We start from the raw sequence: 72,089 nt of genomic DNA on the forward strand, positions 1-72,089 counted from the left end.
AACAGATCCCAAAAGTGTCGATAGAAATTAGACGTTAGGCCGTCACAACCGGGGGATTTATTTATGGCTAAGTTTTTAACTGCGTTGTCTAGTTCAAGCATAGTAATATCAGCATCGCATAACTCTGCAAAATCATCATCTATACTCGGGATAAATTTCTTAATGTGATCGAAGAAAAAGTTTGAATCAGTCTCAGAGAAGGCCGCTGAGTATAATTTGCTGTAGAAAGAGGTCAATTCTTTTGCAATTAAAGTTGGATCTGTACATATTTGATTTTGAATTAATAATGTTTTAATTGAATTTCTTTCTTGCCTTCTTCTTTCTAGTTGACAAAAATAAGCTGTGCTTTTTTCACCATCTTCAATCCATTTAGCTCTGGATCTTATGTAGGCTCCTTCTGCTTTTTTTAGATACATTTCATCAAGCTTACCTTGTAGAGTTAATAATTTTTGTTTGTCACTTTCATTTGGTGATGCCTTATTACAATACGTATTAATTTCTTTAATTAGATTAAGTTCTGCTAGTTTATTGTTTTTGTGAAATGATTTCCCAAAATGGATGGAGAATTCTCGAAATTTGAATTTTAGAAACTCCCACTTTGACACATAAGACCCTATAGTGTTATCAGCCATCACTTCAGTGATTAGAGATTTAATACCATCACAGTATTCATGAGAAGTTAGTAATGCAGAATTGAATTTCCAGTAGCCTTTATTTCTGAGTCCACCGCCAGGAGGCGCAAATTTCAACTTTATAACTGAGTGATCAGACAGAGGAGCTGCTGACATGCAGCAGTCTGAGACATGAGATGTAACTGAAGCAGAAATTAACCAGAAGTCAATCCTAGATTTTAGGTTATTATTTGGTTTGAACCAGGAGTATTGTTTAAAATTAGGATTTGCCAGGCGCCAGGGATCTACTAAGCTGTGATTGCCACAGAAATTAGATAAGGTGGAATTATGAGAACTATGTTGACACCTAGAAGGGTATCTATCCAAATGCTCATCATAAACCATGTTAAAATCACCTCCAACAATAATACTTGCACTTGGGTAGGTTAGTTTTAGATTAGTGATATTGTTAGAAAGTTCTGTAAGCAAGAGTTTATTTTGATTTGGGTTGTTAAAACCATAAATATTAGCCACAATACAATACTGGTCATCACTATTTAAAACACAGATTAGCCAGTGACCATTGCTGCTAGATTTAGAAGCTACTAATTTCCAAGGAGAATTACAAAATAGAATGGCCACTCCTGCTGATTTGGTGGAGCCGTGGTCAAAAAGAATTTTATCCCCCCATTGATTAATCCAGAATTTTTCGTCCTCCTGTTGTGAGTGTGTTTCTTGTAATAAAATAATGTTAGCTTTCTCTCCCTTACAAAACAAAAAAATAGATTTTCTCTTATTAATGTTTCTTAAGCCCCTAGCATTCAAAGAGATGCAAAACAGATTAACATTCATTATTAAACTAACTAAACTAACTAGCAACTGCTAGAGAACAATAACTTCAACCGACTTTTGGAAAAGTCTGCGAAAAAAAAAAGGACATAAGGCTCAAAAAGGCACAAAAGGATATGTTAATGTCCCTTCAATATTTTGAATTATTGGACCATCCGGACCGTATTTAAGTCTTCCTGTTCTTCAGACCGTGATTTTGTGACCATCGATGTAACCGTCTCCTCCTCTGTAGTACGCTCGTTTTCCAGCCGCCCGTGCTTGTTGAATTTTAGGCCACAGCGCCATTCGAGCCTCCCTGTCAGCTTTGCAGAGGTCTTCAATGAATCCGATCCCCAGTTCTTTGCAAATGGAGGAATCCTTGGTCATCTTCCACAGCGCGTCACGGTGTAATCTTTGTGTGAACTGGACGAGGACATGCCTGGTTCTTTTCTCCTCTCTTTTCCCCAGCCGATGAGCAGAATCCACGATATGGTTGATGTTCGGAGCCCATTCAGGTGAGATTTTTTTCAGCAAGTTTGCTATCATATCTCGCGTGTCTTCTCCTTCACGTTCCTTTAATCCTTTGACTCTGAGGTTCCATCGGCGTTTGTACCTCTCTAACTCCAGGACACTTTCCATTAGCATGGTGTTATCTTTTTTATTGACTGATACCTCTCGCTCCATGGTTTGTAGCCGCGTTTTACAGTCTTTGATCTCCGCTGCGTTGAACTCCACTGCTTTAGCCATGCTAGCTAGCATATTGGAGTTGTGACTAATTTGCGTGCCGAGGCCCTCCACTTTATCTGTGAGCTTTTTTATCGCTTCAAGGATGGCCTTCGTACCTTCATCTGTAGTCTGGTCCTTCATTTTGGAGGTTGTTTTGTTCTTTGCCGGAGAGAAAGGGTCTTTCCTTTTGAGGCTCTCAGCCGAAGTTTCCATCTTTGCTGCGTAGTTGTGGTGGGTAGCGGCCGTGTCACGTTTTGAAGACGGTTCCATGGCTTAACTCTTTCTTAAAAGTGAATTTCACAATGATATAAAGCTTGAAATATCTGGTGAATATAGCTGGATGGTCAGGTTGTTGAATAACTGGGACAAATAGATTGCGTTCAGAATTTGTGATGCACCCGCTCCGCCATTTTGCCGGAAGTCCGAGTTTTGCAGTTGCGGGCGGGAGTAGATATGCACACTACGGGTGCGGGCGGGAGTAGATATGCACACTACGGGTGCGGGCGGGAGTAGATATGCACACTACGGGTGCGGGCGGGAGTAGATATGCACACTACGGGTGCGGGCGGGAGTAGATATGCACACCACGGGTGCGGGCGGGAGTAGATATGCACACCACGGGTGCGGGCGGGAGCAGATATGCACACTACGGGTGCGGGCGGGAGTTTAACGCAGGGGCGGCGTTAGGCCTGGCTACTTGGGCTGAAGCCCCGGATGCTTGATGGAAAGCCCCGGATCTAAATCGCGGAAGTAACATGCAGTACCAAAGTCCAACAGAGAGGGAGCAGCTGGCAGTAGTTTGTATACAGCCTGCCTGAGCCTCCACCACTGAAGAAGAAGCCCTTCAGCAGCCGGCTTCTTCTGCTCTCTCTGCCTGAAACGCATGAGTGAAGATGGACATAAGGACGTTTTTTAGACCAAAAGTACGGCGACAGAACCCCAGCTTTGATGAGACTGGTGTTGACTCAGGTTTGTGAGTCTTATTTGAAAATATTTGTTGTGCTGCTGGTTTGCCTAAAGCTAGCTTACTATCAGGTAAATTTGTTGGAGAAAGAAAGGGAATATTTACTATCATCTCACACTAAACACTAACAGGAACAATACTCTGACCTGAAAATGCTTAATATGTAGCTTCAGATTAAAAATTATGTGGTACAAGACAAATATGATGTTGACCAGTGCGTGTCACGTGTGTGTGTGTGTGTGTGTGTGTGTGTGAGCGTGTGTGTGTGCGTGTGTTAAGCCCCGGATGTTCTTCAGTCCTTAATCCGCCCCTGGTTTAACGCTGCAGTTGCAGGTGTTAATGGTCAGAAATTCAGCAGGAGCGGGATGAAGAAAACAGTCCCGCGCAGGGCTCTACTATGTTGCGTTTGTGTTTCGTTTTTTTAATGAATTCGATTAAAAATAAAGGCGCCCGGCCCGACGGCCCTCGGGCCGGGCCGACACGAGGGCCTAGGGCTTCAGTGCAGGGCTCTACCTCTGCCTACATTGGACTTCTGAATCAGAACCTATGCTCACCTGTGTTCTCCCTCCTCCAGACGCTGAGCTGTCGTAGCAGTTCCAATCACAGACTTATCTGTGCATCCTAAGTTCCTCCTTTATAAATAAATCATTTTACCATCCGTTTTTGGTCTATGTTGCATTCTGCATGTCTTGGGTTAGGTACCTTCCTCCAAACATGACACTTACTTGAGTAATAAACCCTATATCAGGAAAATATTGTCCTCGGTTTGTGTCCTTCCAGTGAGCTTTGCAGATGTGGGAAAATGTCATCAGGCAGTAATCATTGTTAAATTCATAATTATTCTCGGAGAGAGACCAACTCTTATCTGCCCCTGGGAGCCCCGTAATGCATAGCGTCATTTCAACATGGGGGTGTCTGCGACACGGTTTATATGCAGGTAGCGGCGCTGCGGCTGCTTTATATAGCGACTCGTTGCTTTCTCCCTCAACCCAAATCCTCGGATCACGCATTTTAGCTAAAACGCTAACGTTAGCTTGCCTTGCGTTGACTGTAGAGTTGTGGGTGATGGTCACGCAGATGTGTCATGAGATTTGAAGCGTTGCTGCCTTTCACAGACACTTTTTCTGCACGTGCTGCAAACAGGATAGCCGTCTTCTATCAACTGTCCCTCGGCATTCTTCAAATATCAAAAAAAAATGCCCGTACTTCCCACTTTGTCTTCTTTGAGGGATAATAAATGTCCTGAGCGCTGCTGTCTCCTCCTTTGGTCATTATTTCAGCTTTAGCCTCAAGAAAGTTTTGGTCGTAAACAAAGCGCACATGTGCCGCCGGCAACTTCAGCAGATGATACGGTGGCTGGTAAGGGTCACCGCGCCTACACCGCAGCCACGGTAACCCACCAAGATAATATATATATTTTAAAACAAGACGGTTATTATTTTTGTCAACTTTTGTACCGGGGTTTACCGCTACACCGGTTACCGTGACAACCCTAATCAGAACCCAAATCTACATTTCATCAAGACTGATCTTTTGCTTTCTGATAATTTGCTGCTCATGTTCACACACACACACACACACACACACACACACACACACACACACACACACACACACACACACACACACACACACACACACACCTGCAGTATCTATCACTTACAGTTCAAGCACTTTGTTTAAATTTCAAACACTTGAAACCTTGAAAACATGAAGAATAAAGATATTCATCAACATGAATTGGAATATATTGCTGTAAACAGTAGCAGTTTTAGACCTGGACAATGGGGGCGGCAAAATGGGTATTAGGTATTGAAAAATCCTTTTTATTTTCGGTAGTGCTGTGTGACTTTTGGAGAACATATGTTACAGCGGCGACGGCTACTTGGTTTTTTGCTCTTGCCTTCTTTATGCCTTGGGGTATAAATGCATCACATATTGTAATAAGTTGGTCAAGTAAATCACGCATAAGGAAGTGTGATCGCCCAGGGCACCAAACGAGCTAGGACTGCCCCTGGTTGTAGATCTTAGCTCATGTATTGTTTTCTTTTGACATTTATATACTTTTAACATCTTAATACTTATAATTATTTTACAGTGTCTGTTTCGTACCTTGCTTCTAACCTTTTTTTCCGTTGGTTTGGCATGGACCTTGTTCATTTCGTTCAGAATTGCCATCAGCACCATGAGCGTTTTTAGCCTATGTTGGGGAGTGCTGAAGCACCCCTAAATCATCTCCCAGCACCCCTAAAATGTGAGAATTTAAACGGTTTATTTTTACTAAATGTTTTAATCACACTTGTAAAATGTAAAAAGCATACAGTGCTTGGTTGAAACGTCTTATTTCAGTAGCAAAAATGCAGCAAAGCTCTCCCTCCTCAAAAGTAGTTTGATCCTGTTCACCTTTGCCAGAGTCCAGCTCCGAGCCTCCGTAGGCCAGCAGCCTCCATAGCTGAGTGGCTGCTGTAGTAAAGGGAGACCAGAATTACCCGCAAATTGAAACACTGTCCCACGTTGCTGAAGGGTTTCCGTTTCATGTTTAAATCTTAAATTAAACTGTTTGTGAAGAGAAAGCAGTGGCTGTTAATCCAGCAAGGACGCGGGATTTTATGCAGGAGCGCGCTCCGCGCATGAACCACACCAACAAAAGGAAAGACAGAGCGTGTGGAGGAAGGACTGTCATGACCCTGCCATGCCCTGACCTGCATACACCATAATTCATCTCATCAGCCTTCATTCATCACACCTGGTCCCCTCATCAAGTGCTGTAAGCAGACTCCAGGGGCAGCATGTTGATATGTGACATTACCAGGGGGGCTGCCAGAGATTTTGGGCCCCATGAAAAAATATCAAGTTGGGCCTCCTGGGGGCTTGTCCATAGCTGGAGCTGGGGTTCCAACCTCCCAGATTAGAAGGGAGAAAAAAACATAATATATATACTTCATATTAGTGTTTCAGTTTTGCTTAATTATGTAGGTCTACATGCATTCTTACTTATTTACATATCATTTTCACCAGCTGTCTCTCATTAAACAGTGAATTTCCTTCAACAGAATTAGCAATATCACTGCTGGAAAAAGCAGGAAATGCTGAAAGGTGTTAATCTCCTTTTCCCTATTACTCCCTTAAAATGTGTTTATTCTAAAATGTTATTTGATGATCAAATTCAAATTTGGATATCTAATTAAATGTCCATGTTGTGTCAAAGCTTTACATAACTACATTTTCAGCTGTCTTCTATCACGACGTGCTGGTGAGTGGAGCGGATGTAAGGATCCAAACGCTGGGAAGCAATCAGGCAGAAAGACAACCTGGGACAGGTAAAGTCTTTTAATGATAAACACGCGCAGGACATGGGAACAACGAGCCAACCAGAGACACAGAACTGGAGGGGTTTAAATACAAGCGGGGTGGGAGCTTGGGTGATTGGAAAACGAGAGGCAGGTGGGAGCAATTAACAGAGACGCAGGTTGAACACAATGGGGAGACAGGACAGGATGTGACATCTTTCCTCTTGAAATCAAGTATTTCTGTATGACTGACAAAAATTAAGGATTCACTGCTCACAAGGTGACTTCTTTATTAAGTCTCCATGCCTTCATCACAGACACAAAATGAATAAGCACACAGTTCAAGCCGAAGTCAGTTAGGGTTACATAAAATTTTAAAGTTGGATAACTTTGCATGAATTTGTTTATAAGTCTCTAGAAACCCCATTTTTCTCAACAACAAAAAAACAGCTAAAAATATATTCAGCCTGATTGTACACAGCAAGATTTATTATTTACAGTGATATAATTAATAATGCTCCTGAGAGACATACTTAGTGACGGACTAAATAACAATGCTTCAACCTGCCAGTGTTGCCAACTGTTTTTGACTGAAAGTAGCTGAAGTTCCCCCCAAAAGTCACTAGATGTCGCCAGATGATGTCACGTGCTAATTTACATATTGATGACATCATCACGCCACATTAGCGTTCGTTTTCCCCATAGCATCTAATATATATATATAGGACTAAAAGGGAGGAAAATAAAAACTATGTTATATGTTAAAGTTATTAATTAGTATGATTAAAATGGGCCCAAATTGCTTTGAAATGTACAATAAATTCCAAAACTACCAATAAAGGGGCATTAAGACAGATATGGTGTGGTGATCCAAACAGTTCTGTTGTAGGATATAACTCAGACCTCCTGCTCTCCTCATTCTCACAGACATTTTCCTAAAAAGCTGTTTTTTACACCTCATAGGTTCTCAACTTCTCTGTTGTGCATTCTCTCCATCGTGATAATAACGGTGCACCGAGCAAAAGGGAGCGGGTGTCTCATAGTATAACCATCCCTGTGTCACTGAAGGAAATTCAGATGAGCCACAGAGCTGCGTGTTTAAATGGGACGGTAGTTGAAACTCCCGATGACTTCATTTGCCAAATGCAGGAAAAGCCAAAGTGTCTGACGGCTGCAGAACCAGAGATGGCCCCCGCGCCGTCTCTAGTAGAAGCGTGAGCCTGCAGTAATATGAAAGCAGCAGACGTAAATCGGCGGTCTCCAGCTCTGCAGCTGTGCTCTGTCTTCAGCGAATCAGACCGGCCGAAAACGGTTTATGATTGGTCAGTCCTCGTGCACATGTGCAGAGTATCGTTCTCTTTCCTTACTCCCGGAAGAACGGTTCAGAGTGCAAATGGTTTCTTTGTTGCTAATCTGTGGGGAATATCTACATGAAAGTTCTACAGAAAGTAGCAACGGGTCCTGAGAAATGTCGCTAACTTTGTCGCTAGGCGCTTTTTGGAAAAAAAGTCGTTGAGGGGGGTCAAAAAGTTGTTAGGAACAGTGACAAAGTCGCTGAGTTGGCAACACTGCAACCTGCCCAGCATCCAAAACAATCTATACATTTTTACTGATTTTTATATATAATTATCATTATGTGGAAAAACAATGTGTTTATCACCAAAAATAGCCTTTTTATATTCCTTTGTAATATAACTGATAGAGAAGAGAGCCTTAAGTGATTCCCAGAGAACCCCTTAAATGAGGCTGCTAGCTAACATGCAACATTGCTCACCTTCTTGAGGTTCATTGGGTTGTGAGGGGACACCTGCTGACATATCATCAGCTGCTGATTCTGGTAGGGACTAGGACAACAACCCATTTACCATAATTAGATGAAACACAGTTCTATTTCATCTAGTCTTAGCCCTTAAGCTAGCTGCTATTGGAAGGATGATCTCAGTATCAGCCAATCATAAAGAGCTTAAATGTATGCCCACCAATGGTGGGCACCCCTTGTGGGTATATAAGTGGAGCAACTCCACTGTTCGCCTCCGTTATCTCTTCAAGCCAAGCTTAAGAGCTTTCTTTAAAGAGCAAATTATCTAGAAACAACATTCAACTCACCAGTCATGTCCAGCAACGCAAGGACCTGCCCGGCCTGCCAGACGGGCTCCATCTCCAGTGGCGACCTGCACATCAAATGTGAGGTCTGTCTCGGGGCTCATCACGTTGGCCTGGCCTTGACCCCCCAGGCCTCGTGCCCATTTTGTGCTGCTCTGCCCGTGGCTGAAAAGATCGCTGCCCTTCTCGAGGGCCGTCATGTCGAAGTTCACACAGACAACCAGGTGGCGGCAGCCTACATAAATCGCCATGGGGGAGTTCAATCGGTAGCCACAGATTTACTGTGTTGGGCACATGTCCACCTGCTGTCCATCAAAGCCACCTACATTCCTGGGTTCCTGAATGTGGCAGCAGACATCCTGTCGAGAGGGGGACCCCGCGACTCCGACTGGCGTCTGCATCCCGCACTGATATCACAGATCTGGATCAAGTTCGGGGAACCCTCTGTGGATCTGTTCGCAGCTCGCGAAAACGCTCAGTGTCGCCTGTGGTTTTCCCTGAGTCCCCGGGACCACCCCCCGCTTGGAGCGGACACCTTCTCACGCCAGCCCTGGCCTCAGACGCTCCTGTATGCGTTTCCGCCGGTCCCACTGATTCCCCGTCTCCTGGACCGAGTTCGGTCTGAACAGCTCTCGGTAATTCTGGTAGCTCCCAGACGCTTGTCCGCGTCATGGTTTCCGGACCTGCAAGCGCTAGTGTCCGACTCCCCGTGGAGGCTCCCGTGGAGGGCGGACGCCCTTCTCCAGGCGGATGGGATAATCAAACATCCTCCAGAAATAGGCCAATGGCTGTGGGTCTGGCCGCTGAGCGGTCACGCTTAGAGGCTTCTGGGCTGCCGCATGATGTGGTCGCCACGATTCGGAGTGCGCAGGCGCCTTCTACCGTCGCATCCTATGCTGCTAAATGGGCAGCTTTCCAAAAATGGTGCACAGAGCGGAATGTTAAAGCGCTCTCCTGCCAGCTGGCGGATGTCCTATCATTTCTGCAGATACTGGTGGACAGGGGCCTCGCATTCAGCACTATTAAAACATATGCTGCAGCTATCTCATCCTGTCACCAAGGTTTTGGAGATAGATCTGTTTTCAATCATCCCCTGACAAAACGTTTTCTAAAAGAAGAAGAAGAAGAAAATATAATTTCTATAGCGCCCCTCAAGATAAAAATTATGAGGCGTTTCACAAAAACAAAGAATATAAAAATTGTAAAAATAGAAAAAAGCATTTTGAAAATGTTTAAAAATATATTTAAAATGAGCAATAAGCAATTGCGATTTAAAAGAAAAAATGTTAAGGAAGAGAGAGAGTGAATAGGAAAGAGGGAAATCAGTGGATCCTGAGGAAGGTGGAATAGGTGGGGAGAGTCGAATAAAGAGAGAGTGGTGAAGAAGGTCATACAAAAGCCAGCTTGAACAAGTGAGTCTTCAGCTGCTTTTTGAAGGAGACCACTGAGTCCACTGATCTCAGGCTCAGGGGGAGAGAGGTCCAGAGTCTGGGAGCCACAGCAGCAAATGATCTGTCACCTTTGGTCTTTAGCCTGGTGCGCTGCACAACCAGTAGGCTTTGATCACTGGACCTCAGGGACCTGCTGGGGGTGTAGGGACTAAGAAGATCACCAATGTAAGATGGTGCTTGTCCATGTAAGGCCCTATAGACCAGAACCAGGATCTTGAAATGAACCCTGAAATTCACTGGCAGCCAGTGAAGCTGGAGGAGAAGCGGGGTGATGTGGGTGTGTTAGGAGGACTTGGTCAGAAGCCGAGCACAGGCGTTCTGAACCACCTGTAGACGGTTCAGGGAGGTTCTGCTCAGACACGTGAAAAGAGAGTTACAGTAGTCTAAGCGTGAGGAGATGAAGGTGCAGAGAACAGTCTCAAGTTCAGAGCGAGACAGAATGGGACTCAGCTTAGCAATGTTCCTGAGATGGAAGAAGGAAGAGCCAACAAGAGAACTGACATGAGAATCCAGGGTGAGAGCTGGGTCAAAGGTCACGCCAGGATTCCTGACGGAAGGTTTGGTGTGAGAAGCAAGCTAACCAAGAGAGTCTCTAAAAGGTGTCAGAAGGTACAGACTTGTGTCCCGCCCGCTATTTCCAATGTGGGACCTAACGGTGGTTCTGCGCGGCTTATCTGAAGCCTCATTTGAACCCTTGGACCAGGCCTCACTCAAGTTTCTGTCACTCAAAACTGCCTTGCTGCTGGCGCTGGCATCAGTCAAGAGAGTGAACGACCTAACTGCCCTCTCAGTGGCTCCCGCATGCCTCAGGATCCGGGAAGATGGCGGGTCTGCTGTTTTCTGCCCCAACCCAGCCTTTGTGCCCAAAAACATTAATACTTCCTTCAAATCCAGGTCAATTTCATTGGCTGGACTTTTTCCTCCTCCCCATAATTCTGATGAGGAGGCGGCTTCCCATCTTCTCTGCCCGGTGCACGCGCTCACACGATATGTGTCACGCACTTCAGGGATTTGCCGCTCACAAAGCCTGTTTGTGCACTACAGAGACTCTTCCCTTGGACAAGCGCTGTCAACCCAGCATCTTTCACACTGGCTGTGTGACGCCATTTCACTCGCTTACACATCATCAGGGCGGGATCCTCCTGAGACACTCCGGGCTCACTCAGCCAGAGGGATTTCCTCTTCTATGGCGCTCCACAGTGGTGTGTCGATCGATGGAAGACATTTTTCAGGCTGCTTCATGGGCTTCCCCATGTCCCTTTACTCGTTATTATTTATGAGATGTGTCTTCAGGTTCCATCAATCGTTCAGTGCTTGGACCTCAGGCAGGCTGAGTGAAAGCATTATGGCACCACATCAGCCCTACTTGAATGAATTTCATCCTCTTGTGGATGATGATTTTAGTGGGGGCCCCACTCTTATCTCTGGCTGCCTCATCCTTTTAAGCCCTCGGCTGAGGCTGAGCGGCCCTCTCTAAAATGAGACATGTTGGGTGTGTCCATTTGGTTGACCTAACCAGTGTGGCGTAAACCCATCCAGCTGCGCATTATTCCAATAGCAGTTAGCTTAAGGGCTAAGACTATACGACATAGAACGTTGGTTACGTATTGTAACCCCAGATTCTATGAGTCTAATCGCAGCCCTTAAGCAAATGGCCCCACTGGTTCTGTTAGGACCAAGAGCCATTGGAGGCAAACAGTGGAGTCGCTCTACTTATATACCCACAAGGGGTGCCCACCATTGGTGGGCGTACATTTAAGCTCTTCATGATTGGCTGATGCTGAGATCATCCTTCCAATAGCAGCTAGCTTAAGGGTTGCGACTAGACTCATAAAATCTGGGGTTACAATACGTAACCAACATTCCTCTCACTATGGAAATCAAAGCCAACAAACAGGTTGAATTTAACCACTCACTAACTAAACCCACTTTTCTTTGAGAAAAACTGTGTGACATACTGACGCCCTCTCTTCTGCCTGTCCTCTTTCTCCTTTCTTTCTTTCCTTTTCCGTGACTCAGACATATTTTTACTGCAGCCTCTGCTGTCTGACTGCTGCGTGAAGCTGGCCTCGCCTGCTACGCGACCCTCGGCCAGGTGAACTGTACCATTTTATGCCGTTGGGGGGGGGGGGGGGGGGTCAAATTAATTAGTCAAAATAAAGTAGGGACCTCTGAACAAATTTACATTTCATAAAGACTAAAAGATTGTTTGTTTAATGTCTTAAATGAGCAAAAATACTGCAAAGTAAAGTACTTGTGATTTTTAAATTGTATTTATTTTTTATTCAACTTTGAAACTTTTTTTGGCCCCTGATGTCAGACTGGTCGGCTGGATACGGGAGTTGAGCTTGTGGAGAGCATTGTCTCACAGACGCGGAAGTGATAGCGTCCGTGAAATGCCGGCTCTCGGTTTCATCTAAGAATCTCAGAGCGTTCGAGCGTCAATGAAGTGATGCGGAAATGCTGGGTTTTCCCGAAGTAAGTAAGAACACTTACTGTGAGCTGAGAGTTCGTACGATGGATCGGTTGCTTGGAAACTCTGATCATAGATCCGAAGAAACGATGACTGTGGTGAGCTGGGGAGGCGACTTCCGTATATAGTCACAGTTCGTGACGTAGGTGCGACGTGGAGGGAATCCCCGCGAGGGGCATGCTGGGAGTTGTGGTCCATGGTGGAGGCCGGCTAGCTGGGAGAGGCTGGTTTGGGGACTTGGGTTCTGACAGGACCCCCCCCACCCCCCACCCACCCCGTCGAGGGACTGCTCCTGAAGTCCCAGGGTGGCCCCGGCGGTTCTAGAAGTCAGAGATCAGGTCAGGGTCCAGGATGGAGTGGGCCGGTTCCCAGGAGCGTTCCTCTGGGCCGTAGTCCGCCCAGTCCACGAGGTACTGACATCCCTGACCCCTGCGACGGGCGTCCAGGATGCATCGGATGGTGTAGATGGGCTCACCGTCGAGGAAGCGGGCAGGCGGAGGCGCCGGAGCCAGAAGCAGGGAGGATTCCACATGGGGCTTGAGTCGGGAGATGTGGAAGGTGGGATGAATGCGGAGAGTCGCCGGTAACCGCAGCCGGTACGAGACTGGGTTGATGACCTTCTGTATTGTGTAAGGCCTGAGGAACCAGGGAGCAAGCTTTTTGGACCCTGCACGGAAGCGGAGGTCCGCAGTGGACACCCAGACCTTATCCCCAGGGACATAAGAGGGACAAGGACAAGACGGCGGAGATGTTGGCGAGCGTAATGGCCATTGGCTCGGGTGATGGAAGCTCGTGCTTTGATCCAGGCATTCTTGCAGCACCTCACTAGGGATTGTGCGGCAGGTACAGCAACTTTGGGCTGCTGGTGGGCGAAGACCGGGGGTTGGTAGCCATAGCAGACCTCGAAAGGGGACAAATGAGTCGTTGAAGAGGTGTGAAGGTTGTGGGACAGCTCTGCCCAGAGGAGGTATTTAGGCCATTGCGAGGGTTGGGCCGAGACAAAGCACCGGAGGTACCGACCCAGCTGTTGGTTAGCCCGCTCCGTCTGACCATTGGTCTGCGGGTGATAGCCTGAGGATAGGCTGACTGATGCTCCCATTAGGTGGCAAAAGGCTTTCCAGAATTGGGCCGTAAACTGGGGACCCCGGCCGGAGACCACATCAACAGGGAAGCCGTGCAGGCGCACCACGTTCTCCAGGAATATTTCCGCCGTGCGTCGGGCCAAAGGGAAACCCGGAAGGGCGATGAAGTGGACCGCCTTAGAAAACCAGTCAGTGACTGTGAGGACCGTGTTGAGGTTGTTGACCGGGGGGAGTCCTGTCACGAAATCCAGACCCACGTGGGACCACGGACGGCAGGGCACTGGAAGAGGTCTGAGGACACCAACAGGGGCCTGGCTGGGTGCTTTGGAGCAGGCGCAGATGTCACAGGCGGTAGTGTATTCCTTAACATCTCTTGCCATGCAAGGCCACCAGAGTGCTCGCTGGAGGAACCTCAGAGTTCGAGAGAACCCCGCGTGGCCAGACAGGCGTGAGGAGTGGGTCCAGGAGAGCGCCTCACTGCGACATGATGTAGGCGCATAGAGACGAACCGCGGGGGTCTCTGGAGGTGCGGGGTCGTTCCGGAGGGCGTTCTGGATAGCCTCCTCCAACGGCCACCTTAGGTGGGCCAGGAAACGGTGCTCTGGGAGAATTGGTGCAGGCTCGGACGTGGGCGTGGAGTGTGTGAACTGGCGGGAGAGGGCATCAGCCTTCTGGTTCTTAGTTCCAGGGCGGTAGGAAAGATGGAACCCATAGGGCTTGAAGAAGAGGGCCCAGCGGACCTGGCGAGGATTGAGCTGCTTGGCGGATCGGATGTGAGTCAGGTTCTGGTGGTCCGTCCGGATAGTGAAAGGCTGGATGGTGCCTAGAAGCCACTGTCTCCACTCCTCCAGCGCCCATTTTATGGCCAGCAGTTCCCGATCACCCATGCCATACTTCTGCTGGGTGGCGGAAAACTTCCTAGAGAAGTAGGCGCAGGGATGGAGTCTGTCGTCGGGCCCACCTTGGGACAGGGTGGCACCGGCACCGAAGTCCGAGGCATCGACTTCGACCACGAAGGGCTCCGTAGTCTCTGGATGGTGGAGGATAGGGGCCGACGTGAACTGGGTGACCAGGTGGCGGAAGGCCCGAATGGCGTCTGGTGTCAGACGGAATGGTTGGCTGGGAGGGCTTGGTCAGGTGAGGAAGGTGAGCGGTGCCACAATGGTGCTGAAGTTCTTAATAAAACGGCGATAAAAATTGCAGAAGCCCAGAAAACTCTGTAGCTGTTTTAGGCTCATAGGAAGGGGCCAGTCAGCGACCGCCTGGACCTTGTGAGGGTCCATGGTTATGCCCTGATCCGAGATTGTGAAGCCCAGGAATGAGATGGTCCGCTGGTGGAAAGAGCATTTCTCGGGCTTGCAGTATAGGTTGTTGCTCAGGAGCCGGGTCAGGACGGCACGAACATGGTGAAGGTGTTCGGCCTCGGACTTGGAGTAAATCGAGATGTCATCCAGGTAGGCAAACACCCACCGCCCCAGCATGTCGCGGAGGACATCGTTAATGAGGCGTTGGAATACGGCGGGGCTATTGCACAACCCGAAGGGCATGACCTGGTACTCCCAATGACTGATGAGGTTGATGAATGTGGTCTTCCACTCATCCCCAGCTTTGATGCGGACCAGATTGTAGGCGCTCTGGAGGTCCAATTTTGTGAACATCCGCGCCTAGGAGATGGAGTCCAGAGCAGTCGTGAGGAGTGGCAGGGCATGGCGGTCCCTGATAGTGATTTTGTTTAGACCCCGGTAGTCTATACAGGGACGAAGGTCACCTTCCTTTTTCTTCACAAAGAAGAAGCCTGCAGCACCCGGGGAAGATGAGTGAAACCCTGCTGGAGGGCCTGGTTGATATACTCCTCCATAGCTCTGGTTTCGGAGGGAGAGAGAGAGAAAAGGCACCCACGGGGAGGACTGGTACCTTGTTGTAGCCTGATCTCCATGTCATATGGGCAGTGAGGCGGCAGCAGGGCCGGATTTAGGAGGTTGTGGGCCCATGGGCTTCAGTCAATTTAGGTGGCCCCCTTTTTCAAAATTGTTGCATAGACGCACGCCCGCGCGCACACACACGCGCACACACACACACACACACACACACATATAATTTTACTATATTATTTTAAGGACTACAAATTGAAACCTTTTTTTTAGATCACACATCTTTAATAAACCAATTCACACACAATACAATAATCCTTGAATGAATAGATTTGCATTTTATGGAAAGAAAACGTTATTTCAACGTTGGCTTCTAAAAGCTGTGTGAATCAATAACCTAACATTAGGTCATCATTTACACACTGAACATTTTAATACAATTCAAATTCTGCTTTTGCTGTCAAATTACTTAAACAAAAATAAACAAAAGGCAAAAGCGCACTCATCTGCCACTAAGACAGAAGACTGTGCTCAAAGCAAAAGATGGATCAGGCAACCAAGCTCTTTCACTCATTTGTCAAAGTTTTTAAAACCCATCAGCATTTTGAGAACATGCTTACTTTTCTGGATTTTTTGGCAGCAAAGTCCTTGACAAGATCACTGAAGTCCAGCCTTCTCACTATATCACTCTCAATGGACATGAGAGCCAAACTGTTCAGTCTTTCTTGTCCCATTGTTGATCTTAGTCTGTTCTTCACTATTTTAAGCTTAGAGAATGATCTCTCACCACTTGCATTTGTGACAGGGAATGTCAGGTAAAGCCTAAATGCAATATCCACATTCGGAAAGATGCTCTGTAGGTTTTTTTCTCTGATTAACTGTAAAAGTAATGGAGCAGAAGTGAAGCTTCTACTCTGAATAAAATCTTTGAACTGGACAATCTCCTCTACAAAGTCCATCTCCAGATCGGCTGAATATTTTCTTTGGAGATTAGAGGCTTTGTTTCGTAGTTCTTGGGCAGTGACATTAGAAAGGTTGTTCAGGAAGCCAAAAGTGTTGTTGAGGTTATCATATGCAGCATACCTGCGATCAGAGGTGGAAAGCAACGGATTACATTTACTCACTATAATGTAATTGAGTAGCTTTTTTGTATATTTATACTTTTTAAGCAGTTTTTAAAAGCTGTAGTTTTACTTTTACTTTTACTCGAGTATGTTTTTGAAAAAGAATTGTAATTCGCTACATTTTAAATCATATCCGTTACTGATTAAAAGTACATTATAGGCTTAATTCAGTAAAAATATTACGTGTAGCAGCGTCGGAACAGAAAGAGACACCTGCATGAGCGCCCCGTCTGAACCGTGGGGGGTGGGGGGGTGTACACTTCTGCTCCAAAACATCAGATCAGTCCCTGTGATCCACTCGCTGTTTACCTCCTCTCTCCCTCCTCTCCTGTGGGTTGGAATCCGCACCTTCGCGCACCGGTGTGACGTCATCACAATTCCACTCGGTTCGGTAGCCGGACTCGGTTCCGTGTTTGAAACGTGTTTCCCTACCGCTCCGCACGGCAGTGGCAAAATAATGTTTAGCGCTCAGAACAAGCGGATTCTCAGCGCTTAGCTCATAAAACAGAAGACCTGCAGGCCTCTGTGAGTTAAAACATCCTGATACTGTTCAGGTGTAAACATTGTGCTCCATCCCTGTGTTTGAACTCAGAAGTTGCTCCTTGATGCCACACATATGTGATGATTTAGCTTGTTTCTTTATTTTACTCCAGAATAAGAGATTAAATTATTACAAAAGAAGAAGAAGAAGAAAATATCATTTCTATAGCGCCTCTCAAGATAAAAATCACGAGGCGCTTCACAAAAGCAAAAAATGTCAAATTATAAAAAAAAACATTTGGAAAATGTTTAAAAATATATTTAAAATGAGCAAAAAATAGGCAATTGTGATTAAATAAATGTTAGAAAGAGAGAGAGTGAACAGTAAAGAGGGAAATCAGTGGATCCTGAGGAAGGTGGGATAGGTGGGGAGAGCAGAATAAAGAGAGAGAGGTGAAGAAGGTCATACAAAAGCCAGCTTGAACAAGTGAGTCTTCAGCTGCTTTTTAAAGGAGACCACTGAGTCCACTGATCTCAGGCTCAGGGGGAGAGAGTTCCAGAGTCTGGGGGCCACAGCAGCAGATGATCTGTCACCTTTGACCTTTAGCCTGGTGCTGCACAACCAGTAGGCTTTGATTACTGGACCTCAGGGTCCTGCTGGGGGCGTAGGGACTAAGAAGATCACCAATGTAAGATGGTGCTTGTCCATGTAAGGCCCTATAGACCAGAACCAGGATCTTGAAATGAACCCTGAAGTTGACAAAAAAGCAGTTCAGTGTAGTTAAATTAGTCATGGTGTGTGTGTGTGTGTGTGTGTGTGTGTGTGTGTGTGTGTGTGTGTGTGTGTGTGTGTGTGTGTGTGTGTGTGTGTGTGTGTGTGTGTGTGTGTGTGTGTGTGCGTGCGCGCACACATGAGCGTGTTGTGAACTGGTGTTGTGGTTTTGCACTGATGTAGCCATCTTTATGCTGACCAGGGGCGGCGTTAGGCCTGGCTACTTGGGCTGAAGCCCCGGATCTAAATCGCAGAAGTAACATGCAGTACCAAAGTCCAACAGAGAGGGAGCAGCTGGCAGTAGTTTGTATACAGCCTGCCTGAGCCTCCACCACTGAAGAAGAAGCCCTTCAGCAGCCGGCTTCTTCTGCAGTCTCTGCCTGAAACGCATGAGTGAAGATGGACATAAGGACGTTTTTTAGACCAAAAGTACGGCGACAGAACCCCAGCTTTGATGAGACTGGTGCTGACTCAGGTTTGTGAGTCTTATTTGAAAATATTTGTTGTGCTGCTGGTTTGCCTAAAGCTAGCTTACTATCAGGTAAATTTGTTGGAGAAAGAAAGGGAATATTTACTATCATCTCACACTAAACACTAACAGGAACAATACTCTGACCTGAAAATGCTTAATATGTAGCTTCAGATTAAAAATTATGTGGTACAAGACAAATATGATGTTGACCAGTGCGTGTCACGTTTGTGTGCGCGCGCGCGCGTGTGTCTTAAGCCCCGGATCTTCTTCAGTCCTAAATCCGCCCCTGATGCTGACAAAAATGTAACTAAGTAACTTTTACTTTGAGTACATTTTATTTACAATACTTTTTACTTTTACTTGAGTAAAGATTTAGGCAAGTACTTTTACTTGTCCTTGAGTAAAAAATTATCAAAGTATTGGTACTCGTAATTAAGTAGGAAATTTTAGTACTCTTTCCACCTCTGCCTGCGATCCATTTCAGCAAGTAGTCTATCAACAACCACCAAAAAAACACTTGTGGAGAATTTGTGTCTCGCTGACTGCTCCACCTCTGAAGTGGTGGCACTTTCTCCTTTTGTATTTGTGTTACACCACTCCAGGACAACTTGGTGTAGAAAAACCGAGTTTTATTGGGGACCTCAGAACCATGGCATCATCATACAGAACCAAGCATGTTAGAGACCTCTTTTTCTTCTTTTTTCCCCATTCCTTTCTGCACTGTAACTGCCCTCTACTGGTGAAAATGTGTAACAGCTTAACCAGAAACAAACGTAGCTGACTTACTTTTCAACTCTCAACAGGTTTATGCAATGTTTCAGACATTTTATCTGTACACTTTACCAAGTGCTACATTCCTCCCCTGCTAAATAAATGTTGTCTCAACATTGACAAAACATGACAATACTGAACAAGAATAAACAAATGTACTATTGTTTTTTTAGTGACAATATCAAGATGGTATGGATTAGGGTAGGGTTTAGCAGTGGTTTAAGATCACTTTCACACTGAACTATTGAACCACAAGTGACTGAATCACATGTTACTCATTTACCAGATAAGCATAGGCTTATAACAATGCTGAGTTTTTTCCTAAATGGTCCATGTAGAAATATTTCCCTCTTAGACACATTACTATCACTTCATCACACACTCCGGAGTCTAGCAACTTAGATAGCAATCATCATTGTACAATTAACCTTGTCATCTATCAGTCCCATTTATCCTGCTACCATCCCAAAAGCATCAGATACTTGTGTCACCATACTGGTAAAACCTTGAAAGTACTCATACATTTGTGCAAAAAAAAATTATATAAGTTTAAATTTGGGAATGTACTTCACAGTTCAACAGTAACTGACTGGCACATAGGCTGGATTGTAAAACCCATGTAGAGCTGTCCAAGATACTCCAAACTGTTCACACAATGGAGAGGCGGGTACACTGGCATACAATGGGTTAACACTATGACCAATTACTCCCTGAACTGGTTGCCCAAACGCATCATAGGTCAGTATTTTCTGGGGGCATCTCTCTCTTTGAGACCTTCTCAGCTGTGGTTCCGACTGTTCTGAGTTCATCTCACTGGGCTGATCTGGAGAAGCAGCAGTTTTTGCTGATGCCAAGATGTCTTGTTCGGTGTTATCCTGCCCATTCCCCATGCCTGGTTGGAACTCTTCAGCATCCACTCTGAGCTCCAAATTCATTTGCTGAGAGTCCTGGGCAATTTCCGCAGCAGGGGCTGACACCATCAAATCCTCTTGAGGCTGGCAGCGGTGGTGCCTCGCTCCCTGAGACCAATACAGTTCCTCCTCATCTGAACTCTCTGTATAGTCCAATGCATCTGGGAGATCTCTTGGTTTTTGTGTCTGCGTAGTGCGGCGTGGTTCAGCCCTTGTTGTTTTTGGGAGAGGTAATGCGTTACAGGGCATTAGCATGTTGCGGTGGAGAATACGACCACGTCCTGTACCACGCTCCGGCTTAACCTCATAAACAGGGCTATTTCCCCCCTCTGAGAGATCACTAAGTGAACCTGATCCTCCCAATAAGAGTGCAGCTTCCCAGGCCCTCCCCTCTCTGACATGTTCCTGACGAGTACCCTGTCCCCAGGTGAGAGTACCGCACTTTGTCTCTTTTGGTCATAATGTGATTTTCCTCTTGCCAGGTTCTTTTTAATGTTTCTAGATGCAATGCCATATGCTTCTTTCATCTGCTGTTTCCATTTGTGAGCATAATCTTCATGTGATTTGCACTGGTTAGTCTCACTCAGTCCAACAATTACATCTATAGGGAGACGTGGATGTCTACTGAAGAGTAAATAAAAGGGCGAGTATCCTGTTGAGTCACTGGTTGTACAATTATAGGCACGCACAACTTTGTTTACATAGTCACTCCAGTGTTCCTTCTTTTCCTCATCTAGGGTCCGCAGCATCGACAGCAAGGTACGATTAAACCTTTCAACTGAGTTCCCCTGTGGATGGTAGGGTGTAGTCTTCGAATTGGCCATTCCTGTGTACGTCTGCAGCTGTTTGAATAAATGGTTTTCAAATTCCCTGCCTTGATCATGGTGTAATTTACCAGGAAAACCAAATTTCAAGGAAAAGTCATTAAAAATGTTATCTGCTGCTGTTTTGCCAGACTTGTTGCGTGTAGGGTACGCTTGAGCAAACTTAGTGAAGTTGTCCTGTAACACTAAAATATACTCATACCCTCCCCTGCTTTTTTCGAGATGAACATAGTCTATTGAAACCATTTCAAAGGGTGCAGTAGCAGGCACGTGACTCATGGGGGCCCTCAACTGAACTGTAGGCTTTTTCTGTGTGTTACATTTACACACCAGTGTGATGAAAAACTCAATATCTTTGTACATATTCGGCCAGTAAAATCTACTTCTTGCCAAATTCATCACACGCTCCACCCCCAGGTGACCCATTTCACAGTGAAGGTATTTATAGACTAGTTCTTTGTATGATTCTGGAATCACAATCTGAGTGTAAGTCACAGTTTTTCTTATCAACAACCCGTCATTAGAAATCAAAAGCTTTTTCCACTCATGGAGCAGCTGTTTTACTTTGGGATCTTTGGTCACTAATGTTTTGTCAAAGTTTGTGCCCCTACCCTTTAAGTTTAGAACATAAGCTATGGTAGAGTCCTGCTTTAGAGCTTGTAGTAGCTCCTGCTTTGTGATCCTCACATCTGGCTGGGTTTCTGTAAGTATTTGATTTACTTCTGGACTGCACGTTACAGCTGATATCCAATCCAGCTGCTGGTCTTCCTGTGTTTCAATAGCATTTAGTAATGCACTTAACACTTCGGGTGAGCACAGCTCAGTGCATTCTGGCATGTAAGAGTCCATATTAGAAGGTGTTCTGGACAAAAAGTCTGCATCAGTGTTACTTTACCCGGGGCGGTATTTCAGTGTTATGTTCAAATCTGCCAACTCGGAAACCCATCTGTGTCCTGTCGCATTAAGTCTAGCTGTGCCTAAAACATAGGTTAAAGGGTTGTTGTCACTATAAACTGTCACTGAGGGAGCATAGAACAAATAGTCTCTAAAGCGCTCAGTAATGGCCCACTTTAGTGCTAAAAACTCAAGTTTCCCTGAGTGCAACCTGTAGTTTTTCTCAGCCTGTGTTAGTGTTCTCGATCCATATCCGATTACTCTTAACTTACTGTCCTGCCTCTGGTACAAAACTGCCCCAAGTCCTTCCTCCGATGCATCTATGTGCAGGATGAAAGGGTCCTCAAACCTGGGATAAGCCATGACAGGTGGGTTAGTCAGAACATCTACCAGATAGTCTAGTGCTTTTTGGTGACTGTCACTCCATATGATTTTTTTGGTGGGCGCAGCATGTCCCGCCTTAGCTGACTGCGTTGGTGTTTGGTTGATGTCCTCTGAGAGTAAATCGTACAAGCACTTTGCATGTCTTGAAAAATCTTGCACATAACTTCGATAACACCCCAAAAATCCCAAAAGCTTTCTCAGCTCTTTGATGTTTTTTGGAGGGTTGTTTTTTAAAGCTTGTACTGCTTGCACCTCTTTTTCATCCATTTTGTGTCCATCTGCTGAAATGATTTTGCCCACATAGCGGACTTCATTTTTGAACAAGTCACATTCATCAGGTCTTAGTTTTATCCCCCAAGCCTGCTGGCGTTTGAGAACTGTTCTCAAATCTTCAATATGCTGTTCAAATGTTTGACTGTACACCAAAACATCATCTAAATATGGAGTACATATTTTGTCCCTCAAGCCTTCTAGACTTTCCTCCATACTACGCTGGAATGCTGAAGGTGCATTGGTAAGCCCAAATGGAATTCTATTCCATTCATACAGCCCCCAAGGTGTTGTAAAGGCTGTGTATTTTTTTGAATCCTCGTTGATTTCACCTTGATGGTACGCTTTACCTTGGTCGAGCACACTGAACCACATATTGCTGCCAAGTCCATCAATTATCTCCTGTATTTGCGGTATAGGGTGCCTGTCTGGAATGGTCTATTTATTGAGACCCCTATAATCGATACACAGCCTCAGGCTTCCATCCCGTTTCCTCACACACACACACTACTGGTGAAGCGTAAGATGAGGTTGATTTGCGAATAAAGTCTTTCTTGAACAAGTCCTGAATGTGATTTTTGACTTCATCATAGAGAGCACGAGGGACCGCGTTGTAGGATTTGGCCACAGGAAACTGGTCAGTCAGTTTAATATCCATTTTCAAATTTTTTATGTGGCCAATTTCCTCTTTGTGTTTAGCAAATGCCCCTGACTCCTCCTTCAACATTTCCATGACAGCTGCCTGCTGCTCTGTGTTAAGGTGGCTCAGACTGACAGGTGGGTTCCAAGGCTCTTCAGGTAAGCTAGGTGAGTTGTCTTTTTCTCCAACTGAACCTAGCTGAGCTTTTTTAGGTTCATGGGAAAGGTGTGTGTTACTCTCTCTGTTACCTATAAGGGTTTTAGCTGGCAAAACAATGTCATGTTTGGTAACATTAGTAAAATAGATCTTAGCTTTTCGGGTCTTGCCTGATACAAGCAGCAGCTGGCTGTTAAATTTCAGGCCTTCATCTAATGACAGGTTTCCATCAGGCTCAAAAAGCATTTCACGTTGTACTTTTGAGCCTGTTTTAACGGAACAACTAATGCCATGCATCTGTCCACTGGGTACGACAATAGCTGTCCGTCCTGATCTAATCGGGTAGGTAACTGTCTCACTACTTGAGGTGTGGATAAGGTTCAAAAGTGCTCCCGCTTTGCCTGATCCCACTCTTAGTGAATTTCAGAGTAAAGACACACTTTCACTGGACTGAGTAGTGTCCCTTTTTATCAGTTCCTCAGTAGCATTAAAACCTATTATTGGTTTCTGCATCACATCACGAATTATTAGAATTGGAACCAGAACTTCATCCTGAGCAGAAGTTTTCCCTTTTGGGTCACAAAGGCTAAGGCTAACTTCTACCCAACCCTGGAAAGGAACTTCTGATCCATTCACAGCTCTCAGGTCTAAAAGCTCATTCCCACTTAGAAGATCACTGATTGGGTGGACTTCTAAATCAGGTAAGTTATCTGACTTCCAGCGTGCACTCATGATTGAAACTTGGGCCCCCGTGTCCCACAGGGCCTGTGTTTTACAGTTGTTCATTTTACACCATACTAGACACTTTTTACCCACTAGCTGCGCTACTTTTCTTTTTTTGGTACTCAGATTAAACATGTTTTGTGGTTGGTTCCTAATTTTGGGATTTCTTGAGCTTGTTGGTGATACATGAAGTAACCTTTGGGCTTTGGGAATGTTGTCACATTGGGACATTGGTGCTGAAGCTGTGGCTTGTCCCGCAGTCACAGCCCCTTCCAGTTTCCCTGCTTCTGGGCTCCCCTTACTTTACATCCTTTTGCCCAGTGAGAGTTACTGCCACACTTAAAGCAATGGTCACAGTCCCTGTTTTCTTGTTGACATGCAGCGCACCGCCTTTTTGGTCTCTGGGCTGACTTTCTGTATGTCTTAGTTTGCCCATCAGAGTCACTCGACCTATCCTGTTGAACCGTTTGTACAAGTGAAGCTACCTGTCCTGTAAGTTCCCTGATTGCTAAATTACTTAGCTGGCTTTGTGTCGGGTTGGCTTGTACACGGATCAGAATGGGCAACATTCTGCTCAACTACATTTAGTCCTGTTCTAAATGATGACCTGTGGGCTTTTGCCTTCAAAGCCCTTTCGCTTTCATTGTACTGTGCTGTTTGCATTTTCATTAACAAGAGTTCATCACTGCTGTTTTCATCCTGTAAATACAATCTCATTTCTGCTCTGACATTATCATTTAGTAGTCCCGTTCTAATAGACTGAAAACATTGACTCTGAACAAGTTCTTTGTTGTACCTTAGGCTGGACTGGGCACGCTCAGATGCAAAAAGGATAAGTCCAGGACTCTAATCAGGAACTCAAGTGGTGTTTCATTCGCCCCCTGGGTAGCCTTGGTTAACTGCTGATACAGTACTGTGGCATCCGTTTCTGCATAATGGGCTTTTAGAACTTGTCTCAAACTGGTCAGTGTGAGGTTTTCCTTCCCCTCTGTTGAGGGTCTGACCTCATGAGGAAATTACTATGCAGTGATTTTCTCCAAAATGACTGTGCTTAAATTGCTCTGAAAAGCAAATAATCACATCAGCGCCAAGAAACTTCATTTCCCATGATGCTTTGCACACGGAAGCATTGTGATGACGTCACCGCCTAATACCAGAAACACGTTCTGCGCATGTGCGGGAGGCCGTGGAGCTTTTCCCGCGAACTAAGACCATAAATCTTCAGCAGAGACAAAGAAACCTCGTTCTTTTGCCCAGGATACCTGGCGGTAAGGACACGCTTGTCGAACGCTCCGACAACTTGAGCACGCGGAAGCTCTAAGTGCCCAAGATTGAGCCACGCAACCGCTGGAAACCACTCCAACTCCATCGGGACCTGACTGGGAACGAGCGGAGCTCCATCCAGCTCTCAGAGACGCTGAGACGTGGAGGTAAACAACGGAGAAAGCATCAAACCGACGGATGACGCCAAACTGCGGAGAAACACGGAGAACCGTCAAATCAAAACAGTGAGGGACGCTTCACTGTTCTGGTGATCAGAAAACTCATTTCTCTCTCTCCTTTTCTTCTCCCGTTTCCTCTATAGTCCAGAATAAGCAATAAAACCGCGCTATTGCTTAAAAAGTAGCTTCGTGTCTTCCTCTTTCGCTCCCAAAACACGTCCGCCGGGTCATTTTGAATAAATAAACTGCTTATTGATCATTGTTTGGTATCTTTAAATGTTTTCGGCCATGGCCAGGCTGATAAACTAAAAGATATTAACTTGTGATTAATCTTTTGTGTTGTTTCATGATCCTTTGAAATGTTTTGAGTGATTTAAGGTTAAGTTACTACTGATTCTAAGTGCTTTGGAAGTTAAAGTGCATGTTGCCACCCACACTTTAGCCAGACAAAGGGGTCAGCCATCTTGCATACAGACTCCATTTTAGAAACACACACATACATACACACAAAACACCTTGAACATTATTTTGAATATACATCCTTTTATTATATCACATGGTTATTATTCATTTATGCCACTGTTTATTCATTTGACAAATTGTTAATTAAACGTTATAAAATTCAGATTTTCGTCTCCAGTAGATTTGTTGTGTCGAAGAGAAGTCTCTGCTCCGAGGATTCTACGAACTTCAAGAAAGACTGATAAGAGTTTTGGATTCAATTTTCCCCGGTTAAAGGGGAATGGTGCCCCGTATATTTAAGAATATCTTAATTAATTAATAAATCAGTAAATATTCCCATATTTACAGAATTTATTGAAGAATCCAAAAGTAAGTTAAAGCTTACGAATTGTTCGCTCCTAATAACCCCAACATTAATTGGTGCAGCCCGTGTGAGGCTTGGATACACAGAGATTTTCTATCCGGCACAAACAAACAAATAAATCTTAGCTTGAATTAAAATAATCAGTTGTTCAGCCTTGAACCAGCAACAGAGTGGTGCTGATTTCGCTGAGCAGGAAGCTGCATCGAACTCTCACCAGTAACTCAGTGCTTCTTTAAAGGTGCAACGTGTAAATTAATTCTGGTTGTCCTTTTACGTTAAAACTCAGTTTTTCCTTAAAGGTGCAACGTGTAATTAATTCTGGCTAACCTTTTAGGTTAAAATTCAGTTTTTCCTTAAAGGTGCAACGTGTAATTAATTCTGGCTAACCTTTTAGGTTAAAATTCAGTTACTCATTAAAGGTGCAGCGTGTAAGTAATTCTGACTAACCCTTTTAGGCTAAAATTAACTGCTAATTTAGCGACTTTAACTCACAGTGGCTATTATAACTAACTGAAACCTTCACTCAAAGACTGATAACACCCTGTTTGCTAATATTCTGAAGGAATAACTAGCATATTTAACACTGCAAGTGTTGTAAGACGTTGCTACGGCAGCGCACCAGCTTTTGCTAAAATACTGAAAGGAATAGTATTTTAGGCGTTAGTCACGGCATTCCGTGCAATCTTAAAACGCTAAAACCTGTGCGCACAAAGGTTAATTTAGTGTTTTTCTGCTACAAAGCTAGTAGTTTGCTGCCAAAAGGTGCAGTTTTGAGCTATCTGCAGAAGCTCTACTAGGCTATTTTTGGTTCGGTTGTTAAAATGGAGGGACAGAGTAGTGAACTGACCAACTCCCAGCAACCAGGTGGCGCTGCGGCCCACGACTATGAACCTGGCCTACTTTCTGGACAAATATTGTCCAAACTGGTCGCGGTTGCTCGAGAACCCGACTACCCTTCTAGGGATCTCACTGATGAACAGCGTAGCGACGAGCTAGAAGCTGTAATTGATCAAATAGAAAACCCGGATGGTACAAAACCAATCCAGGTTCACTTAGCTAAGTTAGCCTTGATCCTCTATCAGAGAGAACTCCAACATGATCGAGAGATCATGAAGCTCCAGAGCATGCTAGCTGAAAGGCAGCAAAATGGAAGGCAGAAGGATGACGAGGAGGAAGACCGCACCGATTCTGGGGAAGATGGGGAGGAGACCCCGTCCCCCTCTGCTGATGACAACAGACAGTGGGAAGGGGGGAAACACCATGACTCTCTGGACGGACGCACGCCGCAGGGGAGAGATGAAGCTCATCTGTCCCAACCTTCGGCCCCGTTCCCTACACACACTCTAGGGCATTCAGGACCACCTAGGGGCCGAAGGCAGTTCGCCCTCGAACCCCAGGTTGGACCACCACCCTCATCTTCACGGCCTTCTCAATCAGTGAGAAGTCGACCAGCTGAGCGGCACCTCTACTTAGACCGCTCCCCCAGTCCACGAAGGGTGCAAGGTGCCGATTGGGGTTATGCACCCCAACCTGCACCTCAACCATCCACCCATCCTAGCTACTCCGGTTTTCGGCATGCCGATAACCAGCTGCAGGACAAAGCATCCTACGCCAGTCCGTACCCGGACAGAGCGTATTACGCAGAAGCCCCAGTTGAAAGACGCAGGCTGCACTACGCAGACGTGCTCCGGGAGGAGGACCTCCCAAGACACCCACGTGACGTGCCAGCAGCCCGCCACAGCATGCCGAACCCCGATTTGGGCCCCAGGAGTCAACATTGGGAGCCCAGAGCACACCAGCGATATCCAGCTCCCTCTGAGACAGACCGTGGGTCAGAGTCAGAGGATGACGTGCCGTACCGTGAGTCAGGGCTCCGTGTACGTCAAATTGAATTGCTAGCTAAAGACATAGAACGCTTTGATCCTAACACCAATGAATCCAATGTCGACGATTATCTCAGGGAGATAGAACGTTGTCTGCTTGATCTTCCAGCACCCTCTTCAAGGGAAAAGCTCAAGCTAATTTGGAAAACCACATCTAGAACGGTGCACGGTTTCATGGAAACTCTACCACCTGACATTCGAGATCGGTACTCCTCGCTCTGCCGAGCGTTGAGGGATGAATACGCCACGTATGCAGACTCCGCGTCAGCTACAATGTGGACCTTCTCCATCAAACACGGGAGAAACGAACCCCCCAGAGAGTATTATCGCCGACTCAAAAGTGCTTATTTCCAAGGTCGAAATGGCCCTGGGCTCGAGGAAGACCCTGCCTTCAGATCCCTGTTCATTCACAACCTGCACGAGTGTGTTCGATCCGAAGTCTCAATGTATTGTCGGATGAAAAAACTGACAACTCAGGAGATTAGGAGATACGCTCAACAGGCTTGGGAAGCCGGCGGAAAGCCCCAAAAGCCTGACGCACATCACCGCGTCATGCACCTAGCTCCCGACGCCGAGCCGCGTTTGGAGCTCGAAGGCACAGAAGCTCCACCCACTAAGCCAAAATCTGCTAAACCTAGACCTGTTAAACCGCGAAAGCAGTCCCAATCTCCTCAACAGGGGAAGGGGGGTGCTGATTGGCCGCCTAGGTCTGGACAATCAGACAGGAAGTGGCCCAACCAAAACCAACGGCAGGCAGGTCGGAACAGTGGAAGGTTTAAGGAGCGCCGCCAACAGGTAAGTCCTGAACGCAAGTCCGCAGGTGAGTACTTGACCAAAGCCAACCTCCAGGAGATGTTTCAGCAGTTCCTAGCTAAACAGAAGGAACAGCTGAGATCTGCAGAAGAAACCCCTGCACCAAAGTCTTCTTCTAAGAAGCCAGACCCAGAGCCAACGTCCGCATGACTAGGCGTGGCTCAACCCCCCAGCGTGGCCAGGACCTACCTAATCAGCTGGGGGAACAGTACTGGTAGATCACAGGAATCTCCTGAAATCTACCCCCCAGAGAAACCTGATACTAAATTTCTGAAGTTCCTTGGTGACTTAACAAACCATGATCATGCTCGCCGTTTGTACTGTAGCACCAACGTAGGTGGATGCATACAGGTTGATGCTCTGCTGGATACCGGCTCAGAAATCACCCTGATGTGCTCCACACTGTTCCATCGCGTGTCCGACACCATGCGGTCGCTCAGGAAACCAGTCCAGGTAGAACCCTGTGACCTGAAAATCACCAGCTACACCCAGACCCGGGAGTGTATCACTCACCGGGCGTGGCTGGACATCACCTTCCAAGACATGACTCTGGTTCACCCGTTTTATGTCTGCCAGCTAGACACTGAACCACTTCTCACTGGTCAGGACCTGCTTGAACGTCTAGCTCCCCTCATCGACTGCCAGAAGGGTCAACTGTGGGCCCAGGTGGACACACCTAAGCCCTGGAACCCAGATAGCAGCCGACCATCCTCCATTCTTGAAGTCAGCCTAAGTGAGCCGCAAAACCCTTGTTCCAAGGTCATGCCCCTCCCTACGGCTCCCACAGACGATGTCCGCCTGCAAAGGCAGGAAACCGCTCCTGGAACTTCTCTCCGCACACATTCATCGTTTCTCTGCTCGCTGAAGAACGTCAGCCTGCAGCCATATGCACCACACATAGTTGGTGGTCTTACCATCAACTGCACCCACATCTCAGAGGCTCGCCTTGCTCTTTGGTCGGAAAAGTCAGCCATCAGCCAGCAGACGTTTGAACACCTGCGTCAGAAGGACCCCCTTCTGGTCAGTGTGACACGTAGCCATCGGCTCTTGTCACCTACTTGGCCGCAGAGGCTCCTGAAAGCGCCAGAGGTCTGCTCTCTGACTATCCAGCTTGGAGCAAGACAGCTCACACATACATTCAGCATCATACCACAGCTTGATCCACCTGCACTCATTGGAGCAGATCTGCTGGTTCGACTCGGTGCCCAGCTGGACACTTGCAATCAAGTCCTTTGGGCCCGGGCCACACCATCCTCTGAGCCTTGCTCAGGAGGCCGTGAACACTTGCTGTCCGGTCAGACCATTCCACAGGCCTGCCGTGCAGTGGTTGAGGCCAGCACGGTTCTGCCCCCACTGGTCAAAGGAGTGCCTGTTCGTCTGACTCTGATGAAGCATAAGAAGCTGCCAGGCACACAGGCCTTCTTCCAGCCATCACCACACTTCTTGGAGCTCAACTTAGCCGTCTGTGGCACGCCACTCTTGGAGCTGAACAATCGTTCTGCCTACTTGTTGGTCGAAAATCCGACCCGGAGTCCTATCCACGTGCCGGCAGGAAAGCCCTTGGGCATGCTGATAGATAGCTCATTCCATGACTTCGAACTTTCCGTCCCCGTGATCGGACAACTTCCGTTGTTCTTGAACGACAGACAGGTTGGTGCAGACACATTCAGTACTTTCCCCTCACAAATGATTACCATCAAGCGGCATGAAGCCCTTCCTGAGGAACCCATTTGCAGTGCAACCTTAGATACTGACGGCGGTCAGTGTCTAACGGTTTTTGCAATAAATACTCAACCCTCTGAGTCACCGGTTGAAAGCCCAGAACACCAGAGACCCTCCTCCTCTGAACCTTATGACGGCTTCGAGGCCGAAGTCAGCCAGCAGCTTGACAAAGCGGATGCGCTGGAGTCAGAGGAGCAGAGAGCAGAGCTTAGAAGCCTGTTCTATGAGTTTCAGTCCGTCTTATCCAGGGACTCCCTGGACTGTGGACTCACAAACCTGCATACGGTTCGCATTCCAACGAACCCGAATGCCCCTCCTACTTTTGTACGTCAGTACAAGATTCCCCTCGCTGCTTATGAGTCGATCCAGGAGATCCTCGATCAGCTGAAGGAGAAAAACATCATCAGAGAGTGTAACTCCACTTACAACTCTCCCATCTGGCCGGTTCTGAAACCGACTGGGAAATGGCGTCTCACCATAGACTATCGTGCACTGAACAAACAAGTACCTCTCTCCAGGTGGCCTATGATCCATTTAGATCAGGAGCTAGCCAGAGTCAGAGATGCTCGTTTCTTCTCTACGGTTGACGTAGCCAACGGCTTCTGGACCATGAAGGTTGAGCCGGCGGACCAGTATAAACTGGCTTTCTCCTTTGGAAATCGCCAATATACTTGGAACCGCTGCCCCTTTGGCTACTCTAACTCACCTGCAGAGTTCAACATCTTCCTCCACAAAGCCATGTCAGATGCTGCTTCCAGAGGGAACCTCATATATGTCGATGACATCTTGATGAGGAGTCGAACCTTCGAGGAGCACCTGGCCGAACTCCGTCACGTGCTTCAAAAGCTCGCTGACGCCGGAGCTAAATTGGCGATTCTCAAAGGACAGTGGTGTAGAACCAAAGTGGAGTATGTTGGACTGCTGGTTGGCCCTGTTGGAGTCGAGCCCCAAGCGGGACGCATTAGAGCCATTCAGGACATCAAAGCCCCAGCTAATCTGACTGAACTCAGGAGCTTCCTCGGAGTCTGCAACTACTCCAGGCAGTTCATTGAGGAGTACGCTGAAATAGCAAGGCCCCTCACTGAGCTGCTTCGGAACGACACACCTTTCGTGTGGGACAGACCCCAGGAACTCTCCTTCCAGTTCCTAAAACAGAAGTTGGCGTCCGCACCCTGTCTGGCTTACCCAGACAAGGATAAAGAGTTCTACATAGAGGCGACTTTCTCCTCTCACTGCCTGAGCGCTGCTTTGAAGCAGAAACACGACCAGGACATGAGAGTTGTGGCATACGCCAGCAAGCCTCTGAGCAAGGTGGAACTCCAGTTCTCAGACTGTGAGAGAGCCCTCCTCTCTACAGTCTGGGCTGTCGAACACTTTCGTAGTTACATCGGTGGACAGAAAGTGATCATTGAAACATGTCATCAGCCTGTCACCTTCCTAAACAGCCAGTGTATGCGCGAAGGAAGAGTGTCAAACAGCCGCATTGCGACGTGGATGATGGTGCTCCAAGGATACAACATTGAGGTCAAGTATGGTCAGAACACCAAGCTAGCGCTAGGACAAGGGCTAGCAGGCTGCCAGCACTGTGACTCTGACTCCGTCATGGGCCCCCTGGACACACCTGCCGCAGTCTACCCAACCGCATCCTATCATCGCTACTTTGATGAGAATGTTTGCCAAGGGCTTCCGAAAGTTTACACTGACGGATGCGCCTACCTTCACGAAGGCCAGCTCCGTGCTGGGGTTGGAGTCGTTTGGGTGGACTGTGACACTAAGCAACCAAATCACTACCGGTTGGGCCAAAAGTCTAGTCAGTACGCCGAAATTGCTGCAGTGTTGATAACCCTCCAGCAGGCGGCAGCCTTGGACATCACTCAAATCGTCCTTTGCTCAGATTCAAACTACGCTAGACACAGCTTCATTTCTCACTTCCCCATGTGGAAGGAGAACCACATGAAAAACGCCAGGAACAGAGACGTGAAACACTCGGAGTTATTACTAGCGTGTGATCTGCTCACCACCGAGAAAGGCATAATGGTCTACTGGAAAAAGGTCAAAGATCACTCCAGGACCCTAGGTCCAGAGAAAGATGGTAATGATGAAGCTGACCGCCTTGCTAAGCTCGGTGCTGACCAGGGAACCTGCTGGGAATTCAAAGACGAGTGGCTTCCACCCAAGGCCGTTCACAAGGTCTGCGCGATTACTCGTCGCCATGCTAAACAGGCGGACGAACCTCGGACCGTTGAGGTACCCGTGTGTCTAGGCAGACAACCACATGACGCGGACCTAGTCACCATGCAGGAACAAGATCCTGACCTGAAGCTCATCCGCAAGCTTCTCCAAAAGGGCCCGATGCCTGAACAACCATCACTACCTATGGGCGCAAGCAGAGATTTGGTAAACCTGCATCGTCAACTCGCGCATCTGAAACTACAAAACGATTTGTTAGTTTACATGCGTGACGACCACAGCCCGCCGCGCTGGGTTGTTCCACTCGACCACAGAGGAGTGATGCTTGCCTACGCCCACGACACTCCGGTTGGAGGTCACCGCGGAGCAAAAGCTACCCTCGCGTCACTGACAGAAGTAGCATATTGGCCATCGATGTCCAAGGATGTACACAGCTATGTCCAAGGCTGCCTCATCTGTGCCCAGTTTCAACCCTCCCAGCCGCTTGCTAGAGCACCACTGCAACGCAGGGGAATAACCTTCCCTTGGTCCCACCTGCAGATCGACTGGGTTGGACCGGTTCCCAAATCGGCAAGAGGAAACAAATATATGCTAACTGTAACTTGCAGTTTCACGAAGTGGGTGGAGTGCCTTCCAGCGCCAAACGATACAGCCGTCACAACCGCTGTACTGCTGATTAACCACGTTTTCAGTCGATGGGGACTTCCACTCTGCATTGACTCTAACCGAGGAACTCATTTCACATCCAGTGTAATGACGTCCCTGTTTGAACTTCTGGGAGTGGAAGTGAGATTCCACCTCCCCTATCACCCACAGTCATCCGGACAGGTCGAACGGATGAACCGCACGGTCGTCTCCATGCTCAAAAAGTACGTCTGCTCCACTGGGAAGGACTGGGACGTCAAGCTCCCTCTGGTCCTGATGGCCATACGGTCCACTCCACAGCGATCCACGGGGGTTACGCCCTTTGAGATGATGACCGGCAGACTGATGACTCTACCACTGCACCTCCTGTATCACCCAGAGGATGTCAGTGTTGCCACTGCCTATACCGCTCATCAGTATGTGGCAGACTTGAAAACACACCTCAGAGCTACGTTCGCGCACGCTCAGAAGAAACTGGAGACCAACGTAGAAGGCGCTAAAGCCTACTACGACCAAAAGACAACCAGCCGCGAATACGAGGTGGGTGACAAAGTATTCTACTTTCGGTTCGCCCAACCGGCACGCAAAGCTAAGAAGTTCCTGCCCTGCTGGTCAGGACCATTTGAGATCGTGGCAAAACTCTCTCCAGTTGCATACAGGTTACGCATCACCAAAGCGAGACAGGAGCCTGTCTACAAATGGGTGCATGCAAACCAAATCAAACCCTACGTCAAACCATCCCCGCGGGTACAGAGACCAGACTCCCCGCAGGAGGTAGACGTAGTCTCTACATAGTTCTATGCATGGAAATGGAAAGGGGGGGAAGTGCACGTTTAACCCACTAACATGTACTAACCAACAAAGAACCAGGCCCCCCCCCCCCCCCCCCCCCCCCCCCCCCCCACCCCCCCGCCGTCACTTTCACTAACCAAGAGAAACTCCTCCTAGAACGCTAACAGGAAGTACTTACTAAAACCTTACAGGGTACTCTGGTACCTACACTAGGCTCTGATTAATGAATCTCTACGTGCAATCAAGACTTTGTCTGAAACCATACCTCAGGATATTGTGTACACATGAGTGGTGACAGATTTGATGTAGGACCTGCTCAGGGAAGTAAGTTCCACGCTGGACAGCTTGGTTGAAAGTCGTATTTCCCCGTACTTGGTACCACTGGACCTGCTCAAAGTTAGCTTGACAGCTGCTACCCCTCTACTGTGCACCTTTCACAAATCCACCTAGCGTACAGCCTAAGTAGTGCAATGCCCATTCACGTTGATGCAGAAAATTAGAACTCGGTTTCCTGTTACATGTTCCCATAATTGTGACACCTCACATCTATAGGTTTAAGTCGATGCTGAACTTTGGTATTTGAAAGGACGGTAGGCATTTCCACTTTGAACTAGAAACCTGGCACTCCATCACCTCAACCTCGAACAGCATGATTCGGAGATTGAGATCATGGACGCTTTCCAGGGTTATAACTTTGCCTTCGATTTAGAAATTGACCAACAATTACTGATTGAAGGAACCAAATTTGTTAAGTTCACACAAACCCCGCGTGAACTTACTTTGACGCCCAAGACGCTACATTGACACAGATTATACCACCTTAATCTGCACATTGGTCGCCCTGGGGATGGGATGGCTCATCACGGCCGTGATTGCTTATTCCGCCTACAGGCGTGTTAAGAAACTCCAAGATAAGATGCACTTGCTCACCTACGGTGTGCCTCGTAACTGCGTTCGGGGAGACTCCAAGCGCGAATGTACCACACCTGTCTAAAGGGGGTGAGCAACATTTTCTTTGTTATTCTGTAACCCTAACAGTAGTTCTCATTTTAGTCTACCTCACATATTTATCTGAGTGTTGCAGTATGTCACATTCTTTATAAGCTACACACTGAATGTATGACCTAAGAATGTATTGTATGAGACCTCAAGGTTGCTATGAATTTTCTTGGATGTTATATGTTTTTTTTTTGGGTTTTCTGTATTTTTGTTTCGTACTTGGTCACATATTAACTAGTGGTTATGTGCCGGCCCAGCTCAGTCTGTCAATGACTCTGTCTGACGCACCAGCACATTGTAGTACCTCTTAGTTTTATGGTCCTTGTTTTAGCCCAAAGACTGTCCTGATCCACCCTTTGGACCAAAAAGGGGGGAATCTTGGAACCACATAGGTCAATGCGCGTTTGCGAACTATGGACCTCGTACATCACCGCGTGCTCCATAAACTGAACTGTATGGCCGGCGGTGAGATGCCTTTGTGTCCCCTCGTGGAGTTAACCGCCCACCGACCTTCCTCCTTCTACACTACTACCTCTCGCATGGACGACATCATCATTGCGTACCACCTGCGTGAGTGGCTTCTTCTCGTTATGCGCGTTGGGGACTATCCCATTTCCTATCCTCTTTTGTTTTGTGCCTGACCAGGATCCAAGACAAAGACAAAGACCAAAGGCGCCAGGATCCAAGACAAAGAACAAAGACAAAGGCGTCCAAGGAGACCAACGTCCTAAGGGACAAACCCACCTGTGCTTCCGACAATCAAGTCGACCTACGTTCATGAGGAACAAACCCATCTGTGCTTCCGACGATCGAGCTTTGGGCGCGATCCCCGAAACCAAAAGGGGGAATGTTGAGGGTCTGACCTCATGAGGAAATTACTATGCAGTGATTTTCTCCAAAATGACTGTGCTTAAATTGCTATGAAAAGCAAATAATCACATCAGCGCCAAGAAACTTCATTTCCCATGATGCTTTGCACACGGAAGCATTGTGATGACGTCACCGCCTAATACCAGAAACACGTTCTGCGCATGTGCGGGAGGCCGTGGAGCTTTTCCCGCGAACTAAGACCATAAATCTTCAGCAGAGACAAAGAAACCTCGTTCTTTTGCCCAGGATACCTGGCGGTAAGGACACGCTTGTCGAACGCTCCGACAACTTGAGCACGCGGAAGCTCTAAGTGCCCAAGATTGAGCCACGCAACCGCTGGAAACCACTCCAACTCCATCGGGACCTGACTGGGAACGAGCGGAGCTCCATCCAGCTCTCAGAGACGCTGTAAGTTGTCAAACTCAGCACAAAAGAAACTTCGTTCTCTTTGTGTCCAGCCCGTGGAGAAACACTCGTGGAGGTAAACAACGGAGAAAGCATCAAACCGACGGATGACGCCAAACTGCGGAGAAACACGGAGAACCGTCAAATCAAAACAGTGAGGGACGCTTCACTGTTCTGGTGATCAGAAAACTCATTTCTCTCTCTCCTTTTCTTCTCCCGTTTCCTCTATAGTCCAGAATAAGCAATAAAACCGCGCTATTGCTTAAAAAGTAGCTTCGTGTCTTCCTCTTTCGCTCCCAAAACACGTCCGCCGGGTCATTTTGAATAAATAAACTGCTTATTGATCATTGTTTGGTATCTTTAAATGTTTTCGGCCATGGCCAGGCTGATAAACTAAAAGATATTAACTTGTGATTAATCTTTTGTGTTGTTTCATGATCCTTTGAAATGTTTTGAGTGATTTAAGGTTAAGTTACTACTGATTCTAAGTGCTTTGGAAGTTAAAGTGCATGTTGCCACCCACACTTTAGCCAGACAAAGGGGTCAGCCATCTTGCATACAGACTCCATTTTAGAAACACACACACATACATACACACAAAACACCTTGAACATTATTTTGAATATACATCCTTTTATTATATCACATGGTTATTATTCATTTATGCCACTGTTTATTCATTTGACAAATTGTTAATTAAACGTTATAAAATTCCGATTTTCGTCTCCAGTAGCTTTGTTGTGTCGAAGAGAAGTCTCTGCTCCAAGGATTCTACGAACTTCAAGAAAGACTGATAAGAGTTTTGGATTCAATTTTCCCCGGTTAAAGGGGAATGGTGCCCCGTATATCTAAGAATATCTTAATTAATTAATAAATCAGTAAATATTCCCATATTTACAGAATTTATTGAAGAATCCAAAAGTAAGTTAAAGCTTACGAACTGTTCGCTCCTAATAACCCCAACACCTCCAAGTAGCTCCTTAGCTTTAACCCAGGACTGATGGCACGCACTACAGCCTCCACGATCTCAGCTTCAGAGTAGCCCTTCTTCAATCCGCTTTCCATCTGGTGCTCCAAGCTGCTGAAGCTCAGTGTGTCTTTAGCTGCTGACTCACCCACATGGCCACTTATCCTGAAGCATTTTCTGAATCCCACTGATGAAACGTTGCAGCCGCTGTTGCCCATGGAGTCTCTCCTTCGGCGCTGCATTTCGCTGTCTCGCGAGGTCATCATGGCCGCCTGGTGCTCCGCTGATGTCCCTTGAGCTGGCTGATGCTCCAGCGTTGTCATCAGAACCTGGCCGCCGCTCCAACAGCGCCCCCTCTGCTGCGAGTCGCCCCTTGTACACAGCCTCCGCCGTCCTTCCCGCTCCGTCTGAACATAGGCATCAATTTAACCGGGGACGCCGGGGACATGTCCCCGGCAAAATTTGTGATTGGCAGCTGTGTCCCCCCCACTTTCAAAAAAGCCTGCTGATGAGGATTTTTGTTTTACCAGCTCAGATCTTATACCAGGGGTCTGCAACCTGTTCCCATCAAAGAGCCATTATTACCCATTTCCCACGGTAATTCTGTACGAACCTTAATAAGCAGTGACTTAAGTGAAGCAGGCAGGTCGCGCTAGAAAATTTCGTTTAAAAAGACGTCATAAATGTGTTCCCCCGTCATATTTATTTCTAAAATATGAAGTAAAAACTCACAATTTAATTTTCATTCATTTGTCATTAATATGTAGTCTACACCCGTGCGTTAAGTGGACCATCTTCCAGTAAAAGCAAAGCTTCCAGCCCACCTCTCCAAATGCATAAAATGTGCATCAGCCACTAGTTAGGCGCGCCGCGCGCACCATCAGCTACGTCAGCCCAGACAAGAGCAGAGCAAATAGATAAAGAATAGAGGAGAATTGTGTCTGGATGTGGATGGAGATTACATTTTACATCAGCCTGATCATCATTTAAATACGTAAACCATCACCTGGCTTCTAGTCCACGCTGTCAGCATTATTTAACTGGTGTGTGTGTGTGTGTGTGTGTGTGTGTGTGTGTGTGTGTGTGTGTGTGTGTGTGTGTGTGTGTGTGTGTGTGTGTGTGTGTGTTCCACTTCAAACACTGGTCTAAGCAACCAGACCAGTGTGTCCAGTAACATATTAATGTTACAATTAAACAGTTTCACTTCATGTAGGCTAGGAACGTTTCACCTGCCGTGGCCCGACCGCTCCTGCTCCACATAAACTTTGTGCGTGATCAAACGTCTCTACGCGTCATGCGTCTCCATATTAGAGACGGGAACAAGCGCTGTTCAGCCAAAGTTTCATAATTTCATAAAAAGAACATTTTTCCAAGTGACACATCCCTCAGAGAGACCGGGTTTCCAGACTGTTTCAGTGGGAGGAAATCTTATCGCATGCGCCAGTTCTGTGCTGCGCTGCGAACCCCAGATCTTCAGCTCACTGTCCACCGTGGGCGCTCCGAGCCGCGCTGAACACAGTGTCTAGTATAAAGCTCTGATGTTCTGATGGGAATATTTTACCTCCGCGATGTGCGTTAACGATTAAAATGTCAGCTCATCCATGCGCATCAGTGTGCGTCTGGGTAATTCTTTCAAACCAGCCAACATCCTTGAGTTCATCTGTCAAAATAAACAGTCAAATGGAAATATATGTAACCTGCCGTTTAACTGTTTTGCATTCCTGTGAAGATTGTTGCAAAGAGAAACAATTAAACTTGATTAACCCCAGAGCCACCCAGAGCCATGCGGGAAGATTCCTCCCACTGAAGCGAGTGTTTTCCAAACCCTGTCTCTCAGAGAGACTTGTCGGTTAGAAAATGTTCCCTGATGATGAAACTTTGGCTGAATAGTGCTTGTTCCTGTCTCCAATGTGGCGACACATCCAGGAGCCGTCTGAGGAGAATCCCAGAATCTCACATTGTCTTCAGCTCAGGAAGCGCCTATGATTACGCACAAGCGTGACCCGTCAACCCGGTCTCACAGTAAGACCGGGTTGGACCTGTTCAGGTTTACGCAGACAGTCTTTACATTTAGAATTGGCATACAGATGTAAAATTAATGCAGTAAAATATAAAGCATTTTATTTAAATATCCATTCATTATTTTACAAGCACAGAGAGCCGCATCAGATGGATGGAAGAGCCGCATGCGGCTCCAGAGCCGCCGACCCCTGTGCTAGCCTACTTTATTGTCCCCAGCAATTTTTAAACCCCACTCAAGTGTATGGTTATTGTCCCCAGCAATTCTGAAAACAAACTGACGCCCTTGCGTCTGAAGATAACGACTGGGCCACCGCTCCCGCGCTGATAGCCGCTGACCGCGCCTCCACCAGCGAAACCAGCTCATCATTTAGCTCCAGAAGCACCGACATGCCTTCATCCTCCCGCTGCAATAAATCTTCTCGTTCACAGAATTGGATAATAAGCTTAACGAGAGCTCTGCGGGTTTTACTCTTAATTTCTTCATCTTTTTTTTCTGTAATATCACACAGTTCACATACTCTGAGCAGCTCTTCCACGGATAGTCCACATAACTTCTGCCCTACCTCCAACAAAAAATCTTCACGGTCCTCAGACATGCTTGAACGACAAATAAGACGAAAAAAATACTCTTACAGAGTATCCGACCGGAGAAGCACACCTTGCGTTGTGCTAGCTAGACTGTTGCTCTTCGTTAGCATTAGCCTCCTTTTTCTGGCACGCTCCGTCACCGTGTCTCTCTGCAGTCTTCCAATCCACTATATGAGGTAGTCCCTAAACGTGATCTCGGTGGGACCTCCAAAATGTTACACCACTCCAGGACAACTTGGTGTAGAAAAACCGAGTTTTATTGGGGACCTCAGAACCATGTCATCATCATACAGATCCAAGCATGTTAGAGACCTCTTTTTCTTCTTTTTTTCCCATTCCTTTCTGCACTGTAACTGCCCTCTACTGGTGAAAATGTGTAACAGCTTAACCAGAAACAAATGTAGCTGACTTACTTTTCAACTCTCAACAGGTTTATGCAATGTTTCAGACATTTTATCTGTACACTTTACCAAGTGCTACATTCGCTTTCTTTTGTCTCTGAGTGCTTCCTTTGTAAACATGTGAAACTGATGGAGACAACTCCTTTGCTTGCGACTCAAACCTGTCAAACTGATCTCTCAAACCTCCAATGTAGTCCCTCAAGGATCTTACCAAATCCACAGCTTTGCACAAGTCTAGCTCCACAGCCTGCAACGCTACACTTGTCTTTTCAAAGCGCTGGAGGATGAAATGCCACACAGGACACATGAAGGCAGTTTCAAGTTTGTCCAGTTTTTTATCAAGTGACCTGGCTTCATTTCTAGTTGCTGCATTGTGGTAAGTGTCATGTACAATATTCTTTAAAGATTTCTGAATGTTTGCATAGTTTATACATATTGCTTGTGTGGCATCTGCATGCGCAGCCCAACTTGTGTTAGAAAGTGACTTCAATGTTTCAATGCGCTTATTAGCATTGGGCTTGAGTCCAGCTGTCACTATGTTCCACCGTGCTGTTGACTTGGAGCAGAAGTTAAAAAGGTTTTGCACAAACTGGAAAAAATCAGCTGTCTCAAAACAACAGTTAACACTGTTGACCCCAACCAAATTCAGGGTGTGTGCTGCACATGGAACCCATTCAACAAGGGCATTGACTTCTTTTATACGTGCCTGCAGTCCTTTATATACTCCTGACATGTTGGCAGCATTATCATAACACTGCCCCCTACAGTTTGCAATGTAAATGTTCATTTCTCCCAAAACCTTGAGTACAAGCTCACGTAAAGCTTCCCCAGTATGGCTCTCTATGGGAAGAAATTTAAGAAAGCGTTCCTGGGAGTGCCCTTCAGGTGACACATATCTCAGAATAAATGTCAACTGATCAAGGTGGGAAACATCTGGTGTGGAGTCAACAGAGATCGAATAGTATTTGGCCATGTTTACTTCACCGACTATTTCAGACAGAACACGATCACCCATCAGTTGAATAAACTCTTCACATATTTTAGAAGACAGATATGAAGGTGTCCCTGCGCCTGCATTTCCATATTTCTCTATGTGAGACTTCAAAAAGGGATCAAACTCGCTGATTAACTCCAGAAGGCCCAGGTAATTACCATTATCAGTCCTGCCAAAAACATGACTAGATCCTCTAAGAGCAAGTCCTCTCTCTGCCAAAAACTTCACAACAGACACAAGTCTTCTCAAAACTTCAGTCCAATATGCACTCTCAGATTCAAATTGTTTTTCCAGCTCTGTATCTATCCTTCCAGCAGCTGACCCATATGTTAGCATAGCTTTTCTGTGATGTTCACTGTTTTCATGCTCTTTCATCCGGTTTGTGGCATGTTTCCAGTCACTGAAACCAGTTTCAAAGCACTATTTGCTTTTAGCATCACTGAAAATGCAGCATGCAAAACAAAACACAGCTCCGGTAGATGGAGAGAAAAGCAGCCACTGTCTTTGGACATACTCACCATTGGCGAGTCTGCGTTTAAAGTGCGATCTGGAGAAGAACCGCTTCTGCTGTTTGTACACTCGTTCGGACGCTTTAAAATTTACGTCCATGTGTTGGCAGCTCTGCGGTCCTCGCTCAGCCCAGTAGGCACGCACAGATGCATCACATTTTCCCCAGCAAGCTGGATTAGTACTGTAACAAGGTTCATCCAAAGTTTCAATCCGTGGCCCAGACGCACTTTCGGTCGCCAATTTTCCACAATCACTCTCCGATGGGAAAAGATAATCCATGGAGGACGTGGTGGTCTCCGATGCCTCCAGGTCGAGCGTCTCTGCTGCCGGAACATCAGCCGCGGATTCAGCCGCCAACTTTCCACAATCACTCACTGACAGGAAAAGATCATTTGTGTTGTTGGTGGTCTCAGCAGGTGCTGTCGGGTCCGGCATCTTTTTTTTCCTCTGCCGCTGCAGATTCAACCGCCAAGCTTCCATATTCTCTCTCTGGCAGGAAAAGATAATCCATGGTGGACGTGGTCTCAGTAGGTCCCCCCGGGTTCGTCGTCTTAGCCTTCTCTGCAGCCCCGGATTCTGCCGCCAATCTTCCACAATCATTCTCCAGCGGGAAAAGATAATCCATGGTGGACATGGTCTCAGCAGGTTCCCCCAAGTCTGGCGTCTTTGTTTCCTCTGCAACTGCTAGAACATCAGCTGGCCGAACTGAAATGCTGCTAGCAAAGCTAATGTTTACAGAACGCAAGGAAGATCCTGCAGCTCCATCTTCGCTCAGTGGTTTAAAAAAACCTGTTAGCTTGGGTATTTTCTTAAGCACCTCTTTGTCGCGTTCCCCCTTTTCCTTCTTCTTCTTTCTTTTTAGCGCTCCACTATTGTATTTTCTGGGTTTGTCCGCCATTACGAAGCACTCACTGTTCAAGCCGCCGCACACTGGGGTGTGTCAGGCTGCAAACGCCCACCGTGAAGTAAAGAGTGAAAAAACTTGGACCAATTATAAGCAGTCATGACTCATGATAGATGTTTGCCAAAACAAATCCCAGTGCTTCTCAGCTAAATGGTACTATCTTGTTAGAGAATTACATACAAAAATAAAAATGCATTTTGGACCGAGGGCGGGGCCTCCAGCACGCAGGGGCCCAGGGCTGTAGCCCAGGTGAGCCCATGCGAAGGTCCGGGGGTGGGCGGCAGTGTGGTGGTGCGTCGCTTATTGAAGACTGCAGCCAGGTCTCGATAGGGTAGTGGCGGATTGGGCGGTAGAGGACCAAGACCACCAGCTGGGGGGCCTGCCATGGACGGAGGAGGAGAGAGGTGGACCTGGCACTGGGTCCCCCAGCCTAAAAGGCGGTTCTGGGACAAGGACATCTGGGGGTCGTGGAGACGGAGCCAGGGGAACCCCAAGATTAGAGGAGAGGAGGGAGCGGAGATGATGAGAAAGTGGAGGGTTTCCCAAAGGCCTTGGAGGACCATCTGGAGTGACTGGGTTCGGTCTTGGACAGGATAGGGCTGGAGAGGTCTGCCGTCCACCGAGGTCACCGGAACAACTCATTCCAGGTGAGTCAGGGGGATCCGTAGGCGTTTAGCCAGATCCACATCCATGAAGTTGTCGGCGGCCCTCTAGTCCACCAGAGCATGTACCTGATGTGAGGTCTCGTCGTGTAGGAGGGTGACAGGAAGGAGGAGTCGGTAGGAAGAGGTAGAGGCAGAGGGTGAACCCGGGATGAGCTACCCCGATACTCAGTGGGTTCCTCCGTTTCCCGGCCGTAATGGGCAGTCCAGGTGCCGGTGGTGGGGAGAGCCACAATAGGCACAGAGACCCTCGCGCCACCGTCGCTCTCTCCTCCGGGGGAAGGTGGCCTAGCTGCCTAGGCTCCTCAGTAGAAATGGGTCTGGAAGCTGGAGTTGGTGAACGAGGAAGAGGTCCGTGCGTTCTGAGTGGGCGAGTGGATGACCTGGGTCGAACCAGAACCCGTTGGTCAATGCACAACGCCAGGTCGGCAACCTCATCCAGGGTCTCGGGCAGTTCTCTTCCCGCCATCTCGTTTCGGATGTAGGGCGCCAACCCCTCCAAAAAAACAGCTCGAAAGGCAGAGTCATCCCACTGTAGTTTGGCCGCGATGGTGCAAAACTCTGACGCATAGGCGCACACAGTGCATTCACGTTGGCGGAGCTTTAAGAGACGTGCTTCAGCCCCCACTTCACTACTGGGTGGAACGAAGGTCTTCCTGAGGGTGGCCACAAAAGCAGCATAGTCATTGCAGGTAGGGGATTTAGAATTATAAAGAGCAGCGGCCCACTCCTGAGCGAGTCCAGAAAGCAGGGAGGTGAGGTGCGCAACCCGAGAGCGGGCAGTGGGGAAGCGTCCCGGTTGGCACTCGAATTGCATATCGAGGGAGGCGAGCAGACCATCTGGGCTCCCAACCTCTCCATTCCACCTCTCCGGTAGGCTGAACTGCGGCTCCTCCTTAGGTGGAGCGAGGGCTTGCTGCCGGAGAGCATTGAGGGATGTTGTCAACTGAAGGGTGAGGTCGGTCAGGGAGTTCACCTTGGTGTTGAGCCGATCGACCAAGGCGTGGAGCTGAACTATCTCCTTCTTCATTTGCTCAAACTCCGCTGGGTTAACGGACTCAGTCATCCTGTCAGACTGGTCGGCTGGATACGGGAGTTGAGCTTGTGGAGAGCGTTGTCTCACAGACGCGGAAGCGATAGCGTCGGTGAAACGCCGGCTCTCTGTTTAATCTAGGAATCCCCGAGCGTTCGAGCGTCAATGAAGTGACACCGAAATGTTGGGTTTTCCCGAAGTAAGTAAGAACACTTACTGTGAGCTGAGAGTTCGTACGATGGATCGGTTGCTTGGAAACTCTGATCATAGATCCGAAGAAACGATGACTGAGTGGTGAGCTGGGGAGGCGACTTCCGTATATAGTCGCGGTTCGTGACGTAGGTGCGACGTGGAGGGAATCCCCGCGAGGGGCATGCTGGGAGTTGTGGTCCATGGTGGAGGCCGGCTAGCTGGGAGAGGCTGGTTTGGGGACTTGGGTTCTGACACCTGACAGCTGTGGGCCCTTAGAATCTTCCTAATCTTTCACTGCTTTACGGCGCCCCTGGACGTTACTATTGTCTAACATCATTTTTTTGAAAAATAACCGTGTGACCAACACAGAAGGAAGACACTGAGAGAAAAGCTGTGTTGTGACCACAGGTAAACATCTGTTGAATGTCAGCAAAAACAAGCCCTGAAGTACTATGAATCCATGATAACAGACATGCACGTTACTCAAACTTTGTTGTGGCCTTATATGATGCTTGGAAGTGTTCTTTTTGTTTTTAAGGGATAGTGAAAATGATGTTGAAAAAATCAAAAAGTTAATTATTGTGCATTTAATGGAGGTGTAAGAAACCCTAGTCCTGGAGAGCTGCTACCCAGCATGTTTAGAGGCTACACAGCACTAACACACCTGATGATAATCAGCAGGTGATTAACATGCCTCTGTAGAGCCTCATGAGCTGCTGAAAATGGAATCAAATGTGTTGAATTAAGGAAACCTCTAAAATGAGCTAGATAGTGGCTCTCCAGGACCAGGGTTCCCTACCCCTGCTTTTATGTGTGAGTGACTGGATGAATGACCAGCGGTTCACAACTTTTTCCCACAAGCACCCTCTTGTTTGTGTCCAACATGAGCCAAGCACCTTACAACCACAATCCCTACGCACCCACGCACATCAAAAGTGAATGATTCTACATTTTATAAATCCATAAGGGTTGTAACTCTAATACACAGTGTTAATTGTACAATTGTTTGTGTCCTGAGCAGTTTATAAATTTAATTTTTAAAAATATCATCTTTAGAACCTCACAACTTCATCACAGACACAAGTGTGTGGACCCCCTGCAATCTTGTGGAGAACCCATTAGGGTGCCAGGTACCCAGGGTTGGGAAACACTGCTATATATGGTTTAATGAAAATAGAAGCCGTTTACTGTTTGCCCCTCTACTCATTTATTTGGTAGTACCTATGTAAAAAAAGATCCATTCCATCGGTATGTGACATGAGAAGATCTAAACACGTGTACTGATAATACCAATGATGTAGATTTTAACTGATCATTTGTAGTAAAGATTAACAGTTATGGCATGAAATTGATCACAAATATTGTAATGAAGTGCTCTGTAACAAAGGTTATGTGGATGCATTTCTTTGTCCTTGTTAGATTCAACGTGGAAGTTGTTCAACATGGTTTCACACGCTCTGCCTTGGAATGACTGCCTTCCAGATGCCAAGCAAAAAGACACCTTGGTGTTGTGACATGTGCAAACAGCAGCATGTAAACAACATGTAGGTGTTTGGTTGGAAGTGTGAACATGGAGTTGTACTGGACAAGACAGCACAGCTTCAAATTTATGAGCCGAGGACTTGATTGTCCTTTGTTTACATAAGAATGATGATGCACATTAAGGAAAGCAGCGCAAACGTTTCTTTCATATGCAAAGTACTTGTATTTTGGAATGGATAATTTATTATTTACAATTAGTGTCATTGTTCTCTATGTCACTTTTTTACTCATATCTGTCAAGTACTTGTATGTGTGTGAGGGAGGCCTATATGCGGGTCTTTGTTTTGTAAGTCTTAACACTGAGGTGTACTCTACACCACAGCATGACTGAAATGTTGTGAGACTATTACTTTACTCTGTCTACATCATCTGTTTACATAAGCATGATGATGGATACACTGACTGTCCCACAAACTAGGTACAGGTCTAGAGGTGACCGGGCTTTCTCGGTCTTGGCTCCTTCTCTCTGGAATGAGCTTCCACTTGATATTAAACTGTCACCGTCGCTGCATGTTTTTAAGAGTCGTTCGAAAACTCATTTTTATCGTTTAGCTTTTATGTGACTTGTATGCTTTTATGCTCCCTGTTTACATTTTGTATGGTGCTTTTATGTCTGTATGTTGTTTTTATCTCTTTTTTATTCTATCTGTGTTTTTACTGTATTTTATGTTCAGCGCCTTGGGCTCCTGCAAAGGCAGTGGAAGGTGCTGTACAAATAAAGATTGATTGATGATGCACATTATGGAAAACAGTTTTCACTTTTGATTCATAAGCAACGTATTACTATTTTGGGAGAGTTGAGTTTGTATTTTAAATCTTTTTCATTGTTCAGTCAACTATTTGTGTGTGTGTGTGTGTGTGTGTGTGTGTGTGTGTGTGTGTGTGTAGTACATTTTAGTGTATGGTGCCTTTTCAGTTGACATATTTGATTTGTGATTTGTTTTTGGAGAAGCAGAGATGAGCAGGTGCATTGTTTTGATCAAATTATTTAACCTCGTAAAAACGTTCATATGCAAATGACCAAGTGTTAATGATCCAAAAATAAAAACTTTGACTGTTAAATTTTGAAAGTATTGATAAAGAGTACTAGGAAATTGGTTATCAGCAGGGGCCATTTGTGTGTCACTACAGTTTACAGTAAAATAAATGAAAAATCAGAGATGTATTTTTTTCACAAACGTGCTTGTTGGAGTATGTAGAGCCGGTTACTGTTGACCAGCAGGCATGATTTTGTGACAACAACTTTTACAGTGTAGGAGCTACAAACATTTCAATGATTTAAAAATTCAACAAAAATCAGACAAGTATGTTTTCTAAAAAGTAAATGCTGTAAATGCACAGTTAGAGATTATTTTTTAAATATTCTGCAGAAAAAATACTGAGGTCCAGACCTCAAGGTCCTCAATGGTAGATACGGCCATGGTGGTGTCTAGTAGTGGGTAAATGTTTTGTTTTTACTCACGCAGCTCTACACAGATTTCCATGGGATCAGAAATCAAAACCTGCAACACTCCTTTTCTTGACTGGACCTGTAGGGTACAGGGTAGGGTACAGGGTCCTAACAGCCCGTACCCTCTGGGGGGTACTTCAGGATTATGGGGTACCAGGCCCTCTGATACGGGCTGTTAGGACCCTGTACGACTGGTGTCAGAGCTCGGTCCGCATTGCCGGCAGTTAGTCGAGCTCATTTCTGGTGAGAGTTGGCTGCCCTGATGCCACTGGGTTTGTACTAGGGATGTGACAAAATATCGTTTGGCCAAAACTCGCAATACAAAATGTGACGAAATGCATCGAGGTAAAAAAATATGGACCACGAAATTAGGCTAGTCGGCACTGCTGCATGATTTGTGTAGTAGTAGGGCAGGCCCACAGTCTATGGTGGCAGGCTGATAGCACCATCTCTGCTGATAAAGCAGGGTAAAACTAAACAAAATAAAATAAATTAAAAAAACATCCGGGGAACGGTGCAGTGCGTCATGACGTTAAGTCACAGCGCATGTTGTAACAACAACACTGCAGGCTACAGCGAGCAAACAAATATTAGCATTAGCACCAAGTTGGTGCCACCAACTGCCTTGCCCCGAAAGAGCAGAACAATGGAGTCAAATGAGGTCAAAATTGAGGATGCTCCTCCTGGATACAGGTCATCTGTCTGGCAGTATTTTGGCTTTCCGGTTAAAAAAGACAATAACGGCAACAGAGTAACGGAAAAGACCAAGACTGTGTGTAAGCTATGCTATGCTGTCATTCCGTACACCACCTCCAACACAACAAACATGAACCACCACCTTCAACGTTACCATAAAAATGTGAAGACGGCCTTGGCGAAAACAAGCCTACCGAAAGGACAGCTGACCATGAAACAAGCACTGACACCAACTCTACCTCCATCAAGTCCACGTGCAAAACAGATAACCCGGCTCATTGGTGAGTTCATAGCGGACTACATGGCTCCATTTAACATAGTAGCGAACAGAAAATTCATCCAAATGTTCAAGGTGCTGGAGCCCAAGTTTAAGATGCCATGCCGGGGACATTTTTCAGAGAAGGTAATCCCGGGAATTTACAATGAAACGAAACAAAGCGTGAAAGAGTGTCTAAAACATGCCGACCGCGTCGCTCTGACCACCGACAGCTGGACCTCGCGTGCAACACAGAGTTATGTCACCATTACGGCACAAGTCATCATCGAAAAATGGGAGAGTAAAAGCTTTGTGTTGCAAACTCGTGAGCTAAGTGAAAGTCATACTGGTGTTAACATAGCTCAAGTGTTGAGAAATTCACTGAGTGAGTGGGAGCTAACAAGGCCACACACAACCATTGCTTGTGTCACAGACAACGCGAGCAACATGGACATTGCTGTGAGAGAGAGCGGTCTCCACCCTCACATCAAGTGCTTGGCGCATGTTGTGAATCTGGCCAGTAAGAGAGGCTTGGCTGTATCCCGCGTTGCGCGCCTTCTTGGTCGTGTGCGAAGAATAACTACATTTTTTCACAAGAGCACCACGGCCACCGCAGTCCTGTGTCATGTTCTGCGGGTGGAGGTGGCAGACCATGTGTGGTGGTGGGTTCCGGAGGCAGATGAGCAGGCAGACGGATGTAAAAAATAAAAAGATGTTTATTGTAGGACAGGAGCACAGGACGAACGAACATGGACAACGACAATGAACCGACAAAGACAACAACCAGGAGGGAGGTATAAATACACAAGGGAATCAGGAACACATGGGCAGAGTAATCAGGGGCAGGAGAGAACAATTAGGCTAATCAGGGCAGGAGAGACACATTCAGGGAGGCTGGGGCAGATCATGACAGTACCGCCCCCCTCAAGGGGCGGATACCAGACGCCCACAAGCCACAAAACACAGGAGACACGAACGAAGACCAGACCAGGGCACACATGACAAGGGAACACAGAAGACGAGACCAGGGAACAAGGAACACCATCCAGGCTGCGGAGCAGAGGCCTCTTGGTTCAGGCGGCACTCCGTCTTACGACCACTCAGACATGTCCAAGAACTCAGTCCAGGGAAACTCGGACTCGTAGACTTGGGCACAGGGGACTCGTAGACTTGGGCACAGGGGACACGTAGACTTGACTAGACTGGACACGTAGACTTGACTAGACTGGACACGTAGACTTGACTAGACTGGACACGTAGACTTGACTAGACTGGACACGATGGCTTGACTAGACTGGACACGATGACTTGACTAGACTGGACACGATGACTTGACTAGACTGGACACGATGACTTGACTAGACTGGACACGATGACTTGACTAGACTGGACACGATGACTTGACTAGACTGGACACGATGACTTGACTAGACTGGACACGATGACTTGACTTGACACGATGACTTGACTGGAACACTTGACTCCAGGAACACAGGACACCAGGAACACAGAGACGAACTGCAGCAGCAGGCATGGGACCCAGCAGGAACTGCAGCAGCAGGCATAGGCCCCAGCAGGAACTGCTGCGTGGAGAACCTGCAGGCGTGGACCAGGAAGTGGTTGAGTAGCGGGAGCGACGCGTGGAAGCCCAGCTCGGCGGCAGGTACTCGACATCCCAATCAGAGCAGGTGCACATCCGATCTGCTGGGTCCATCAGCGGAGGCTCGGGTGAAGGGAAGCCGGAGAAGAGCGGGGAGACCAGCCCTACCACACCGGAGAATAATGGCGTGCGTAGGCGGTGTAGCTCCCTTGAGGCTCCAGGATCCGCGGCTTCAGGAGACGAATGGGACGGGGCTAAAACAGCTGGAGGAGAACGACCCTGGCCACCCCGAAGATAAATAGGATGCGCCAGGATCTCCCAGAGGAACTTCGACCACCCCGAGAACAGGTAGGATGCGCCGAACACAAACTCCAGGCCAGAAATCTCCCACAACTGAAAGGGACAAAAAGAAAAAATAATCCTCCAGGAACAGGTGTGTTAGCTCACCACAGGTCCAGGTTTGGTCGGTTCATTCTGTCATGTTCTGCGGGTGGAGGTGGCAGACCATGTGTGGTGGTGGGTTCCAGAGGCAGATGAGCAGGCAGACGGATGTAAAAAATAAAAAGATGTTTATTGTAGGACAGGAGCACAGGACGAACGAACATGGACAACGACAATGAACCGACAAAGACAACAACCAGGAGGGAGGTATAAATACACAAGGGAATCAGGAACACATGGGCAGAGTAATCAGGGGCAGGAGAGAACAATTTGGCTAATCAGGGCAGGAGTGACACATTCAGGGAGGCTGGGGCAGATCATGACATCCTGACCAACAAGCAAACCCAGTTGTAACTGCCTCGGCATAAACTCATCACCGATGTCCAGACCAGGTGGAACAGCACGTAGGAAATGCTGGCGCGCTACCTGGAGCAGCAAGCAGCTGTCTCAGCAGCGTTGAGCTGCCCAGAAATCCGAAGGAATGCGAGAGAAATCGACACTCTGGATCACACTGATATATCAGATGTAGAAGACATAGTGAAACTGCTTAAGCCACTGAAGACAGCCACAACTGTTGTCTGTGATGAAAAAGAGCCCACTGTTTCACTGATAATGCCACTGAAGTACATGATCGAGCAAAGCATGTCACCAAACGGAAATGACACACAGACCATCGCCAACATGAAATCTTACTCGACATCTCGGACCGATGCACCGGGGACTGTAATGACGTGCTGCAGGAGTGCACAGCGCTTGACCCACGATTCAGAAGCCTGTCCCATCTGAATGATGAACAACGTGAGTCCATCTATGCCCGAATATGTGAAAAAGCTTCAGCACTTCATGAGCAGCGCAACCAGGTAGGCTAACTTTTATTGGGGGAAAAGAGGTTTCCTGCTGCATGTGTGTAACTGTATGTATGTGCAGGCCAGAGTCTGCAAACTTATTTCTCATGTTTTTTTATTAGTACATCAGAGAGAGAGTGAATGAGAGTGAAGGACAGAAATGTTTAACTAGTTTTTCTATTTTATTTATTTTCAGACCAGTTACACTGATGAAAGAACCACTAGGGCCAGTGCTTCAACATCAGAGGCAGCAGCAGAGCAGGCCAGGGTCATGGTTGAGGCAGCACAGGGAGCAGAGCAGAGCCAGGAAGAGCCAGTAGAAGGAGAAAGGCAGATGCAGGATGCAACACAGCCTCCCCCACCAAAGAAGACAGCGTTGGAAGATCTCCTTGGGAGCTCCTACACTACTGTTGAGACAGTGCAGACCAGCAGAGGGATTGAAATGGAGATACTCTCCTACAGGAGTGGGATTCCCGTCCCACTCAACAGAAGTCCACTTGAGTGGTGGAAAGTTAATGCTTATGCTTACCCCATACTTGCCTCCCTTGCCAAAGCCTACCTTTGCATTCCTGCTACATCAGTGCCCAGTGAGCGTCTTTTCCACAGCAGGAGACATTGTGTCTGCTCAGAGATCACTGATTACACCAGAACATGTTGATATGTTAGTTTTTTTGAAGAAGAACCAGTCCTGAGATAAGATAACCAAGGCCTATAGCAGCACTAAGGGTGTTCCTGTTTGTGTTTGGCCTGTTAGGCCTTGTGTTTCCCTGTGTGCAACTGGAAAAAAAATAAACAAGTTGTTATTATACAGTAATATTTTTTTTCTTTTTTTTCTTATCTGATATCGTATCGTGACGTATCGTTTCGTGCCTCAGACATATCGAGGTGCATCGTATCGTGAGTTTAGGTAGATCATCCCATTCCTAGTTTGTACTGTATTGTATAATAAATAGTTTTATATTTGACGTGTTTGATTAGAAACTATAAATGTTTACTAAATATATTTGTATATGTCATAACCTGCCTTCATTTTATTTCTTAAGAGTAAAATCCCTCTACTGTGGATTTAGTTCTGTGTTATAATCCAACCCCTCCTCTTTAATCCGGGCTTGGGACCGGCAGAAGTGACCCAAAAGGGAAACTCTGGCAGAGTTAGTTGGATTTTTTTTTTTTTTTTTTTTTTTTTTGGTGCTGGACGAGAAGCTCGTCCATTTGCCCTTTTCTGTCAGCTGTTATCTTTTTAAGGCGTAACACATTCAGGTGTTACACCTCTGAGCCAGAATCTTCTCCAGAACAGAGTGAATGCTGCCCAGAAACAAGCTGTTTCCTCTCTTACTGAAATGCACTCTGTCTGGGAGAAAAAGGGTGTTGTTGAAGAACCTGAGCTCAGGATGCTCGATGACCAGGCCCCCAAAGCTCCTAACGGCCGTCCTCAGTAAAGAATTAACCTGTTTTCTGTTGCTGTTAATTCTTCCTGGTCGCCCGTATCGCCACGACTGCCGTTCGTTGATGGCGGAAAAGGCTATTCTCATTTCCGGAAAGTCCTTATGGAGGTGGGACAAATCCTTTTGGATCTGAGAAGCCAGTTCCACCGGGGAAACGAGACCCAGATCGTTTCCTCCGGCGTGGACGACCAGAATATCTGGAGGACCGTGTGTGGGAGCCTCGGAGTAAAACCTGGGAAGGACACCGCCCCAGCGCATGCCTCCTTTGCCAAACCATTGGACCTTAGCTCTGAGTCCAAAGTTTGTCCCAAACTGCCGCTGAGCCGCCTCTTCACCCCGTCTGATGTAACTGGATCCAATAATCCAGATTAATGGAGTTCGAGGCTGCTCAGACTTGATGGTAGATGCAGTTTTTGGGGGTTCGGAGACACTTTTGGGTCCTGAATCCGTCCCTTTCCTACGACCTTTGAGGCGGATCATAGTGGGACGTTTCTGCTGAGGTGTGCCTTCTGACAGCCGCAGCCTTTTAGCAGCGCTGGGGAAGTCAGAGTTCTCGTGACCTCCGTCACTCAAACGCTTTCTTTTCCCCAACAGCTGAATGCGAGGAGTATCCTGGAGTTGGACAGAGGACGTCTGTCTTTTCTCCACTAAGGAAATTCCTCGGTACCTTGCCAGCGTTTTATATCTTTGGTCTTGTCGATTAGCCCGTAAAACAGAGGAGTTTTTGCTGGAGATGGATGTTAAACCTCCACTGGTGTCCACAGACACGGCTGTCTTGAAAAAGACACTTGGTTCCTCAAAGGGCTGAATCTGACGAGCCTTGTCAGGTTTTGATGCAGACAGACACAGGTTTTGTGTTTCTGCAAAGCTAGTTCCTCTGTAGCTAGCCAGAAGCTCATATCTGCGTCGTTTGTGAAGCGACTGTAGCTCAGAGGACCTTAGCCCTGACTGGAAAGCTGGTTGGCTGTTTGACAGAACAAAGACCATTTTGCACTCTAGGATTTCCGAGCAGTGAATAATTTAGCTATAAATATTCACCAAATGCACCAGATTTCTCTGAAGGAAGCTGTTAAAAGATGTTGTTTACACAAAACCAACAAGTTTTCTGAGAGCAACAATCCGTCCAACCTCCTTCTTCAAAGCAAGTCTGATACTGACTGACCACTGACTGCAGACCTTTATGTATATGTCCATGCTGCCAGCGTCAGTCATAAAGGCTTTGTGACGTCATCACGCCACCTGCGCTTCTGTGCGTGCAGACGATTACAATTGTACTGCTGCGCATGCGTGAACGCTGTGGCCGTCTTGTGTGTCGGGTTTCCGTCTCCAGAGGGTCCGGTCCGGTCCAGTTGGGACAGAAAGAACGTTTAGCTGCTTCTGCAGGTTCTAATGAAACACTTTTAAACACTAAAGACTAGAAATGTCAGTTCTACCTGTAAATACGAGCTCAATGAAGCACGTAAAAGTAAATACGTGAACTTTGCGCACATGCAGCAAAAACAGTAGAGGGAGAACAGCAGTTAACGTAGCACACGGCAGGTCTCCATGGCAACAAGGGCTTGCTTCCACGTTACGTAAAAGGGGTGGACAATGGTTTCTGGCGCTGAATCCAGGAAGTAGAGAAAACAAGACTGACCAAACAGAAAAACTGTCATTAGAAAATATCAGGAACATGAAATCAGGCAGATGAAGTCAGTTGTCTTAACCACGGTGTTTCAGGTAAATGTAAACCGTCTGTTGGACCAATGTCGCCCTCCTGTGCCTGTTTGCTGGTACTGCACCTAAAATATTGACATTATTCTAATGGTTCTGAAAGAAAATGAAACAACTGTAATAAAACCAGAAAATACACCCATGCACCTAACATCTTCATCACGCTGTTGTAAAAACCATCTCTGACATTTCCTCTCCCTGGCTCGCACTGGTCAGCGAGGCGCTGTCTGTATTTTCACTGCTCATTAATGGCGCCCAGTCAGACGCAAGCACGTGCAGCATGGAACAAGACATGTGTGTTAAAATGTATTTGTACAGGATTTAAAAAGCTGACATTGCTTCACAATAAATCTTAAGGCGCCATATATTAAATTGAGGACATAAAAGCAAAAATAAAATAGATAAAACAAAAAGTCATACAGCCAAAATCTAGTTAAAACCATGATACATAAATCAGCTGCTGTTAAAAACAACATAGAGATTATTTCATTACCGTATGTAGTATGTTTGTGTCCCTGCTGCATAGTTCTGGATACCCAGTTTTGTTATTGGTTGTTTTTAGTGGCTGAAGGTTACTATAATAGCTTACTGCCTTTGTGTGTTTACCTCTAATCTTATTAATTTTCCTTTTTCTTTTCTGTAAGTGTTTGTGCTGCTCTAGCAAATGAATTTCCCCACTGACATTACTGTTCTATTCTATTCATCCACCTGGGACCAGTGCTCTAAAACATCTCCTGTTGTGTGAAAAACGGGTGTGGGAGTTTCTACACCAGCCCACGACTAGAAGATCTTAGACTGTCCCCGTGATGGACTGACTGATGGAGTTCTGTAGCAGCTGGCAGGAAAGCGCTTGAACATTCCGCTCTGTACACCATTTTTGGAAAGCTGCCCATTTAGCAGCATAGGATGCGATGGTAGAGGGCGCCCGCGCACTCTGAATCGTGGCGACCACATCATGCGGCAGCCCAGAAGCCTCTAAGAGTGACCGCTCAGCGGCCAGACCCACAGCCGTTGGCCTATTTCTGGAGGATGTTTGATTATCCCATCCGCCTGGAGAAGGGTGTCCGCCCTCCATGGGGGCCTCCACGGGGAGCCGGACACTAGCGCTTGCAGGTCCGGAAACCATGACGCGGACAAGCGTCTGGGAGCTACCAGAATTACCGAGAGCTGTTCCGACCGAACTCGGTCAAGGAGACGGGGAATCAGTGGGACCGGAGGAAACGCATACAGGAGCGTCTGAGGCCAGGGCTGGCGTGAGAAGGCGTCCGATCTAAGCAGGGGCTGGTCCCGGGGACTCAGGGAAAACTACAGGCGACACTGAGCGTTTTCGCGAGCCGCGAACAGATCCACAGAGGGTTCCCCGAACTTGATCCAAATCTGTGATATCAGTGCGGGATTAAGACGCCAGTCGGAGTCGCGGGGTCCCCCTCTCGACAGGAAATTTCCTGCCACATTCAGGACCCCTGGAATGTAGGTGGCTTTGATGGACAACAGGTGGACATGTGTCCAACACAGTAAATCTGTGGCTACGAGCAATAGTGGGAGGGATCGAATTCCCCCTTGGAGATTTATGTAGGCTGCCGCCACCCGGTTGTCTGTGTGAACTTCGACATGACGGCCCTCGAGAAGGGCAGCGAAGTGTCTGATCACATTTCTCACTGTCATAAGCTCCAACACATTTATGTGTTCGTGCATGTGGGAGGGCCAGCGATCTGCCACCATATGGGACAAGCACGTGCCCCCCCCCCCCCCCCCATCCCAACAGTGACGCATCCGTAAAAACAGATACGTGTGACGTAGGACGTCCGATGGGGACCCCGTGTGAGAGGATGCAGGGATTCCCTCAGTGAGCGAGGTCTCTGCCCACTGAAGGGGGGAACCCTCATACGTCTCTTCTGACGTATCGGGTGTACCCGGAGGCAGATGAACCAACGCTGTAGGTGTCTCGTGTGCAGTAAACCTAATGGCACCACAGCATGGGCTGCAGCCATCATGCCCAGAAGTTTCATGACTAACAGGGCTTTCCCGATCTTGCGGGGTTGCAAGCGGGAGATCACCGTGGTGAGATCTGCTGCTCTTGCCGGAGACAAACGTGCTCTCATTAGGGAGGCGTTCAGCTCCACCCCAAGAAACACAATTGACTGGGATGGAAGGATGGAGCTATTTTCCCAGTTTATGGAAAACCCCAGGGTTGACAGATGCTCTGTTAACTTCCTGGTTTGCTCTGACACCTCGTCCTTGGACCGGGCGCATAGGAGCAGATCGTCTAGGTAAAATAAAACCCTCATTCCCGCCGTGTGCAATGGCTGCAGAGCGGTCTCCAGACATTTGGAGAAGGTGCGCGGGGCTAGTGAGTAGCCGAAAGGGAGACGATTGAACTGGTATTGAACTCCCTTGAATGAAAAGCGCAGGAACTTCCGGTGTTTGGGAATTACTGGGGTGTGAATGTATGCATCTTTCAGGTCTATTGACGTGAACCAGTCCCTGGAGCGCACGTATTCTAGAACTTGCCTCATTGTTAACATACGGAAATGCATCACTGCTATGGAGCAGTTGAACAGGGAAAGGTCGATGTTACGATCCCTGAGTTCCCCAGCGCCCGGCTTCTACTCCGCTCTGTTGCAGCACCATGGTCAGCACCCTGGAGAGCGCCCAGCCACACTCACGCAGCTGATGCGCATCAGGAAATCCCCGGCTGGAGCAGCTAAAATCAGCGCTGCACTGAAGGACTGAAGGAGAGAACAGAGAGAGGACTGAGAGAGAGAGACAGATTGAGACAGGGAGAGATTGAGACACGGAGAGGACGGAGAAGGACAGTTTGAGAGGAAAGGGGGGGAGAGAACTGAAAGAGGAGAGAGAGAGAGAGAGAGAGAGAGAGAGAGAGAGAGAGAGAGAGAGAGAGAGAGAGAGAGAGAGAGAGAGAGAGAGAGAGAGAGAGAGAGAGAGAGAGAGAGAGAGAGAGAGAGAGACAGACAGAGTGACAGACAGACAGACAGACAGACAGACAGACAGACAGACAGACAGACAGACAGACAGACAGAGTGACAGACAGACAGACAGAGTGGCAGACAGACAGACAGACAGAGTGGCAGATTGAGACAGGGAGAGGAAGGAGAAGGACAGTTTGAGACAGGGAGAGGAAGGAGAAGGACAGTTTGAGACAGGGAGAGGAAGGAGAAGGACAGTTTGAGAGGACTGGAGAGGAGAGGATTAAAGAGACTTGTGTTTGAGAACTTGTAGAAGTCATAGTTGCCCCCGGATGGTTAATTTCCACCTGCTTGGGAAAACATTCTGGCTGATATTCGTTTTCCTTTTGCTCTTAACAGAGCTGTCGGTTGTGTGGGTGAGTTAGTCACCAGTGGACTTTTTGGTAAGGCCGCCGGGCAAGCTTCTGTTGTTCCTGGTTTCACTTATGGAACCAGTGAGTTTTAGTTCTCATTTTAGTGCTCTTTAAGTTTCTTAAATCCTCAGTTTTAAGTCTCTGCAGCATACGTTAAACTCCCCTTCGTTTATTAACCAGGGCTTCTCCCTTAGGGACGCGTTTTGTTAATAAAACTTCTTCTTTGGTTGTGACTTGGTGTCAGATCATTTTCTTTTTATTCTCACGTTTCTGTGTTAGACCTCCCTGGATCCTAGACCAGGTTGGGGTCGTAACATATTGGGGGCTCGTCCAGGTTAATTTTGTTTAGTGGTGTTACTTTGAGAACCCGTGTTTTGTTTCTGGTTTTGTGGGTTAACGTGAGAATGTTTAATTTGAAGGAGTTTCTGGCTGCCCCTTCTCGGGACTTTACTCACGGAGTGGACTTTTTACTGCATCATGTGAAGTAGCAGTCTGCCCTTCCTTGCCTGTGGAAGGTGTAGCTCTTCTTTTAGGGAATGACTTGGCTGGAGGTGCGGTCATTCCTCCCCCAGTGGTGAACAATGAGGGCATCTCATCTGGAGAATGTGAGGAGGCTCCCGCAGGAGTGCTCCCCACTTGTGTGTGTGTACACGATCTCAAGCTAAGAGAACACATGAGGTTTTGGATATCTCCAGTTTATTTGGTTCTCAGAGTGACATTTCTAGTCCCGTTAAATCACCCTCTTCTACTCTTCCGGAAACGAATTAAGATGATAAAGATGTGTCGTCAAACATTTTCCCCTTAAGTCCTGCTTCTTTGCTGTATAGTCACTGACACCAGTCAGTGACTTGATGCAATTTGCTGGGTTCCTTATATAGGAAACATTATTTCTGATTGGCTTAATGAACTTTCCTGTATTGGAATGTTTATTATGTGAAGTGCCTTGAGACGACTCTTGTCGTGATTTGGCGCTTTATAAATAAACTTGAATTGAATATAAGTGAATTTTTGTTAATAAAACTTCTTCTTTGGTTGTGACTTGGTGTCAGATCATTTTCTTTTTATTCTCACATTTCTGTGTTAGACCTCCCTGGATTCTAGAACAGGTTGGGGTCGTAACAGTCGAGAATTGGTCTCATTCCTCCTGACTTCTTTGGTACTACAAAGTAGTGGGAGTAGAAGCCTGAGAGCTCTTGTCCGCGAGGGACTTGGGAAATGGCGTCCATGGACAGAAGTTCCTGTAGCTCCAGCTCCAGGGCCTGAGACTGTTCCTGTGACGTGAACGTTGTCTCCACGATCCCGTTGAAGGGAGGAGGAGCGGACTGAAAATGGAGTGTGTGACCGCATTGAATGGTGTCCGATATCCATTTGCTCATGAGACAAAAGCGGCACCATTCTTGCGCGCGTTCCGACAGCGGACGCGTGTTCGAGGTCACGTGAACAACGTCTGAGGACTGGGTTCGCGCCATTACCGCCGTCGCTCGCACCAGAGAACTGGGAGCGACCCACGGAGGGCTGCGGTCGAAAGGGCGAGTGTGAAACAGCTGGAAGAGGCTGATCCGCACCGCAGAGCGTGGAGTCCAAAGATAAAGGATGAGTGGGAGCCAGACCCGCGCATGGGAACGACAAAGTGCCAGCAGATGGAGCCGCTCACTGTGTCGCCGCGTGTGGTCGTGATAGCGCCATGACATCCCGTCCCACCCTACGTTGTGGGGGGAGCGGGATGTGTTGGGCCTGGCTGGAAGCTAAGGCCGGTGCGCAAATGGAGCGCACCCTTACAGCTGCTCGTGTAATATGACTGACTGTGTGAACATGCAGGTGTGTCGCAGTGCTTGGTGTGGGGAACATGTGTGAGGATTCGGCAGAGGATTCTGCAGAGGACTGTAGGATTGTGCTCTCAATGTGATGTTTTTTGGGTTTTATTTCAAAACCAAAATCATTCACAGAGTTAACATTACAGTCAGAAGCACACACATTCCCCCCAACGAGTCATTTTCGTGGTTGCTTTCGGCGAGGTTCTTGCGACTGTGACGGCCAAGACGGTGTCTGCTTCGGTTCCACCTCAGAGGGAGGCCGGCTCTGTGGGGCGGGCGGAGAAGCTGGGCGTCTGAAGTTTCAACACCGTTCGTCCCATCCTCTGGAGGAATGGCCAGAGTGAGAGGCGGATCGAGGGTGGCCCAGGTCTCGCACCGTGGCTGACAGTTCAGCTGTCTTCTGAGCCCTCTCGATGACGCTCCTAAGATGGGGTCAAACAGAACGTCAGAGGTGATGGGGCCTTCCTGCATCTCTCCATGCAGGTGTTCAGGAATGGAGGGCAGGGCCTTGAGCCACAAGGCCCGCTGGATAAGGGTCTGCCAGGCAGCAATGTGAGCAGAATCGGTGAGCACAGCAGCGCACAGATTGAGAATGGCATCAGCAGTTTTAGTAATGATGGTTTTCGACTCGTCAGGAACGTCAAGCTCTTCCACCATTTTGGAAATGCCAAAGGCAAGAAGGGCTCCAGTGGAGGAATGGATGGCCAGCCCTGGTCGGAGAAGCACTTGACCTTGGTAATGGGCGCATATGTGGAAATTGGCGCTTTGACCTTAGCAGGTTCGGAGAAGGCGGCGGACCAGCAGCTCATGGCAGCGGGGAAGCGGGGCCAGATGTGGTCTGGACAGCGCATTTGTGTTGCCCCGAAAATTCCCGCCAAATCATCTGCTTCAGGCATAGACAGTTCTGCCACGGCTAGCCCCTTGCGGACTGCAGCCGCAAAAATGATGGCAGGTAGCTCCTGGAGCAGTGCTCTAACTGCTGGCAGGGAGGAGCGAGAAGGAACTGGAGCAGAGGAGCCCGCTGAGGGAAGCTCATCAACCTCTGTGTTGTCCAGGAGGGAAGAGGGGCTATGGCAGCCAACCTCGCCGTACTCCTCACTGTCGATGACATCGTTTTGTCGGCAGGAGCCAGCCGGCTCCTGGCCGACATTGAAGAACTGTAAGGCCTTATCCAGCGAGTATGTGTTAGCCACCATAAATTCCTCGTCAGCGGCGGGGGTGAAGTACTCGACCCGGCGGATCTTTTCAGCCATGGGCAGAGCAGCACAAAACGGGCACGAGGCCTGGGGGGTCAAGGCCAGGCCAGCGTGATGAGCCCGAGACAGACCTCACATTTGACGTGCAGGTCGCCGCTGGAGATGGAGCCCGTCTGGCAGGCCGGGCAGGTCCTTGCATTGCTGGACATGGCTGGTGAGTTGAATGTTGTTTCTAGATAATTTGCTCTTTAAAGAAAGCTCTTAAGCTTGGCTTGAAGAGATAACGGAGGCTACCAGTGGAGTTGCTCCACTTATATACCCACAAGGGGTGCCCACCATTGGTGGGCGTACATTTAAGCTCTTCATGATTGGCTGATGCTGAGATCATCCTTCCAATAGCAGCTAGCTTAAGGGCCAAGACTAGACAGCCTCTTGGCTAACGGGGTCATTCGACCCTGCAACAGCACCTACTCGGCTCCGTTGTGGCCGGTACTGAAGCCTAATGGTAAGTGGCGACTTACCATTGACTACCGGCAACTCAACAAACAGGTCCCCTTGTCTAGGTGGCCTATGGCACGCCTGGAGCAGGAGCTTCCAAAAGTGAAAGATGTTAAGTACTTTTCCACCCTTGACATTGCGTCTGGATTCTGGACGATTCCCCTCCACGAATCGGACCAACACAAACTTGCTTTCTCCTTCGCCAACCGGCAGTACACCTTCACCCGGTGTCCTTTTGGTCATTCCAACTCGCCAGCTGAGTTCAACATCTTCTTGAACAAGGCCTGCCCCGATGCTCGAGAGCGTGGGACACTCATCTATGTCGACGACATTCTTATTCGTCGGCGTAAGTTGGATGACCACCTGGCCGAACTGGACCATGTCATGGGTCAGCTCGCGGCGGCGGGTGCTAAGATCTCTCTCGCCAAGGGACAGTGGTGCAGGTCACAAGTTCAGTACGTTGGCCTCCTTGTGGGACCACAGGGAGTGCAGCCTCAGCTTGGCAGGATTCAGGGTGTTGCCACCATCACACCTCCGACAAACGTCTCCGAACTTCGCAGCTTCTTGGGGGTCTGTAACTACTCGCATCAGTTCGTGGAACATTACGCTGAGTTGGCACGACCTCTGACTAATCTGTTGAAGAAGGATGTGGCGTTCGAGTGGGCGGAGCAGCACCAGCAGGCCATGGATGACCTGAAGGCCGCCATGTGCTCGGCTCCGTGCTTGGCGCTCCCCGACTGTGACAAGGAGTTCCATCTTGAGGTTGGTTTCTCAGCTCACTGTTTGAGTGCTGGTCTCTACCAGATTCATGACTGCGACAGGCGTGTCGTGGCCTATGCTAGTAAGCTCTTGCCTGGACCTGAGTTGAAATACTCGGACTGTGAAAAGGCTTTGCTTTCCACCATGTGGGCCGTTAAGTACTTTGCGAACTACATTGGCGGACAGAAAATCATCATTGAGACACAGCACCAGCCGGTGACCTTCCTTAACAGTCAGCGCATCAGAGATGGTGTGGTGACCAATTCGCGAATTGCTTCGTGGCTGCTGGCTCTTCAAAGCTTCGATATCGAGGTGCGCTACGCCCAGAACCGACGTAGCCCTCTTGGCATGGGTTTGGCTTCGTGCCAACATTGCTCGGACGACGCCATCGCGTCAGTCCCGCCAGCCAGGCCCCCTCAGACTCTTCTAAACCATCACTTCTACGACCAGAACCTGCAAACTCCCCTGCTTGCAGCATTCTCGTTCGCACAGGCATCTCTGGAAAAGTCATCTGTAGGCAGAAAAACTTATTACGATAAGAAAGCCTCACATTCCGAACTCGATGTAGGTGACCAGGCCTGGTACTACATTTTCGCTCCCAAAACGGGTAACAACAATGCGACCTCGGGGAAGCTGGCTAAGAAACTTTTGCCCAGATGGTCGGGTCCATACCTGATTACAGATAAGATCTCTCCGGTCGTGTATCAGATCAAGATCGCCGACAAAAACAAGGCGCCCGTCTACAAATGGGTACACAGGGACCATATCAAACTGCACAAGGGTCCCACAGATTTGGCCGATACCAACAACAACAATCCACCGACTTCAAAAGGGGGGTGATAAATACGTCCCGTTGGTTCCACAGATTTCTATCTCTGGTTACACAAATTTGTTTGTTTGTGAGTGTACATGGTTGTCTTTCCTGTTATACGTCACGTGCAGACTTAAGGTGTGTTGAGACGGACGTGCTGTGGGCTCCTGGAGTCAGGTAGAAGGCCAGGTAACAGTGAGTGGGTTAGGTCACATAGTACTGTTGTCCAAAATTTTTTTTTTTTTTAATCTTTACTAATCACAATTCCTTAAGGGTACATTAACATGAACATGATTACTAACCACTGATTTACATTTTAGTACTGATTTACATTTCTGTTTTTTTATAGTACCTTTGACCAGTTGATTTTTACAGTGAAAATTATGTTTGTGATTATCAATTCTTTGATTTATCCTACGGGGCTATAACCAATTTTGCCCCTGTCCTGACACAAGTATTTACAGTGAGGATTCACTGATACCAGTTAGGGTTTCTTTCATTTTTCTGCTTCTCGCATCATTCCTTTTTGCATCATACACAGTCAGGGCTGCATCCATTTCTTCACTTCATGGGTAATTACACATAAAACTAACACATAGTACAAAAGGCACTCATAGAGTTAGGTTTTTATTATTTTTTATTTCTTTGATGACATGAAATGCACTTTTGTCGTGTCTACATTGAAGTGCCTACACTGTGCTCTCTCTCCTCTGCTGAGCTTGTGTGGATCCTGCTTCCTGGGGGTGGATCCGTGACTCGTCATCTGCATCGACTACTCCTGGGTGGTGCTCCGGCTCGTTGGCCTTGGACGACTGTGGTTCCGGCATGGCTGCTGGGACACCTCATTCGTTGGGATTACAGGCTGCACCTGGCGGTAAGGCGTTTCCTGTTTCCTGTTTTCAGTGTTGCACTCCGTGTAGCTGTTTGGTGTTTGGGGCTCGCTAAAGCTGATTTAATTTCTCTGTACTTGGATATCTCTGAGTTATTGTAGCACAAAAGCACGCTAAAACGCACATTTTCTGTTGTTCCACCTAGCTTTTAGGGAACCATTTGAGTCTGCACACAGTTTATTTGGTACTGAACAGTTTGCTGCTCGTCCAGTTAGCTTAGCCTCAGCACGGCTATGGCTACTTCTGTCTCTGCTTCTCCGTCTCCTATCTCTTGCTCTCTGTGTCAGATGTTTAGTTACTCCTCTGCCTCCTTTAGTGATAATGGTACGTGTAATAAATGTAGCATTTTTGTAGCTTTGGAGGCGAGGGTGTCAGAATTGGAGTCCCGGCTCCGCGCTGTTGAAAAACCTGTAAACAGCCGTAGTTACTTAGCTAGCGCGGGGCTAACTAGCTCAGAACAACCCCGTAGCGACCCTCCAGTGGAACCCGAGCAGCCGGGACCTCAGGCCGGCTGGGTGACGGTACGCAGGAAGCATAGAACCCAGCCCGTGGGCCACCACCAACCCGTCCACGTTTCTAATAGATTTTCCCCGCTCAGTGACGCACCCACTGACAAGCCGACTCTGATCATTGGCAGCTCCATAGTCAGAAACGTGGCATTAGAGACTCCAGCAACCATAGTTAAATGTTTACCTGGGGCCAGAGCGGGCGACATTAAATCTTATCTGAAACTGCTGGCTAAGCATAAGCGTAAATACAGTAAGATTGTTATTCACGCTGGCGGTAACGACACCCGGTTACGCCAATCGGAGGTCACTAAAATTAAATTTGCTTCGGTGTGTAAGTTTGCCAAAACAATGTCAGACTCCATAATTTTCTCTGGCCCCCTGCCTGATCGGACCAGTGACGACATGTTTAGCCGCATGCTGTCCTTCAACCGCTGGTTGTCTAGGTGGTGTCCTGAAAACAACGTGGGCTATATTGATAATTGGAAAACTTTTTGGGGAAAACCTGGTCTGATGCGGAGAGACGGCATCCATCCCTCTTTGGATGGTGCAGCTCTTCTTTCTAGGAATATAGCCAGTTTTATCAGATCTCCATGACAACCCAGGGTCCAGACCAGGAAGCAGAGTCGTAGTTTAACCCACCCCTCTGCAGCTTCTGTACTGTTACCCACCCACTACCCCATAGAGACAGTGTCCTGCCCACGGCCAAAATCACACAGATTAAATATCAGGCTTAATAAAGCAAATCATGGAAATCTCATAAATATTAGAACAAATTCAACTGAGCAGAAAACTAGAAAAATTAAATGTGGGTTGTTGAACATTAGATCCATTTTTTCTAAGACTTTGTTAGTTAATGAGTTGATTTATGATAATCAGATCTCTTTGCTCTCTCTCACAGAATCCTGGCTGCAGCAAGAGGACTATGTTAGCTTAAAGGAGTCGACTCCTTCAAATTATTTAAATCATCACATTGCTCGAAGTACAGGGCGAGGAGGAGGAGTGGCAACCATTTTTCATTCGGACTTATTAATCAGTCCCTTACAGATTAATAGCTACAGTTCGTTTGAACATCTTATTCTTAGTTTTCCTAATCCAGATTGCAAAACTGTAAAACCACTCTTGTTTGTAGTTTTATATCGTCCACCAGGCCCTTACTCTTGAGTTTTTGGATCAGATCTCTGATTTTTTTATCTGATTTGGTGCTAAATACTGATAAAGTCATTGTAGTGGGGGATTTCAACATTCATGTGGACATCGAAAATGATTGCCTCAATGTAGCCTTTAGTAATATCTTAGACTCAATTGGTTTTACTCAAAGAATACATAGCTCCACCCACTCCTGCCATCATACATTGGATCTTGTTCTGACTTATGGCATTGAGTGTGAGGAAATAACAATCTTTCCACATAATCCAGTCCTCTCGGACCACTTTCTGATAACCTTTGAGTTTTTTATAACTGAGTTCTCGAGACATGAAAGTAAATTTCATTATAGTCGGTCTCTATCTGACAACGCAGTTGCGTCTTTTAAATCAACTGTTCCATCTTTACTGTCCTCAGCATCTCAGAGGCATGTAGCAGAGGGCAATATTTTCAGTTCTAGCCCCTCACAAATTGATGCCTTAGTTCATCATGTGAATTCCTCTTTACGTGTGGCATTAGATGATGTTGCCCCTTTAAAAAAGAAGGTAATTAGGGACAGGAAGTTGGGGAACCCTCAACATCTGTGTCTTCTGACGTATCGGGTGTACCCGGAGGCAGATGAACCAACGCTGTAGGTGTCTCGTGTGTAGTAAACCTAACGGCACCACAGCGTGGGCTGCAGCCATCATGCCCAGAAGTTTCATGACTAACAGGGCTCTCCCAATCTTGCAGGGTTGCACGCGGGAGATCACCGTGGTGAGATCTGCTGCTCTCGTCGGAGACAAACGTGCTCTCATTAGGGAGGCTCCACCCCAAGAAACACAATCGACTGGGATGGAAGGATGGAGCTCTTTTCCCAGTTTATGGAAAACCCCAGGGTTGACAGATGCTCTATTAACTTCCTGGTTTGCTCTGACGCCTTGTCCTTGGACCGGGCGCATAGGAGCAGATCGTCCAGGTAAAATAAAACCCTCATTCCCGCCGTGCGCAATGGCTGCAGAGCGGTCTCCAGACATTTGGAGAAGGTGCGCGGGGCTAGCGAGTAGCCGAAAGGGAGACGATTGAACTGGTATTGAACTCCCTTGATTGAAAAGCACTGGAACTTCCGGTGTTTGGGTATTACTGGGACGTGAAAGTATGGGTCTTTCAGGTCAATCGACTTGAACCAGTCCCCGGAGCGCACGTATTCTAGGACTTGCCTCATTGTTAACATGCGGAAATGCATCACTGCTATGAAACAGGGAAAGGTCGAGAATTGGTCTCATTCCTCCTGACTTCTTCGGTACTACAAAGTAGCGGGAGTAGAAGCCTGAGAGCTCTTGTCCGCGAGGGACTTGGGAAATGGCGTTCATGGACAGAAGTTCCTGTAGCTCCAGCTCCAGGGCCTGAGATTGTTCCTGTGATGTGAACGTCGTCTCCACGATCCCGTTGAAGGGAGGAGGAGCGGACTGAAAATGGAGTGTGTGACTGCATTGAATGGTGTCCGATATCCATTTGCTCATGAGACAAAAGCGGCGCCATTCTTGCGCGCGTTCCGACAGCGGACGCGTGTTCGAAATCACGTGAACAACGTCTGAGGACTGGGTTCGCGCCCTTATCGCCGTCGCTCGCACCAGAGAACTGGGAGCGACCCACAAAGGGCTGCGCTCGAAAGGGCGAGTGTGAAACAGCTGGAAGAGGCTAAACCGCACCGTAGAGCGTGGATTCCAAAGATAAAGGACGAGTGGGAGCCAGACCCATGCATGGGGACGACAAAGTGCCAGCAGATGGAGCCGCTCACTGTGTCGCTGCGTGTGGTCATGATAGCGCCATGACATCCCGTCCCACCCTACGTTGTGGGGGGAGCGGTATGTGTTGGGCCTGGCTGGAAGCTAAGGCCAGTGCGCAAATGGAGCGCACCCTTACAGCTGCTCGTGTAATATGACTGACTGCGTGAACATGCAGGTGTGTCGCAGTGCTTGGTGTGGGGAACATGTGTGAGGATTCGGCAGAGGACTGTAGGATTGTGCTCTCAATGTGAAGTTTTTTGGGTTTTTTTTCAAAACCAAAATCATTCACAGAGTTAACATTACAGTCAGAAGCACACACATTCCCCCCCCAACGAGTCATTTTCGTGGTTGCTTTCAGCGAGGTTCTTGCGACTGTGACGGCCAAGATGGTATCTGCTGGCTCTTTCGAAACTGTTGGCTGCCAACTCTCTGGTCCCGCTGAGATGGAACCTAAGCAGGAGGCCGGCTCGGTGGGGTGGGCGGAGCAGCTGGGTGTCTGAAGTTTCCGCGCCATTCGTCCAATCCTCTGGAGGAACGGCCGGAGTGAGAGGCGGACCGAGGGTGGACCAGGTCTCACACCGTGGCTGACAGTTCAGCTGTCTTCTGAGCCCTCTCGATGACACTCCTAAGATGGGGACCAAACAGAACATCAGAGCTGATGGGGCCTTCCAGCATCTCTCTGTGCAGGTGTTCAGGAATGGAGGGCAGGGCCATGAGACACAAGGCCCACTGGATAAGGGTCTGCCAGGCAGCAATGTGAGCAGAACCGCTGAGTACAGCAGCACACAGATTGAGAATGGAATCAGCAGTTTTAGTAATGATGGTTTTCGACTCGTCAGGAACGTCAAGCTCTTCCACCATTTTGGAAATGACAAAGGCAAGAAGGGCAATGTTATTTCCTGCAGCGCCGGTCTGGAAGGCACACTGGTGTGCGCGATCAGTGAGCTGCGTCAGCAGCTGGTCATGCTTAGAAGCGGGAACTGCTCGCGGGCCAGTGAGGTAGTTCTTGGCACCAAACAGCGAGGCCAAGTCCGGCTCCAGTGGAGGAACGGATGGCCAGCCCTGGTCGGAGAAGCACTTGACCTTGGTAATGGGCGCATATGTGGAAATTGGCACTTTGACCTTAGCAGGTTCGGAGAATGCGGCGGACCAGCAGCTCATGGCAGCGGGGAAGCGCGGCCAGATGGGGTCTGGACAGCGCGTTTGTGTTGCCCCGAAAATTCCCGCCAAATCATCTGCTTCAGGCGGAGCCGGTTCTGGCACGGCTAGCCCCTTGCGGACTGCAGCCGCGGAGATGATGGCAGGTAGCTCCTGGAGCAAAATCGATTATCAATATCTAATCCGATCGATTCCGATCCGATATTGATTCAATTCAGGTCATCAATTTAAAAACATTTTTGCAGTTACCATAATTCCATGACTGCATAGTTGTGCAGTATATTGATAATATTGACATTCAATGATACATTAACTGCATTTGAATGTTTCTGGATACTTGAAGTGTGTAAGTTTTTGCACAAGACTGTGAAACAGTTGTTTAAGGTTCTGTACCTTTTAATTTCTATTTGCATAAAGTAAAACGAAAGCCGTTAATTTTAAGCTTTCTGCTTCTGTTTACATTTGCACTGGCAAATAATATCTTTTTTCATATGGTTAAACTTATCTGAATAAAAATGGCATTTGCTTTCAACAGCAATAGCTTTTGGCTGAATTCCTAACATCTGAATTTAATGATGTCCTAGAAAACACTGGAAACACTTAACATTCTTGGAGAGGAACTGGTCCTTACAACTGTTTTTAATGGCCAATATTTCATTAATGTATCATTGAATGTATCATTGAAAACTTCCAATGTACGTTCTTGTCAATAACACATTATTTATAAATTTTACCATGGCCAATTTACACCTTATCCTGTAGAATAAATCTCTGTTTAGTAATTCTTCTTTTAGTAATATTGTATAAATTTGTATTTGTATTTACTGTACATATTTAGAGAGTAACAGGGACGGTGCTTTAAGTCCAGACGCTTTTCTTTCAAAGCTCCTTAGACTACAATGACCTGGATGACTGAGAACCTTCACAGACACATTCTATATGGTATTCTATATGGTTCCACAAACCAAAATATATTTTCCAAAAGGTTGGAGGATTAGAATTCCTGTTAAAATGTGACTTTGAAATATATAAATTACCAATCAAACTATCTGACTTCCATAAACAAATTCTGCTCTACTGGAAAATGATATTCAGCCACAACTTTACACCGCATAGCTCCACCTTGTGGAATAATAGAGCCATTGTAATTAATAGGAAGACTAAATTCAAAGAAGAATGGTATGACAAACAGATTTTATATGTGACAGATTTGATGGATAAAAATGGCAATTTGTTACAATTTGAATGTTTTGTCGAAAAATTTAATTTTAAATGCTCTGTTAGAGAGTTTAATCAAATCAGTAGAGCTATTCCACTTCCCTTAAATTCATGATTAAAAATACCTTGCTTAATTCAAATGTGGTGATTAAACTTCCTGAGTTGAAAATTGGCAAATTTAAATAAGGTGAACAAAAATGTAAAAACAAAGTACTTGGAAGTATGTTAAAAATAGTTATTCTATGATATTGACAAATCAAAGAAAATAAAAATCACAGGAAAGGAAACTACAGCCATGCAGCTATCTTAAATGGCCAATTGCACCCAAGTTGAAAGAAATTCAATTCAAAATAATACATAATATCAATCCAGCTGCCGAAACATTAAGAAAAAGATTTAATTTTGAAGTGAACCGGTGTGTCTTTTGTATGACAGAATGTGAAACCATTGAGCACCTTTTCTTCTCGTGTTCAGTAACAACTGGTTTTTGGGAGGATGTTTATCGATTATTAAATATTGAGAGAAATGATGTATGGCTTAACAAATCTAAAGTGTTGATCTACATGGATGCTCTGCCAAAAAAGATATCCAAAATGGTGAATATTATTTTCATCATTGGAAAATACCATATACATAAAACTAAATGGAAAAACAGCAAGCCTAACATTAACCATTTTAAAAATGAAATAAAACAATTTACAACATCTCTAAAAGTAGTATCAGAAAATAACCAATCTATAACTGAGTTGTACGAAACAATGTCTGAGTTTCTTGTTCTTTAAATTACAGTCCAATGAATCAAACATGTTTGAAATATAATGCTGAAATATCAACCACTGAACATTTTTTGTTTGTTGATGATATTTTATTTTTATTTTATTATTATTTTGCATCATAATTTATTTTATGGTGTAGTGTCATGTGGTAATTGTTGCAAGTTCTAAATGTAATTTTCATGTTCCTCATCTGAGGTCATTTGTATTTGCTTTATTCTTCAGTACGTTGAATGTAGGTTACATTTTAAACTGAATGTATGTGAAAACGAAGATTGAAATAGTTACAAAAAAGTTGTTTAAAATGTACTGCAATAACCATTTTAAGCCGGCAGATGGCGTTATCTGCTGCGATTGCAATGACAATATTGAGAAAACTAACAGTTTATCTCTTTTTATTCCACAATCCACATTGGTAGCAGTTGTCATAAATTATTTCAGAAATTGAGAACTGCTCTGGCGCTCTCCATCTGCCTCTGGTAATCCCCTGCTTCCTGACTCCGTACCGGAGGCCGGTGACTCGCCGGTCCTCAACCCGGAAGTGTCTGTGGATCTTCCACTAGAGCTGTCACAGATTTGTCTGTGGGAGCAATAAAAATGATGGAAAAAATAAATGCATTAACGCTTCTGATTGCATTACACTGTATATGCCTGGAGTGACTGGGAAATGCATTTGTAAACCGCTTGAAATATTTCAAATATTTTCGGTGACAGCCTTGTTTGTTTTGATTTTGTTAATAAAGTAAAAAAATAAAAACGTTGGCATGATGAGGCCGATGATGCAATAAGTGCTGCAATTACTGAGGTCACTACAGCCTGTGGCAGCCGCAGGTACCGTGGCAGCAGTGGCAGGTGCCACTAAAAGTCGTGGCACCACCAGTTCCGGGTGGTGCCACGACTTTTAGAGGCAGGGGACGTGGCTAGTGCCACTAAAAGCCGTGGCACCACCTGGAAGTGTCTTGGCAGCAGTGGCATGGGCCGTGGCAGCTGTGGCAGCAGCCATGGCAGCAGTGGCAGGTGCCACTAAAAGCCGTGGCACCACCCGGAAGAGTCAGAGCTGCCACTGCAAGTGCCACTCGTGCTGCCGCTGCCACAAATCGCTCCTATTACCTCACAATAAAAGAGATGTATTGAGTTTGCGTCCTCTCTGGTCCTGGAGAAAACATGTCACAACCCGCGGCTCTCCCATCCTTCTGATGCGGCTCTCTGTGCTTGTAAAATAATGAATGGATATTTAAATAAAATGTTTTATATTTTACTGAATTAATTTTATATCTGTAAGTCAATTCTATGTAAAGATTGTCTGCGTAAACCTGAACAGGTCCAACCCGGTCTTACTGTGAGACCGGGTTGACGGGTCACGCTTGTGCGTAATCATAGGCGCTTCCTGGGCTGAAGAGATTCTGGGATTCTCCTCCTGGATGTGTCGCACATTGGAGACAGGAACAAGCACTATTCAGCCAAAGTTTCATAATCAGGGAACATTTTCTAAGGGACAAGTCTCTCTGAGAGACAGGGTTTGGAAAACACTCGCTTCAGTGGG

General features: G+C 47.0%; 1 protein-coding gene across 4 annotated transcripts; it reads left to right on the top strand.

The window, feature by feature from the left end:
- Positions 1-2,776: 2,776 nt before the first annotated feature.
- On the top strand, positions 2,777-47,085 carry LOC139064480 (uncharacterized). Of its 4 annotated transcripts, XM_070547806.1 has the most exons (4): positions 2,777-3,134; positions 6,360-6,449; positions 11,993-12,068; positions 46,100-47,085. In XM_070547806.1, exons 1-4 carry the CDS (start codon positions 3,059-3,061, stop codon positions 46,149-46,151), a joined length of 294 nt encoding a protein of 97 aa, XP_070403907.1. In that variant the 5' UTR covers positions 2,777-3,058; the 3' UTR covers positions 46,152-47,085. The 4 variants fall into 4 exon arrangements, with proteins under 4 accessions (XP_070403907.1, XP_070403906.1, XP_070403905.1 ...); XM_070547805.1 differs by having other exon boundaries at positions 6,360-12,068; XM_070547804.1 differs by having other exon boundaries at positions 2,777-12,068.
- Positions 47,086-72,089: the final 25,004 nt, after the last annotated feature.

This window comes from Nothobranchius furzeri, unplaced genomic scaffold, assembly GCF_043380555.1.
Source record: "Nothobranchius furzeri strain GRZ-AD unplaced genomic scaffold, NfurGRZ-RIMD1 Scf031, whole genome shotgun sequence".
NCBI classification, from domain to species: Eukaryota; Metazoa; Chordata; class Actinopteri; order Cyprinodontiformes; family Nothobranchiidae; genus Nothobranchius; species Nothobranchius furzeri.

Coding starts and splice junctions, on each gene's coding strand:
- LOC139064480 (XM_070547803.1), top strand. CDS start 10,614: ATGTGGGACCTAACGGTGGTTCTGCGCGGCTTATCTGAAGCCTCATTT.